The 72,089-nt window shown below is 36.6% G+C and overlaps 1 long non-coding RNA gene, 5 other non-coding genes and 3 gene segments (V, D, J or C); 3 read left to right on the top strand and 6 right to left on the bottom strand.

Moving 5' to 3' along the window:
• Positions 1 to 2,160: 2,160 nt before the first annotated feature.
• On the bottom strand, positions 2,161 to 2,697 carry LOC131350107 (T cell receptor alpha variable 12-3-like). The segment is given in 2 exon segments: positions 2,161 to 2,522; positions 2,658 to 2,697. Coding segments are annotated over 2 exon segments (402 nt in total).
• A 10,351-nt stretch (positions 2,698 to 13,048) lies between these two features.
• trnap-cgg (transfer RNA proline (anticodon CGG)) lies at positions 13,049 to 13,120 on the bottom strand. Its single transcript has one exon. It is a non-coding gene; the product is annotated as a tRNA-Pro (tRNA).
• Positions 13,121 to 29,637: 16,517 nt separating this feature from the next.
• Positions 29,638 to 30,239, bottom strand: LOC131350103 (T cell receptor alpha variable 20-like). The segment is given in 2 exon segments: positions 29,638 to 30,015; positions 30,175 to 30,239. Coding segments are annotated over 2 exon segments (393 nt in total).
• Positions 30,240 to 31,298: 1,059 nt separating this feature from the next.
• Positions 31,299 to 34,273, bottom strand: LOC131350106 (uncharacterized). Its single transcript, XR_009204132.1, has 5 exons — positions 34,191 to 34,273; positions 33,371 to 33,488; positions 33,051 to 33,128; positions 32,894 to 32,937; positions 31,299 to 32,232 (listed from the first exon to the last, which is right to left on the bottom strand). It is a non-coding gene; the product is annotated as an uncharacterized LOC131350106 (long non-coding RNA).
• A 6,131-nt stretch (positions 34,274 to 40,404) lies between these two features.
• On the bottom strand, positions 40,405 to 43,113 carry LOC131350104 (T cell receptor alpha variable 17-like). The segment is given in 3 exon segments: positions 40,405 to 40,796; positions 42,797 to 42,923; positions 43,074 to 43,113. Coding segments are annotated over 3 exon segments (414 nt in total).
• Positions 43,114 to 53,131: 10,018 nt separating this feature from the next.
• trnac-gca (transfer RNA cysteine (anticodon GCA)) lies at positions 53,132 to 53,203 on the bottom strand. The gene has a single exon. It is a non-coding gene; the product is annotated as a tRNA-Cys (tRNA).
• Positions 53,204 to 64,860: 11,657 nt separating this feature from the next.
• On the top strand, positions 64,861 to 64,942 carry trnal-uag (transfer RNA leucine (anticodon UAG)). Its single transcript has one exon. It is a non-coding gene; the product is annotated as a tRNA-Leu (tRNA).
• Positions 64,943 to 65,569: 627 nt separating this feature from the next.
• Positions 65,570 to 65,651, top strand: trnas-gcu (transfer RNA serine (anticodon GCU)). Its single transcript has one exon. It is a non-coding gene; the product is annotated as a tRNA-Ser (tRNA).
• Positions 65,652 to 66,110: 459 nt separating this feature from the next.
• On the top strand, positions 66,111 to 66,192 carry trnal-aag (transfer RNA leucine (anticodon AAG)). Its single transcript has one exon. It is a non-coding gene; the product is annotated as a tRNA-Leu (tRNA).
• Positions 66,193 to 72,089: the final 5,897 nt, after the last annotated feature.

Here is a 72,089-nt window from a genome sequence, read left to right as displayed (position 1 = left end):
GTGTGTGTATGTGTGTGTGTGTTTGTGTGTGTGTGTGTGTGTGTTTGTGTGTTTGTGTGTCAGTCCAGTCTCTGGGTATTGAGGAGTCTGATGGCTTGAGGTAAGAAATTGTTACACAGTCTGGTTTGAGGACCTGGATGCTTCAGTACCTTTTTCCTGAACATATTTTATAAATTAAATATGTTAAATATCGCCTGGCAGATGTAGATTTGTAAATTTAATTTTCAGGTTACTGGTTGTGAAGTTGTGTTAATCGCTCAGTATTCTTTGTTTGCTGTTCCCTCCAGCTGCATATGTTTTCACAAATGTTGTTTGTGGCTGAGGTTTACCAACAAGTTGTTAAATTGAGTCTCTTTCATCTTCTGTGGTTTTAGAAACTTTATATGTACCATTTTACTGTTTTTGTACAGCCTTTCACTGACTCTGTCTCAGAGTCTGCAGAGCACAATGATAGAGTGCAGAATCTGAGAGATTTAGACCTCTGATAGTAAGTTCAGTAGAGTTTCTGCTTTTTTTTGTCTCTAATCGATGATCATCAGGAGTGCTCTCATCAGCACTATATGACCTGGCGCCTTTATACAGTAAAAACTGTGGTGCGCTGTTAGGATATTGTTTGTACCAGTAAAGACAAATGGTCTCACTGTTTGACTCATATGAACATTTCAGAGTAACAGTCTCTGTTTCTTTCCTGACAATGTTGGCATCTTCATCTGTTGGTCCAATTTTATTTGCAAAACTGCCTGGTGTAAAAAGAATATAAAAAAATATGTTAGTGGAATAGTTTTTTAAACCAAATATTGAAATGACTAGATGAATAATAGAAAACATGGTCATTAATTAATGCACTGAATTAATTGATTAAATATTATTGTAATAATGAGGTCTGTTAATAAATTGATAAAAATAAATGACCTGTAACTAGAGTGACAATCAGTGGTATGTATCTCACTATGTACAGTAAGTTGTATAGTTGATCCATTTCTGAACACAGCTCTGTGAGGATTCTGTATAATAGTGCTGTATGTGCTGAACTTTACACGTCTCTAGAAGGACACACCCAGGAAGTGATGCTGTTGGAGCATAATTTTACACAGATCATCACTTCACAGTATCAGTGACAGTGAACTGAGTCACTAATACAACACAGAACTATTCCACTGTTGCTGATCAAACCACTGCATCTGACTTCACCTCTTAAACATATCTTTTGGAGTTAGAGATCAGGGCTGTGTCTCAGGAATCTAACAAAAAATGACACAATATCTGACAATACTATAACCTTTTGATTGAACTTTTTAAACTAAATACATTTCCAAGTTTTTTCTATTTTATTTGGAGTAGAAATTGGAATAGAAAAGCTATACTTGTATTCAGGCTGTATAGGTAACAAGAGGTTTTGTGTTTTTGTTAGCTGATAATTCTGAACTACTGTATGAGTGCAGCATTTGACTCTGCAAGCTACTGTTATAAACAGACATAGCTAATGTTAGCTTACTAGCTAGCTATCCTCAGTTATATCAGAGAACAAACAACTCCTGTTCAGTCTTCTGCAAGAGTCTCGTCATGATGAGGAGAAAAAAAGGAGAAAAATAAAATAAATACATGAAAGTTTGCTGATCTTATGGCAGACTGTTGTACATACATTTATTTTTTTAATTATTTTTAATTATGACAACAATTACAACACAATACATAAACATAGCAACAAAAACATTAATTTGGGGAAACAAACACGTTTTAATTAATAAGGTTCATTTTTATTTCCCCTGTTTGAGTAAAAAAAACTATAACACAGTATAAATAATAGCAAATAGTTACTTAAATAGTTAAAATGAATTGTTTCCTAGAGTTAGGTTTACTTAATTTTCTTTTATTTAAGTTGGTAAAACTGAAACTTTTTTTCAAAATACATTTTTGTATATTTTTGAAAAATGTGTAATGAATTACTGTAAAATATTTACTATGATAATGCATTTAAAAAACTAACAAAAGTCAATTTAAGCAATTATTTAATGTACATTTGATGTATAATAATATCCTGTTCATGAGTTTATTCTGCTGTGTGAGTTTATTTCACTTGAAAATTGTGAGAGTCAAAAACTAGCAGAGTTCCTGATTTGATGGAATGTAGATTATTGAGTTTAAGCAGTTTATCTACCTTCAATATAACAAAACTGTGCCAGTGTTTTTGTACAGTGCAGCTGGATTTCCTGTCACTGTGGGCTGCAGAGCACAGTAGTATAGAGCAGAGTCTGATACAGCAGCAGAGGAGATGATCAGATCCACTTGTTTAGTTTTATCATCAACTTCAGCAGACAGATGTGGTGGCATAGGGTCAGTTTTATCTCCACTCGGTAAGATGTAAAAAAGGAACTCAGGTTTAGATTTTGGATGTTGTTTGTACCATTGTAGGCTGTTTACTGTAGCACTGTTTTTGTAGCTGCAGGACAGAGTAACATCATCACCTTCATCTACAACTTTATGAGGGGAACGTGGCTCTATTGGATCTTCCATGGAGTCACCTGTCATAGAGAAGAGAACATAATCATTTTTATTTTTCAGTTATATAACTCATATTATACATTTTCTTAACATCATAAAGGCTAATTAATCATTAATGTAACACTTCCTTTCTGAGAAGGTCAATGATAACTTACCTAATGAAAGCCACAGACACATGAATATAACAGTGATCATGATGAATGGTGTTAGTAAAATGACAGTATTCTGAGGTCTTTCTGTACTTTATTATATTAACATTTCAGAGGTTCATGAAGCTCCACCCCTCAGCATCATATGACAGTGTCACCAGTTTTACTGACAGATTCTTGACTTACTGCATCCTGACATTACATTCAGTCTCACATGTGGAACAAGACATTTATCATTCATCTAATAATTAAGGTTTTACATATTATACCAGGGATCTCTAACTCTTTATTGGACTCTTAGTCAAATGTCAAGTGGTTTAGACAATCAATAAATCAATTAATCAATTAATTACTTGTTTGTGTATTTATGTGACTAACAACATTACACTTAAATGTGTTCATTTATCAGCTTTTATCTGAAAGCTTTATCTTTAATGTGAAAATGATTTCATTAGGCAAAAAATAAAAATCCACATCATAGGTACAAAATCTACAATGTTGAGTTTGTTGAACATTTCCTGATAGAGACATGGTTACAGAGTGACAGCAGCACATGTTTATTAGTGGCTGGGTTTATTGTTTTATTCTGCCTCCTTGTGGAACAACAGAAACTGGCACTGTTTTCTGAATATTTTCATTCAATTACTTTCAACAGATGATTTTAATGTAGAACAAAGTTAATTTCTAAATTTATTCAGTAGAACAGATTAGCCAGGATACCACTGGATAAATGGATAAATGGTAATTGCTAAATTTTGTATAGCTAATATTCATTTATTACATTCTGACTATTTAAAATCAACTTCAATTACTTTATAAAACCTTATAAAAGTATGCATGTAACATGTACAGTTCTTTTTGTTATTGATCTAGACATCACTCTGCTTCAGTAAAGAAATTAAATTCCCTAATGTCTTGTCTTTTGTTGTGTATGGAACACGGGAGCCTGTGTTAGCTACACACTCCATTTTATTCTTTTTTAAAAGTTTTTTTATTTTGTGTATTATATCACTTTATGGATTCGTTATCTTTTCTTTCTCTTTTTTGTGTTATTTTGTTTAGCTTTTTAGGAGGTTTTGTTTTCCTTTTGCTCTCTGGATCTTCATAAAGCTTCTTGAAGCTCCACCCTGCAGTATCACATGACAGGGCTGATTGTTGATTCTTACATTTGAATCCAGGATTTATTGAATTTATTTTTTGAATGAAAAATTTTTTTTGTCAAATTTCTTGCTAATGTTAACATCATAAAGGTTCATGAAGCTTCACCCCACAGCATCACATGACAGTGTCAGCAGTGTGGCTTTACATTCAGGAGTGAGGTGGACTGGAAGACTCTAACAACACAAGGTTAAAGGTAGTTACATATGAAAAATACAGCATTAGTACAACTGCACTAGAGATTTTAAAAACAGTTGTGGAGAGTTGTTTTATGTGAGCTGGTATATCTGAAATTATATCTACTACTGAGATGAACCATGGCAGGGGTTAAGATAATATTTGTGCAGTATGTATGATAGAAGTAGAGGTAGAGTCTATATCACAGAGGGTTTATTGTGAAAAGTATGTGAAAAGAATGTGCAGGTTTATATGGTGCTCTAGTATTCGGCCCATCATAAGATAACTGAGTTCACCATGTTTGTGTTCATCAAGGAGAAAAACCTTAAGACACAAAGAAATGTTCACAGACAAAAAGAAGCTTGAGTCATCAGAAAGAGTATTTAAACTTTGCACTTCATATATTTATAAAGGATTTTTTCTCTGTAACACTGTAATACATTATGTGTTAGTTTTTGCCTCTTCAAGGCAGTGGTGGTGAACTTGCTGATGTTCACTGCAACAAACTCAAAAGATTCAGTGCTGCCTTCCATGATATAGTGTTGGTATATTGTATATTGTAAAGTTCTGCTGTGATGATTGAACGAAGCTTTTACTTTTTATTTCCAGGTTATCAAGGAATATGGAATAGTATCATCAGTGTATAAAGATGTATACCTGACTATCTGAGTAAAGTGTCTGGAAGAGGCTCGGAGGCAACATCCACAAAGTTGTATATATTTTCTGGTAAGGATCCTCAATGGTGGATAGATAGACCCTAATCATCTTTCTAGTGGTTTTCATTATCTTCCATAGAGTCTTCTGCTCTGACACGGAGTGCAGTTTAATATTAAACAGCTGAATAGTTTCACATGATGCTATCAATATTTCCCTGAATGTAATGATGAGGATGGGAGAGAGGGGTCTGCTCTCCTATCTCTACATGAAATTGAGACACTTCTGGGATTTTCTGGCTCAGATAAGATCCTATGTGATGCACCATAAAAACTGTCATCACTGTGATGCCAACAGTCATGTATTTTTGAACCTGTGGATTGTTGCTTTTACATGGCTTTAAGCCTCTTCTTCTTCTTTCTGCATGTAGACTCATCAGAGCATCTAAAGAAATCCCCAAGAAGATTGAATACCACAATAAGGAAAAGCTACTTTTAAAAGTTATATTAATAATCCCTCTCTAAACCAAATATTATACCATTAATGAATGCAAAATATTTAACTAATCTTTACTTTTCAGGCACTGATGAACTGTCAGACAAAGACATCAGATAGTATTGCTGCCTCACAGTTCCATGGTCCCCAGTTCGAGATTGAGCTCAGGTTTCCCTCATTTCCAGTGTTGCCAAGAAAAGCTATAGATCTCTGAACAGGATCAAGTGGTTAATGAAGCTTACAAAACAATTAGCTATCTCCTAATAATCCAACATTTGTCAAACTATAATATATTTATGAACCCTTTATAAATTGCAAGAGAGACAGAATTCGCCAAAAATAGTATGTAAATAGCAGCTCAACATCATCAGCAGAACTGCTTTCAATATAACAAAACTGTGTGAAAGTTTTTGTACAGTGCAGCTGGATTTCCTGTCACTGTGGGCGCCAGAGCACAGTAGTATAGAGCAGAGTCTGATACAGCAGCAGAGGAGATGATCAGATCCACATGTTTAGTTTTATCATCAACTTTAGCAGACATTCTTGGGTCAGTGTTGGAAATTAGATCTCCTTTTTGGTCAACATTAAGAAGGAACTCAGGTTTAGATTTTGGATATTGCCTGTACCAGTGCAGGTAGTTTCCTGTAGTAAAGCTTGGTTTGTATTTGCAGGACAGAGTAACATAATTACCTTCATCTACAGCTTTGTGAGTGAAATGTGGCTCTATTGAATCTGCCATGGAGTCACCTGTCATAGAGAAGAGAACATAAAGCATTTAACCTTTAAATAATCAACAGGAAATACTTAAGTCAGACCCACACTCTGCATTTTCACACTGCATCACCACACAGATTAATATTTAATATAATATAGTTAATATTTCTGCAATAACAAAAAGTCAATGTTAACTCACCTAGTGAAAGCCACAGATACATGAATATAACAGTGAACATGATGACTGGTCTTAGCTCAGTGAAAATAGTGGAGATCTTTCTGTAATCTAATATGTTAACACCATAAAGCTTCAAAATTGCTCCACCCCACAGCATCACATGACAGTGTCACCAATGTTGTTGTCAGATTGTTGATTCTTACTGAAACATCCTGTCTTTACATTCAGCCTCATATGGGGAACCTGTCCAGAGCACATTTAAGTAAACACATACTGAAAGCAGGAGTTCAGGTTACTGTCAGTTTGTGTGCAGTTTTACATCACCTCCAAAAACATGACAGTAGGACATTTTTCTAAGAGAAATAATGCTTTTGTGTGAATAAGTCTGTGAAAGGGTAACTATATGGTTTGTATATGGAGCTCTGCAAAGGGTGTTTTCCTACCTCATGTGAACAAAGTTCATACCATATCAACCATGACCCTGACAGAATCCCCCAAAAGGACATGTAACTTTCTCTAAAGCATTGGGAGAACTTCTTTCAGTATAACAAAACTGTGTGAAAGTTTTTGTACAGTGCAGCTGGATTTCCTGTGATTGTGGGCTCCAGAGCACAGTAGTATAGAGCAGAGTCTGATACAGCAGCAGAGGAGATGATCAGATCCACTTTCTTATTCGTTTTATCTTGCTCTTTTTTAGGTTTTATGGACAATCGTGGATGAGGTGGTTGAGCCTTTGTGACATATTCACTTCTTTCATCAATCAGCAGCAGAAACTCGGGTCTTGATCCAGGTTTTTGTCGATACCAGTGGAGTCTGTTAACTGATCCAGTATATGTGCAGGACAGTGAGATGTTGCTGCCTTCCATTGAAAATACATTGGTTTGATCTGGTTTAATGTTATTGTCAGCAGCCTCTGCTATAAAAACATTACAACAATATTGTGATATTTTAATCATAAATGACACATTTCACATGGAAAATTGTGTCTTCTTATTTAGAAAAAATAATATTTTGTGTGCAGTGTATATGACTTACCAACATCAGCAAGAGTGAAAAACACCACGAAGAGGAACAACATTGTTTTCCTGAGTGTTTAGTTCAAACCTCTAGCTTTAGAAATGAATGTCAGTGTTACTATTTGATGTACATCTCCACCTCTAGCTCCACCTACTTGTATTTATGTATATTCATGATAACTGTTCTATACTGTATACTGTTCATATAAATCTGTACAAATGTTTTTGTATTAAGGTCCTAAGCCATGGATTCACTCATACCATTCATTCAATTTTCCTGTGATATTTTGACATTGTTAGTTACATCACTTGTTTTTGGATCTCTCTCTCTCTCTCTCTCATTAATAAAATGAGATGGACATTCAGTAAAGTCCTTTCTTTAGTAGTTGGTGTTTGTGACTGCACTGTGTGACACTGGTTTTGTTGGTGTGTAAACTAAACCCATCACTGGGTCACACGGTTCTCACAGTGTCTTTGGCATAGTGTTACTTTCCATTTGTAATTTTACAGATTGTTCTATTGCCTCATTGTTCTGTGAAATTCTATCTAAGACAGTTTTACTGGATTAAATCTACTTAGCAGTGGTATTTATTGGTTCTGTGTGTAGAAATTTGTTTTATTTATTTACCTTCCTCTGTGTGTCATTTGTACAGCAGAAGGTGGCTTATTGTTAGAACCATTAAAAGAATAAGGTTTATTTGAGAATACAGAAGAAATATTCACACAAAAGTATGTCTTCATAACCCCCATATATATCTCTTTAAATACTGCTGAATTTTTCATTTTCATGTTTGAAAGCAGCTATAAAACTCAACTCCACTGAATTGGCCATTAAGAATGTCCTGTCCTACATCTTGTCCTAACAGGGAAGTAAAGACACAAAATTACCTTAAATTTACTTAAATACTTGATTATTAATCACAAGATAATATTGAAACCAAAATACATTTATATATATATATATATATATATATATATATATATATATATATATATATATATATATATATATATATATATATTGAGCTTATTTGTTTGTTGTGATAAACCTGTTATACTGTATTTCACTGAGGTAATGAACAAACCAGCCTCTTTTCTTTCTTTGTCTATTTTATGTTGTCATTTGACTCTGATCTGACTTTGATTTTAATGTAATTGATATAGACATCTGCTTAATAAAGCCACTGTGAAAAAATTTGTTTAGCTGATGGATCCAGGCACAGCAGCTGCACTTTGCAGTTCACAGAAAAGTATTGATTCACCCCTAATTATTAACAGTAGTACAGATTTATTATCAAATATAATTAGGATCATCTGTCACTTGGGGCCTGAAACAAAAATCTGACTGAGTTTCCTAAACAGACAGGTTTTTCTTTTACAGGTTCCACAGATGCAGGGTCTCAGAGGGTAACAGACATATTCCCAAAACCCACAGCAATTAAGTATTGAAGTATTTCAATCAATGTCAAAAGCACACTGGGAAATCAAACTAGTGGACATTCTTATTATTCAAGACTCAAGACCAAAGTAAACCTGCACAGAAACATATGTTGAACACGTCAGATCTCAAGCACAATAAACACAGAAATAACTGTTCATCAAAGAATTCATATTTTAGAATTAATATTAATAAAGCTGCCACCACTGGCTATGAGAACTGCACTTAGTGCTGTGGAGACTGAGTGAACATGTGGCAGCACAGTGAGAGTCTGGAGTGGAGCAACCATTTCCATTTCAACCACAACTTGTGATTTCAAGTGCTATTTTATAATCTGCCAAATAATGAAGAGTGAAGTCTTCAGTTCACTAGTGTTACATTAAAAATCAGCACCTTAAAATACTTAAATACATATTGTTATTAAACCTTGTATTATATTTTATTACATCAGGAGAATAACAAAATAACACCATGAGCATTAGCAAAAATATTTTTTTTTAATAAAATATTAACATTTATTTTTAACGGATCTATTCTTCTCTGGTTATTCAACCAATAAGCATTAGCAACATATCCAAGACGATCATTGTTGATATTCAAGCAAACGAACGTAAAAAGTCTGAGAATTAAGAAAGAAAAGTGTATTTGAATGAAACAGGTAAACATCTCCCCCTGCTGAGAAAAACATGCAGCTTGACTTTTTGTACAGTCTGTTTGAGTTTTCTGTCACTGTGGGCTCCATGGTGCAGTAGTACAGTACAGAGTCTGATACTGCAGCAGGAAAGATCTCCAGATCTACTTTCTTGTCCTTTTTATGAACTTTGGTGGATAGTCGTGGGTCATGTTCAGATTTAGTGACACCATCTGTGGATTTATGAATCAGCAGGAGATATTCGGGTCCTGATTGAGGTTTTTGTCGATACCAGTGGAGATTTCTAGCTGAATCATCATATGTGCAGGTCAGTGTGATGTTGCTGCCTTCACTTGAAGATATGATGGTTTGTTCTGGTGTAATGCTGCTGTCAACAGCACCTGCTGTAAAACATTACAACAACATAAACATTTCTACTTTCATTGTGTAAGTTAATTAATCATGTTTAGGTATCAGCTCATTTCCAGCATTCACCTAAAGTTTGTGTATAATATAAATGACTTACCGATGTTTTTAACAACTATGAAAATAAAGAAGAGTAACATGACTGTTGTGTCTCTCTTGCAGTAGGTATAAATGGCAGGATCTCTGTGAAACTTTCTAAACTGTATCTTACCACATCTAGCTCCACCCACTTTTACTCATAGTCATGTCAGTTCTGGTATCATATGTAATAAATCCATTGTTTAAGTTAATTGACTGAAACAAGCAATGAATGTTCATAATATATTTTATGTCATGTTTAAATCTGTTAAGGCTGATTTTTGCTAAATTTAATGATAATTTTAAGCAGTTCACTAGAATAAGACACCCTTTATTAATTGCATATTGTGTCTGTAGTTTAATAACTGCATTCAACCATATATTTAAATTAATTTAAGTTATTCTGTAGTGCTACATGCTACACAATGTAATTAATGCTATAAGCCTCCCCTTGATAAAGCACTCCATAAATAAAATGTTTCACTATGCTGGAGTAAACAAATACTTGACTAAATGAGTCCCATTTGTCTCAGAAGGTATGAATACCATCTAAATTAACATCTACCATCTAAATTAACATATTTACAATATCACAAAAACAGCCTTCTTCCATCTTAGAAATATTGCCAAGCTTAGGAACATTTTATCTGTAACTGATGCAGAAAAGCTAGTTCATGCATTCATGACCTCCAGACTGGACTACTGTAATGCATTACTAGGTGGTTGTCCTGCATCTTCAATAAACAAGCTACAGTTAGTCCAGAATGCAGCCGCCAGAGTTCTTAACAGATCAAGAAAATATGACCATATAACCCCAATATTATCATCCCTGCACTGGCTACCTGTTAAGTTTAGAATTGACTATAAACTAGCTCTACTCACATACAAGGCTCTAAATGGTTTAGCTCCCACCTATCTATCCAGTCTTCTAACACATTACAATCCACCACGCTCTTTAAGATCACAAAATTCTGGACTTCTAGTAGTTCCCAGAATATCAAAATCCACAAAAGGAGGTAGAGCGTTTTCGTATTTAGCTCCAAAACTCTGGAATAGTCTTCCTGACTGTGTGCGGGGCTCAGACACAGTCTCCCAGTTTAAATGTAGACTAAAGACTTATCTCTTTAGCCAGGCATACATCTAACACTTCCCATAACCTTGCACTCCAGTACATCTGATTAAATGCACATTCAGCTAGTACTGCTAATATTATGAACAGCAGCTACGCTAATGCTGTTCCATTGTTTCCTTTCTTCTACCCATCCCGAGGCATCCAGAGACTGTGCCGGCTCCAGTGGCATCCGGAGATGGACCAGCTCCAGCCGGGTTCTGCTTGTGAGGATTGGGATATTCAAGCAGCGCCATGGACAACAACCTCCTTATTGATTCACATAACTCTATACACATGCTGTATCTACATCACACAATTGTCACCCAAATGAGGATGGGTTCCCTTTTGAGTCTGGTTCCTCTCAAGGTTCATTCCTCTTCCCATCTAAGGGAGTTTTCCTTGCCACAGTCGCCTCAGTCACCTCAGGCTTGCTCACTTGGGATAACATCTAGGACTGTTTGTCTGTTGGTCTGTTCATATGTTTGTTGTTTTCTTATGTGGTTTCTCATGTAAAGCTGCTTTGAGACAATGCTCTTTGTTAAAAGCGCTATACAAATAAAATTGAATTGAATTGAATTTATTGCAACAGACTGGGATGCAAGTTCATATCAGCAAACCTTGTCAACAAGAGCCTAAGCCTTTCAAACCTTTCCTGGGTTTGGATCTTGAATCACGTCTGGTAATGGAAGCATGCGTGGTACAACCATTGTGACCGCCTGCCAGAGTGCCTCTCTTTCCCGACCTGGCAGGCCTCCCTTGACCACAGCCCCACAACCCTCCAAGTGCATGGGTAGCGTCGCCAAAAAAAAACATGGTTATTAATTAATGTAATTAATTAACTGATTAAATATGATTGTGATAGTTGAAACTATTGATAAACTGATGAAAATGAATGACCTGTAACTAGAGTGAGAATCAGTGGTATATATCTCACTATGTACAGTAAGTTGTATAGTTGATCCATTTCTGAACACAGCTCTGTGAGGATTCTGTATAATAGTGCTGTATGTGCTGAACTTTACACGTCTCTAGAAGGACACACCCAGGAAGTGATGCAGTTTTAGTGTTATTTTGTACAGATCACTTCACACAGTGTCAGTGACAGAAATCTAGAGTCATTATGGCTGGTGTTGTATTTCAAGATTCATCATCTATACAATACTATAAGCCTTTATCTGTTTGTGTGGTTTTTAAATTATTTGTACATTTATAAATAATTATGATAATTTGCTGTGGAAAATCATAGGAAACTGATCCAGATTTAAACAAAATCTCTCATAAGTAAATTTGCTGTGTCTATAACCAAAAGGTAATTAAATTCAGTTCAATTCAATTCAGTTCACTTCAATTTTATTTGTACAGGTCTTTTAACAATGGACATTGTCTCAAAGCAGCTTTACAGAAATTCAGAATTTCAGAATAGAAATTACAAAGTTGAAAATTAACTTTACCCCTAATGAGCAACTCTGAGGCAACAGCGGCAAGAAAAAACTCCGTGAGACGATATGAGGAAGACTCAAATGTGAACCCATCCTCATCTGGGTGATACCAGAGAGTGTGATTATGAATAAATTACCTTCTAATTGTATATTATCAAACATTAAAAGCAGCAGAGGAGATGATCAGATCCACTTGTTTAGTTTTATCATCAACTTTAGCAGACAGACGTGGTGGCATAGGGATTTACCTCCACATGGAGTGATGAAAAAAAGGAACTCAGGTTTAGATTTTGGATGTTGTTTGTACCATTGTAGGTTGTTTACTGAACCACTGTCTTTGTTGCTGCAGGACAGAGTAACATCATCACCTTCATCTACAACTTTATGAGTGAAAAGTGGTTCTAATAAATCTGCCATGGAGTCACCTGTTATAGAGAAGAGAACATAATAATTTTTTAGTTTTGAGTTATATAACTCATATTCTATTTTTTCTTAACATCACACAGGCTAATTAATCATTAATTTATTATCTCCTTTCTGAAAAGATCAATGTTAACTTACCTAATGAAAGCCACAGACACATGAATATAACAGTGAACATAATGAATGGTGTTAGTAAAATGACGATATTCTGAGGTCTTTCTGTACTCCATTATATTAATATTTCAGAGGTTCATGTCTCCACAAAGTGTGACATTCTCCATCCCGCTCCCTGTATTCCAGAGATAGGCTCCAGGTTGGAGCTTTAATTTTCAGAGGTAATTAACAGTGGGATTTGAACCTTCTTGGACCTCTGGAGAAACAAGCTTCCAAGCAAGAACCAAGCCTGCAGTGCAAGTTTCCATGAGTTTTATCCCAACCACTCTATTCCATTTAAAACCAGGGCTCATCCGGGATTTGAACCCGGGACCTCTCGCACCCGAAGCGAGAATCATACCCCTAGACCAACGAGCCAGGTCGTCCCTAATCAGCTTGCTGTGCGCCAATGGAGGTTCACTGTACTCTGTAACTGTATGACCTTCCAGTTCATATGGACTGGGGTCCGAGTAAAAGGAACTCGGTTACACAAAGTCAAGTTAACAATAAAGCGAGGGCTCCTGTGGGATTTGAACCTTTTTGGAATCGAGACGCTAAGTGTGAACCAAGTAAGCAGCTCTTGCCATTGGGCCAAATATATCATTAATCTCGGTGGACATGAAGATCAAAATCAATTCTTGTAGAACAAGCTTGCTTTAGTGTCAGGTGGAGGTTTCAGTATAGGTCAAGTTTACAGGATTGTATCTTCTTTGCTGGAAACTGTACTGTTGCTCCAGTATAGCTTGGTGAATATTATGAGGCTTCAAGTAGTTTCTGTGACATTTGCAGTAAGTTTAAAAATTATTCCAGTTGGTAATAAAATTGAATTAGCTGGTTGCTAATGAAACTCAGGTGGCTGGTGGGGTATGGTTTGGTAACTGTTACAAGGTCTCATCTGTTCGATAGGGTGACACTAGGAAGCTGTAATGGAGTCCCATGTGGTTGCTATGGATTTTAAAAAATATTTTAGTATGATTTATGTCATTTACATGGTTGTTACTGTAGTCTTAGATTTCTGTTCTTGGTGAACAGGAATGAAACCCGATGTGGTCTTTAGCTGTTGTAGCTCATCTACCTCAAGAATTGATTATGGAGCACTATTTCAGTGGAGCTTATTTATTTCCTGATTGTGTGATGGAAACTGTGTTTTTATTTTCCACAATTCTTATTCTTAGTTATACATACTTTCAGGTATCCTGTAATTTCCCTTTTTATATTCCTGTAATATAAAAAAATATATTAAAGATCCTGCAAAGACACACATGATGAACACATTAAATCTCATGCTGAGAAACAAACAAACAATCATAAAATAAAATAAAAATAAATCAGATCAGCTGCTTGTCAAAAGAGTTTACAATATCCACATTTTTATTCCTAGAACATAATCAAATTCCAGCATGTGATCTTTACACTGTCATTAAGTAAATAAACCATCAAACCTGCCACTATTGTTTATGAGAACTGCACTTAATACTGCAGAGGGAGTGAACATGTGGCTTCTTCAAACACACACCTAACTTTTCTATCTGTATTTGGATTCACTTAGAATGTTTTGTCTATTCAATTCAAATAAAGTATTCATATATGGTTATATACATACATTTCTATTGGATCAATAATCAGAATGCTGATGTTATGCATAGCTTCCAGTCTTTTCTTCTTATTGTGATTCTTTAACACTTTCATGTTTGAGGTCTCTGTAGGTTTTTGGACAGTGAAGTTGACTTTCCTGTCACTGTGGGCTGCAAGGCGCAGTAGTACAGTGCAGAGTCTGATACTGAAGCAGGCGAGATCTCCAAATCCACACGCTTCAGACTCTTATGAACTTTAGCAGACAAATGAGGATGAGGAGTATCACCTGTCTGATTCCCTCCCGATTCCGTCAACAGAACGAGGAATTCTGGTGCTGCATTGGAATATTGTCGATACCACTGTAGATTGTTCATAGAAACAGTGTATTTATAATCACAGGAGAGTGTAACTGCTTGCTCCTCTTTACCATAGACAGCAGAAGATGTTGGAGTAATGCTGTCCTGTGTGCTCTCACCTGAAGAGGACATTTATTTCAGAATATTATCATTTTATATTATACAGTATACATACAGTACATGCTTACAGTCTAAAACACTCACACATGGAAACATTTCTTTACTAGTTAAAAAACATTTAAACATAATATATGGGGATAAATAAAATATAAGCTTACCTATGAACATGGTAACAGAAACATACAGAAAACCATCATGTTTTAATTTCCTCTGATCTTCTGAAAGTTTCCTTTTTATGTTACAGTAAATGTCAAGTTTCCTTCTACTCTGTCTTCAGTGAAGCATCTAAGCATTTCTTGTGTACAAAGCCTCAACTGTAGCTTCCCTCTGTTTTAACCAGTCAGAGTGCAGGATGTGCCACATTATGTAAAATACACACACATGTTCTAAAAGAATTTAATGAGCAAAAGATTCAAATATTTAGTTCCTGTATTTCCTATTTCTATGAACTTAAACCTTTTCTAATCTACAAAATATATTGTTGCAATTACAAACAATTCTTATTGTGAAATTAAATTCTTCAGCAGATTTATAGTACACCCTTAAAGTCTAAACAAAACACCAGAGGTACTGTAGTGATTGATAGGATTTGAAAAAATTCCCCATAAAATTATAACAATATAAAACCCCTAACAAGGTGGTGTTTGAGAGCATGTGCACAAATACATAAGCATCTTGTATTAAGCTCAAGATTCTGCAGTAATTCAAGTGTTTCAGTCGGACTGCACTCCACACACCATGTATCTGTGCTGAAGCTTTGTTCAGGTTTAATGTTCATGGCTACTTTAACACTCCACATGGTTCTGTTGTGTCCAGGTCCAATCAGGTTCAGTTCTAGAGTATTTTCATGTCATGTACTGCCATCTGCAGGAGCTGAATTTAAATAGACATATACATTGTTTACATCAAGAACCATCAATATATTTAAAACAAAAGTATTGCTCACCACGCTGGGAATAGTTCACAGTTTCAATTCACAGATTCATTTGGAATCATTACAGCATTTCAGCATATCAGAACACAAGAATAACCCGTCTTTTTCTTTTTTATCTGTATTTCTGACATTAACCTAGACAAAAACAAGTCCTCAGATTCAGCATCCTTAAAGAGACAAATTTGCTGGTGTGCTTGTGATTATTGTCCTTTAATATGACCCAGTTTCAGCACAACATAAGCTCATGGACAGTCTTACATTTGTCTCAAGAATATTCTAATATAAAGTGGAGATCATCAATGTCCAAATGATTAAAAGTTTTCTAGAGCCTGTGGCTGCAAAACAACCGAATCCTCACCCCTCCACCAACATGACACTTGGTATGAGGTGTTTGTTGTGATAAACTCTGTTTGACCTTCAACCAAACATGAAACTATGAATAATGATTAACCATCAGTCCAAAAAAATATTGTTCCCAAATTTGTTAAGATGCCGCCATGTTTTTTTGGAGAGAAAGGGCTTCTTCCTCTCACCTCTTCCATGAAAGCCATATGTGGAGGCAGGACTGAGGTGGAGCACAGGTTTGTGAATGGAAGGTGGTGCAGGGAAGAGTAAGTGCTGTTTCCACAGGTCAGGGTCATAACACTTAAGACCTGGGAAATGCAACTGTGAATGGATTTTTGCTGATCCATTTAAAATTTGGCAGACATTGTACATCCATTTAACTGAAAATATAAATGTTAATACACAATTTCCATTTTCATTTCATTTTCACTCAATCTTGATGAATTTCATTATGATCAATAAAAGGAAAGCAAATTTGACTAACACTTTCCTTATTCATCCATTTTAACTTCTTGTAACTATACAATGGAATTATGGTCTGGAGTGCTCACATTTTGTTCTGGATCTTAGTTCACATTTGGTAAAGTAACATACATTTATACACACAGGTATAATAAACACATGAAAGAATAAATAAATGTATGAATGGAAAAAAATTACAGGATATATAATTATAGGATATTGTTTGTACCAATAAAGCAGAATGTTATCTCTGCTTCACTTATATGAACATTTCAGAGTAACAGTGTACTGAATAAACAAAAAGTAACCATGTGCCTTTATCATGAATTAAAGTTTAAACCTAATGTCATGTATTGGAGTTGTGTTGAAAATCAACATTTCATATATATACACATATCTTGATGTATAGAAATGATCTGACCGAGGCTGTAATAGATGCAAATGAAATAATTTATTAGAGTTAGGATAGGAGGATGATGAGAGGAGGGTTAATATTGGTTGAAATGACAAACACAGAAAATTCATTAACACTAAACCTGGAAATGTAACGAGAAAGCAATTATTTCTAGTGAGAATGATAAAATGCTACACAGGCTACAACTGACTGTGCAATTCTGGTCCTAAAGTCCTGGGATCGTTGTGCAGACCTGTCAAGGGGAAAAAGAAGAGAGATATTTTAAAATGTGACAATTGAAATGTTACAAAATCAATTAATACTCATCTGTGGAGCGCTTGAGCAATGTAGGGACAAAATATGAACTGTAACAAAGTATGGAATGGGAACTTGTGCAATAAATTGTGTGTTTGTGTGTGTGTGTTGTGTTGGTGGGTACTGGGAAGGTGTAGAAGTAAGGGAAGGACATTGCCAAGAGCCTCTCCAAAGTCTTCACCATCTTCTTCTCGACATGCTGCCTGAGGAGATGCCTAACCGTGCTGGCTAAAGCTGGCGGGTCGGTGTAGAGCTCCAGGGGCTGAGAGAACAGTACCACAAAAAGGCCTGTAAGCTGATCCTATCAACAAATTACACAAACACAAATCCAGTGTAATGTCACTGTCTTAGAGATACAATGCTGACCATTTGTGTAACGTGGCATCAGAAGATATTTGAACACTTACAATAAGCACTGTGAAGTAGATCTTTGCTCCAGGCTCCCGAACGTCTACATCCCACTTGATGAGCGCAAGCAGGCGCTCCGAGAGTCCTCCCTGAAGCTTTAGGAAAGGGAGACGACAAGCTCCGTTAATGTCAGGGTTTAAAATATGGGAAAACAAAATGAAATAAAATAGATCCTGTTCTCAAACTACATTCAAGCATCGCTTTTAAATCTCCCGATAAGACGCTTACTGGCTGAGGCGTTAAGCCCTTCGTGAAGTATCCGCAGAGAAGCAGCTCGTAAAACACGTCCACGAGGTTGTAGTGGTAGGCCTGCAGAGAGCAGAAAAGTTACAAAAAGAAATTAACTTTACATAATGGAGTCCTAATGGAGTTCTCTATTATCAAAGTCTTTCAGATTTAAACAGCTGTCATGTTACACAGGCATTCATAAGCTTACATAGGACCCGGAGAGCTCTGCTTTGATGGAGTCCCGATGAGAAGGAGTCCTCAGGAACCGAATCGGAGCCACGGAGGCCAGCTGTACGCCAACTGCATCCTGTTAAAACGTAAAAAACAAAAACATCTCTGTAATTCACTTATGGTGTTCTAGATGTCTACTTAATTTACATCTTAACACGAAGCAGGATGTAAGCCTAAACATGTCCTGTTCTCCAAAAAAGATGATGTACTGTACATTTCCTCCTGCCGCCCCATCATAAGTGCTTCTTCTCATCGCAGTTTCATAATAACACATCTAACATTCTGTCACGTTCCTTACAGTAAAAACAGCTTGAGTAAAATAAAGGAAAGGTTTGTTGACCGGTTAAAAGGTTTGCATTACTCATTACGATATTTATCTTAATGATGCTACCAAGTTAATTATCCAGGCTTGCTAACAGTGTAGATAAACCAGTGTTTTTTTCACCCACACCCAGAAATAGAGGATTTTGATTGTTTTGTTTTTTTTTAAAAAAAAGGGAGAAGTAAAAAAACAAAAATTTCCTTTTTAACGCCGAAACGTTAATGAACCTGTGAGTTTGTAAACTAGTTAAGCTGAGAATAAACAGACAATTTTTAGCATTAGCTTGTGTAAATTCACCGTACATGGTGACTGATTAAAGTCTCAAAAACCTCCTGTCCCAGTCCATCATCCGAAATCTATCTAAATATTATACGGAATAATTATTAAAACCTTCACCCGAGTTCAGCAAGCTTTACACTCTATATGATATTGTGTAAATGAAATGATTAGCGAGGTTCGCTAGCTAGATAACATACATCTGTAACCAAGTCCTGTAATTCGCAGCAAACCTTTTACATTTCCCTGGACAAGCACACTCCACAACTCCTGACACTTTTCAGAGCTAAGGCATCGAAGGATGGTACCATTGGCAACCAGATGGCTAAAATATTAAAAGACTATCATGAACAAGTAAGTGGAATTCCCACTGAACATACTCAAGGGCTGTACAGGTTAAAAACATTATCAATAATTAAAATCAGTTAAATATAATAATGATGAATGTTTTCAGTTGCCAGAAAAGACAAAAACATGAAGGCATTCTAAAACAGTAGTCTATACAAACAAAATAAATAAATTACACAAAGTAGTGTAGAATAACATGCAAGTAAGTGAATGATGACAATTTTTGTGTGTGGATGAACTAATCCTTAAAATGTGCTTGTGCTGTTATTAAACTGCCTAAAGGAATTTGCCTGTTATGTGGATTAGTAATAAAGTGCCAGGTAATAACTAGTGCTGTTACATGTTGTAGCTAGGTTTGCAGTGTTAGAATGTTGTCTCATCATTAATCATGTTAATAAATTCAAAATGTTGCTTAGTTGGGAATTAAAAGTATGGTCATTTTTTGTTTTGTCTTTAAGGATCAGGATGACATCAGTGTCATTGGAACTCTTGTCCTGGCTGGACTGCCGCTTTACTTGAAGGAAGACTCGTCAGATGTTTTCAAGACACACACGGTAAGGCTCATCAGGACTACTTTCTGAAACATTTTGATCTTTTTGTCGACATCGAAAAAAATACAGCTAGAGTAGCTGTACAGTTGATCATTTCAGTAATCTTAAAGGAAAGGTTTACTCAAATGATGATTATATAATTCATTTACTCACCCTCGTGTAATTCCATTAGATTTTTGTTAAAGGTACGTTTAAATCTTTTTCTCTCCTTTTGTCTGTCCAATTAAAGGCAATCTGTATTTTCAAGCTTCAAAAATTACTTTGATTTAGACTTTACTAAAATATTAACATGGTTCAACACACACATTAAACACATTATCTAAATATAATATCTAAATTTGATGTGCATTGTTTTCTGTATGTTTATATCATTGTCATATGTAAAGCTCATACTCCAAAGTCATGAACATGATCTGCACTATTTGCAGAGGCTTGTTATGTTGTAATTATAAGGTTTAGTTCATTCTAATGGGAACCACTGGTATTAATTTTGTTTTGCCTCTTTGTTTTTTTGTTTGTATGTCTTGATTGTCCATGAAGATGACATGGTGATGTCTTCAAAATCCTGGGTCAGTGCTCTGATGCTGCTTTTTGGGCTGCTTTATGCCCTTCATATCAGCTACCCCAAGAAGCTGACTTTTTTTTTTTTGGTTCCTGCAACCAAGGAAAGTTAGATTTTGCTTAGTCTTTAAATCTGTTTGTGTTCAGGTAACAGATGTAATTAAGTCCAAATAACTTTTTAGCTACACAAATGGTTTGAGGAAACCGATTGCCTTAAATGGTTTGAGTTGACTGAACTCAAATTAATCAAGACTAACTTCATCAGTTTGTGTTCCGTCAACTCAAACCATTTAAGGCCATCGATTTCCTCAAACCATTTAAGTAACTATATATATATATACTTTACTACTTTTTTATTTATTGATTTATACCACAGAATTACCACAAACATTGTTTGTGTCTGTGGTTTTCTGATAACAGGTTGGTAAAGGAAGGATCTTTGATGTGGTTTTAGAATCTTCATTTATACTGGTTTATACGTTTTATTAATATTGACTTAAGAAATAAAGAAATGACTGGATGAATAATAAAAAACATGGTTATTAATTAATGCAACTAATTAACTCATTAAATATGATTGTAAGAATTAAAACTTTTGGTAAACTGATTAAAATGAATTACCTGTAACTAGAGTGAGAATCAGTGCATCTGACTTCACCTCTTAAACATATCTTTTGGAGTTAGAGGTCAGGGCTGTGTCTCAAAAGACACAATAACTTACAATACTTTAACCTTTCATACTAACTTTTTAAACTTTTTAACCATGAAGTTATGACATTGAAAACTCACAGCTGAAAATGTTAAATATGAATTCCACACGTTTACTTTCTTTGTTGCTTGTTTTAATCTGCTTCTGAGAGAAATTCCGTTTCCAAGCACGTCATTTAATGTGTTTGACTTCATGCAACAGTATTAAACTCATGCAATATACTGTAGGGATTAAGTTGTAATGTTTTATTTATAAGGCCATATACATCAACGTGTTTGGAGTAATGTTCAAAGCAGATAAGTTATACCTACCTTATTATTAAAACAGATGGATGTGCCTGCAATGAGTCAAGTTTCATTTTTATGCACTTTTATGCATATGCATAAGTCGTTGTATTCATACCTTACTTTCACTATACACAAATACGCCTAATATATTATTCATCACTCTAAACATGTTAATGTAAATAATGACATTATTCTCAAAATATCACGAATTTAATCCTGTATTGCTACGAATCTCGTGATTTTTACGTTTTTCTCATAGTGTTAACTTTATTCGCGAAATATTACTACTTTGTCACAATTATATTTAGTTTGACTTTTTTTCTGGAATAACTACCAGTTAAATTTTGCATTATAATGACTTTAATCTGAAGAGGTTTTCCATTTTAATTTTTATCTTTGCCCAGGCATCTTTAAAGTTGAACAAAAAAAAGTTATGTGCAAATGGCAGGACAACACCAGCGCAATTAAGTATTTACAAAGCACATAAAATACTTCGCAGCTTTACACTCACACAGTCACGGGTAAATTTATACATATTCATTTAAAATGTAAATATTATTATATATGTATTAAAGTATTAAAATATATTCTTTAGAAACTGTGTTTATGTCTTTCAGAATGTATTGTGGATGTTTTCTCACAATCACTACATTACATGTGCAGTTAACAAATTTACTGGACACTTTTTAATGTAACGTGATAAATTACAAGCGTATTTAACAAGAGTATGAAGACTACATAGCAAACTTTGAGTGATTATACTGTATAATGTGCTCAGGCCAGAGGTGTACCATGTGCCACCTGGTGGACATTCTGTGAAGTACAACACATGCATTTAAATACCAAAGCGCCGACATCTGTATACATCAATTTAATTCAATTTTCAATTCAATTTTATTTCTAAAGCACATTTCAATTCAACCTTAGTTTGCCAAAGTGCTGTACAAAAATAAAGGGAATAAAAATAAAAAAGGATGAAAGCAGGAAAACACATACACATTACAAACAATTAAAAGCAGAAGAAAAGAGATGCGTTTTTAACATAGATTTGAATTCAGCTAACGTGGAAGCAGTTCTAATGGGTGATGGCAGGCTGTTCCACAGCTTAGGACCAGCTACTGCGAAGGCTCTGTCTCCCCTGCGTTACAGGCGAGACCATGGTATTCACAAAAGATGACCATCTTGGGATCTAAGTGACCGAGCAGGATTGTAAGTGGTGAGTAAATCGGAGAGATATCTTGGAGCTAAGTTGTTAAGAGCTTTATAGACAAATAACAGAATTTTGTAATCAATTCGATATCAGACTGGCAGCCAGTGCAGGGAGCGTAACATTGGTGTGATATGGTCTCGTTTGCAGCTACCCGTGTTTGCAGACACCAGAGCATGCAATGCATACCAGTTACTCTGATTTGGAATAAATTAGCCTGCATTAAGCTTTCAGTAAATGAACAATTATGCAGTGTCATGTGAGTTTAAATTGGGAGTGAGCAGAAACAAAGTAGCTTGAAGACAACTGTCATGTAACAAAGACTCTTTTTCACTGACTTTTTTCTTCTATAAGAATCCATCATTGTTGTGATATGCTAATTAGGACATGTGGAAGTGTCACGTGACTTTCTGCGTCTCATTAGCACACGAAAAACTTTTTTAAGAATTCAGTTTTATTTTATTGTACAATAACAGTTTGGGGGATTTGATGTTATTGATGTTATTATTCTTTCTTTCTGCTTTGTGTAGGTCTATTCTGAGAACTTATATTACTTTAAACCATTCAAAACATTTAAAAGATAATTCTGTCTTTACTCCACACTTTTTACCAGAGTCTCTGCTTGCACTCCATTACATGACAAGAGCATATCTGATAATCTGTGGTCTCTGTGTTTGGAACAGTGTTCAGAGTTCAGATTGAATTGAATTGATGTTTCTCACACTGAACACTGTGCAAAGATCAGAAAACTAATGATGCACTAATAAATAAGGCAGTTCTAGTCACTTGTGTAGAAATACCAGGAATTGTTCAGTAGTGGTTATACCATCTGTAGAGATAATGCTATGTGGAGAGCAGGTTTCCTGTGTAATGCTTTAACACAAACAGATTAAAGTACACACATAAAATGAAGCAACAAAACTTTAAATCACACACATTGCAGTGTTAAATTTCAGATATACTCCATCACAGCAGAAGCGACAAAGCATGTGAGGTCTAATTCTTATTTCCTGTGAAGCCGAAAACTCATTCCTTAGTTCTGGAGGTTTTTCTCATTACCTCGTTGCTGGTCTGTGTGATTGGTGTTAGATGATATATACAGTTCAAGGTGATAAATGTGGAGCCATGCCTTGTCTTTAGTGCACTCCTAATTTAATTATAAATTGCACTTAGGAGTAAAGGATTGTCACCAGCAGAACTGCCTTGAGTATAACAAAACTGTGTCAGAGTTTTTGTACAGTGCAGCTGGATTTCCTGTCACTGTGGGCTGCAGAGCACAGTAATATAGTGCAGAGTCTGATACAGCAGCAGAGGAGATGATCATAGCCACTTGTTTAGTTTTATCATTAACTTCAGCAGACAGACGTGGTGGCATAGGGTCAGTTTTAAATCCACTTGGACTAATGAAAAAAAGGAACTCAGGTTTAGATTTTGGATATTGTCTGTACCAGTGCAGGGAGAATCCTGGAGCACTTGTTTCATATTCACAGGACAGAGAAACATCATCACCTTCATGTACAACTTTCTGAGTGGAAAGTGGCTTTATTGAATCTGCCATGGAGTCACCTGTCATAGAGAAGAGAACATAAAGTTTTACACAATCAAGCCAGAATTACACACAGAAATCCTGCTTTCTATAACACCAGACAATTAATAAACAATACATAATATCTAAACTAACAAAAGGTGTTAACTCACCTAGTGAAAGCCACAGACACATGAATATAACAGTGAACATGATGACTGGTTTTAGCTGAATGAAAAAGCTCTTTCTGTACTCTAATATATTACCATGATAAATGTTCAGGAAGCTCCACCCCCCAGCATCACATGACAGTGTCTCCAGTGTTGATGACAGTGAAACATCCTGGCTTTACATTAAGCCTTGTTTGGGAAACTGTGCTGAAACTCTTTACATTGTAAACAAACAAAAACTGACAGCAGGAAAAAATTACTATTAATTAAAATGAGTAAATATTTTATTTTATTATTTTTTGTATTTTATAAGTGGTGTCTGGACAATAAGGTATTTGAAAGCATGTTTATTAAATAGGATTACATTTTCATGAGGGGGTATTTTATTATGTGAGGAACAAACCAGCCTCTTTTCATTCTGTTATCTATTATTCTTTATTGTGGATTAAACAACAGATAGAGTCGATATTATTTTGCAAAGAAGTATTTATAATCACAGAAGTCTACATTCTTGGGGATGTGAGCAGGGTCCTTGTATTTGGCCCACAATAAGATAACTCACTACGCCATCTTCTGGAGAAAAAAGAAAAACTTTAACAAACAAGTCTTTTTTCTTTAAATTCACAAATTAGAACAACAAATAGTCATTTCTGAACTTCTGTACAGAGCCTCAGCTGCTTTCATTAAATTCAGAATTGGTTCTGTGGACATTTCTGAAAAACTCTAATCTAATGTAACTGAGTAAACTAGGGAAATACAGTATCTTTTAAAACAACAATATTTTTCCCAAATCAACAAACTGTTGTTTATAGAGTAAAGCAATTATTATTATTATTATTATTATTATTATTATTATTGTTATTACTGTTGTTATTGTTATTATTATTAATAATAATAATAATAATAATAATAATAATAATAATAATAATAATAATAATAATAATAATAATAATAATAATAATAATTCTTGCTTCAATTACAAACAAACAAAACAAGGTACATACTCAAGTTACACAATATGACGATATATAGCCAGCAATAGGTTGAACAAACCATTAACAAAGCTGAATAAATATCATAATATCATCAAAAATGAATAAACAGATAAAAATAAATGACCTGTAACTAGAGTGAGAATCAGTGGTATGTATCTCACTATGTACAGTAAGTTGTATAGTTGATCCATTTCTGAACACAGCTCTGTGAGGATTCTGTATAATAGTGCTGTATGTGCTGAACTTTACACGTCTCTAGAAGGCCACACCCAGGAAGTGATGCTGTAGTGTAACTTTGTACAGATCATCACTTCACACAGTTTCAGTGACAGAAAACTAGAGTCATTAATGTAGCTGTGTTGTATTTTAAGATTTATCATCTATACAATACTATAAGCCTTTACTTGTTTTTGTGGTGTTTACATTATTTGAAAACTATAAACAATTATGATATTTTGCTGTTAATCTGTAAATGTGATAAATAGGCTCATTGGCCACTACATCAAGATATTTGTATGAAAAGTAAATGCAAACTTTTTATAATAATGATCATAGAACAACAGAACCAGATTCGTACAAAATCTCTCTTTACACATACATTTGCCCAATAGGTAAGTATAGGAAAGCTGATTAGTGTAATTATATCTAAATAATAATTTCATGTCATTGCTTATTCACAATTACTATCATTAATTAATCTTTAAATTTATATAAATTTATATAAATTTATATTTCTTCAAAGCTAAGTAATAAAATATTGGTACTCAAAATTGACATAGTTGCTAAAAATCCAAAACAATCTCTTTATATACCTGTGTGTTCACAGTTTAGGATGAGAAGTAAATATCTATTCTACTTTGAAGGTGCTGATAGTAAGAAATAAAAGACCAAAATTATTTAATTATTGTTCATAACATACAATAAGTTAAGCGTGTGAGAGAAATGTCTGAGGTGGTGTGTCTGTGCTACATTTACAGGAATCTCTTTTGAATTTTGGAGGTTTTATTTAGATTTTTAGTTTAAAGTAGACTAATAAAAAGGAATTGAGGAGCCAGTAAGAAGAGTTTTACTGAGTGTGAGTTTAAATCTGGAGACACAGCACAGAGACATTAACTTATTATTTTTGTTCCTTCAGCTAGAGTTTATAATGTGTAGACAGTAAACACAAATTTGATATCAACTGATACTACAAATGCACTAGCCTCTGTTTTATATATATTACACAGTAGCTACTGAACCCCTTCTAAAAGTAATTAATTCTTCTCTAAGCACTGGCTATGTGCCTAAATCTTTTAAGCTAGCAGTTATCAAACCCTTGATTAAAAAACCGGACCTCGACCCCTGCCAGCTGTCTAACTATAGACCGATATCAAACCTGCCCTTTATCTCCAAGATCCTAGAAAAGGCTGTAGCACAGCAGTTATGTTCATACCTGCATAGAAATAACATTTATGAAATGTATCAGTCAGGATTTAGACCTCATCATAGCACAGAGACAGCACTGGTTAAAGTAATAAATGACCTGTTACTGGCTTCTGATCAGGGTTGTGTCTCCCTACTGGTGTTATTCGATCTTAGTGCAGCTTTTGACTCCACTGACCACACTGTTCTACTTGATAGACTAGAACATGTTGTTGGTGTTAAAGGAACAGCCCTCTCCTGGCTCAGGTCTTATTTGACTGACCGTTATCAGTTTGTAGATCTAGATGGTGACTTCTCCATGCATACCAAGGTTATGTTCTGTGTTCCACAAGGTTCTGTCTTAGGCCCACTGCTTTTCTCCCTATATATGTTACCCCTTGGTGCAATTATTCGTAAACATGGTATTAGCTTCCACTGTTATGCAGATGACACACAGCTATATGTTTCAGCTAAATCAGATGAGAGACACCAGCTTATTAAGACAGAAGAATGTGTAAAGGACATTAGACATTGGATGGCCACTAACTTCCTCTTGCTTAATTCGGACAAGACAGAGGTGCTTGTACTAGGACCACAGGCAGTTAGAAGTGAGCTTTCTGATTACAGAGTAATGGTGGATGGTCTTTTGGTTTCATCTTGTCCAGCAGTAAAAGATCTTGGTGTGATTATTGACTCTGGTCTTTCGTTTGAAGCTCATGTAGATAATATCACTCGGGTAGCCTTCTTCCATCTTAGGAATATTGCTAAGATAAGAAATATGTTGTCGCGTCATGATGCAGAAAAATTAGTTCATGCTTTTGTTACCTCTAGGTTGGATTATTGTAATGTCTTACTGTCTGGATGTTCCAGTAGGAGCATACACAAGCTCCAGTTAGTCCAGAATGCAGCAGCTAGAGTCCTAACCAGAACCAGAAGATATGAACACATCACTCCTATTTTAGCCACACTGCATTGGCTCCCAGTCAGATTTCACATTGATTATAAAATACTGTTACTAACCTATAAAGCACTAAATGGTCTCGCGCCACAGTACCTGAGCGATCTTTTAGTCTTTTATGATCCGCCACGCCTACTCCGATCAAAGGGTGCTGGTTACTTGGTAGTACCTCAAGTAGCAAAGGCTACAGCAGGGGGCAGAGCTTTCTCCTTCAAAGCCCCACAGTTATGGAACAGCCTTCCAATTAGTGTTCGGGATTCAGACACAGTCTCAGTGTTTAAGTCTAGGCTGAAGACACATTTGTTTAGTCAAGCTTTTAATGTATAGTTTTCTTAGGTAAAGGAGCAGATCTGGAAGGTTCATGGGCATAGAGTGTTTGGTGTACTGGGATTTATTGGATGCTGTCATCTTACCACCCTCGCAAGTCGCTCAGGTTTGCTGACTGTGAAGTGGTTGGATGCTTTATGTCCCGGGAAGCCTTCATGTCTGTGACCTTCTGGCTCTCCTTTTTAGTTATGCTGTCATAGTTAGTCTTGCCGGAGTCCCTGCCTGCACTTTACATTTAATTCTACACTGTCTTTAAGCATCACATGATCAGAAACTTAATATCTTTCTCTTTCTCTCTCTACCTTCTCTGTCGAGCTATACACCCCACTCCTGAGCTCCCAGTGTTTGCCAGTTTCCAGTGTGACCACTGCCCTACCCCTGGTCGGAGTCTCGCCGCTTGATGGTGCCCACTGATGCTGTGGATGGATCTGTGTGGACCAGGAGACAGCCATGCACACAGCCACTTGGGGACTTTCGCACCATCACAGATTTGCCATTTCATCTGTCAGCCCGTGACAGCAAAGAACTAGTGTTTCTAATGACCTTAGAAACTACAATGACCTAATAGTTCCTCATGGTCATTGATTGCTGTTGTAGAAAGGACATTAATCAGCTACAGTTACATTATTTACTCTTTAGTGTCACCCGATTGAGGATGGGTTCCCTTCTGAGCTTGGTTCCTCTCAAGGTTTCTTCCTTTCCATCCCAGGGAGTTTTTCCTTGCCACCGTCGCCGTCGCCACAGGCTTGCTCATTAGGGATAAAATAGTCTAATTATAGAATTTAATAATTTATTCTTATTTCTAGTTAATTAGTTATTTTTATTTTTTATTTTTTATTATTATTTTTCATTTTCCCCTCCTTTTTCTCTGTTTTCTTCTCTTGTAAAGCTGCTTTGAGACAATGTTCATTGTAAAAGGCGCTATACAAAATAAACTGAATTGAATTGAATTGAATTAACTAATGAAAATGAATGACCTGTAACTAGAGTGAGAATCAGTGGTATGTATCTCACTATGTACAGTAAGTTGTATAGTTGATCCATTTCTGAACACAGCTCTGTGAGGATTCTGTATAATAGTGCTGTATGTGCTGAACTTTACACGTCTCTAGAAGGACACACCCAGGAAGTGATGCAGTTGGAGCATAACTTTATACAGATCATCACTTCACAGTATCAGTGACAGTGAACTGAGTCACTAATACAACACAGAACTATTCCACTGTTGCTGATCAAACCACTGCATTTATACATTATTATGATTTTTTGCTGTGGAACTGCATATGTGATGAATAAGCTCACTGGCCACTACATCAAGCTTTTATATGAAAAATGAATGCAAAATTTCCATAGTGATCATCATAGGAAACTAGATCTAGATTTAAACAAAATCTCTCATGAGTAAATTTGCTGTGTCTATTTCCAAAAGGAATTAAATTCAATTCACTTCATTTTTATTTCTACATCACTTTTAACAATGGACATTGTCTCAAAGCAGCTTTACAGAAATACAGAAATTCAGAATAGAAATTACAAAGTTGAAAATTAACTTTATTTATAATGAGTAAGTGTGAAGCAATGGTGGCAAGAAAAAACTCCCTGAGATGATTTGAGGAAGACCCAAAAGGAAACCCATCCTCCTCTGGGTGACACCAGAAAGTGTGATTATAAATACATTAACTTTTACAAGTGTATATATAGTCAAACATTAAACATGCAAATCAAATCAATTGCATATATCAATTAATTGATGTGGATATGTAAGATACACAGAGAGAGTCCAACATCTAGGATCTAGCATTCTCTCACTGTGGCCTTAGTACAGAACCAACCCAGCCACTGGGATCAGCTAAACCAACCCTAATGGGATCAGCTTAAAGAGGAAAAAACAGTAGTATATTTGCCTTCAGTGTAGTTAAACTGTGTGAAAGTTTTTGTACAGTGCAGCTGGATTTCCTGTCACTGTGGGCTGCAGAGCACAGTAGTATAGTGCAGAGTCTGATACAGCAGCAGAGGAGATGATCAGATACACTTTTTTATCATCGATTTTAGCAGACATTCTAGGGTCAGTGTTGGAAATTAGCTCTCCACTTTGAAGAATATTAAGAATGAACTCAGGGTTAGATGTTGGATATTGCCTGTACCAGTGCAGGTTGTTGCTTCCTGAAACAGCACTGAATTTGTAGCTGCAGGACAGAGTAATATTGTCACCTTCATCCACAACATTATGAGTTGAAAGTGGCTCTATTGAATCTGCCATGGAGTCACCTGTCATAGACAAATGAACATAATGTCAGTGACATATGTGTGGATCAAGCCAGTGTTATGTAAGTCTCACATTCTGCTTTTTCTCATCACCACACAGACTATTTAACCATTAATTCAACTTTTAATATTTATGCAATAGAAATGTCAATGTTAACTCACCTAGTGAAAGCCACAGAGACACGAATATAACAGCGAACATGATGAACGGTTTTTGCTGAATGTAAATATTCTGAGGTCTTTATGTACTCTGATATGTCAACATCATAAATGTTCATGAAGCTCCACCCCACAGCATCACATGACACCAATGTTACTGACAGATTGTTGATTCTTACTGAAACATTGTTGCTTGTGGGGAATCTTTCCACATTGTATTCAACTGCAGACTACAAGCTGGATAATTACGTATTTAATTAATGTCACAAAAGGCAGATGCAAGTGTATACACTTTATTTTTATTTATAAAGTATATAACCAAAAAAGGACTATGGTTACACACAACAAATACAACTAGAAGTCATTTTTTATTCACAAAGCATAAAAACAAATAGCAGTTTGAGAACATTACTTTATTCTCCTGAACTCCTGAATTTGTAAAGCTTCAGCTGCTTAACTTGAGCTTGCTTCAGCTTCTAACTGTCCTCACAGTCAGGCATTTCAGAAGTGAATGTAAACATGTAAATAGCTCCATCTTGTGAGAAAAGCATGGCTCTGTTCCAGTCATGTGTAGTGCTTTTTGTACAGTGTGGTTGGGCAGCAACAGTAAAGAAAAGCAAGAAGAGGAGTAACATTGTTATCCTGAGTGTTTAGTTCAGGTCTCTAGCTTTAGAAATAATTGCCATTGTTTTGTATGTGAAATGTGTCTCTGATGTCTTCACATATAGCTCCACCCACTCAGATTTATTCATATTCATGACAATGCTGCTTCAGCTCAGGTCAACTATTAATGTACTATGGATTACATTTTTTTTCTTTTCATTTTATTTTTTGTCTGCAGTATATAAAATAAATGTTTTTTTAAATATATTCAATCTACAGTAAAATGCATTATACTTAAAATACCAATAATTCTCATGTTTTATTTAATCTTTTTTGTGATAATCAATTAATTGATTTTTAATCATCATTTAATCATCTGTTTGTTTGTTTTTTTTTACTTTTTTATGAATATATTGTCTCTAGTAGGATAAATATAAACATAAAATACTTATGAAACATTACACTTCAAACAGAAATACAAAAGTACAAAGCTCAGAGGGTCTGTTTCCATATGAGCCATTAACCCCCACTGTGGAGTGTAACCTGTCAAAGAAATTAAAATACTGAAAATGGACACAACAAAACAGGTGGAAATTCCATCTCATGCTTGTTTATTGACCAGTTAATTGACTTACAAAGATTAGCAACATCTAATATCTGAATGGGATCTAGAATGACTACAACATTTGATTTATTTATCAATAGTAAGACAGAAAACAGTAGGATTTTGATATACTTGGGTTTTCATAGCTTGTTCTGTGCTACTATATAGAATCCTACACTTTAACAGAGGACCTGCCAAGCTGATTAGATATTGTTTCATTTATTTTAGTTCAGTTACTAAGCATAACAATCTTAGGGAAAAAGCTGTTACAGAGTCTGGCAGTGGTAGTTCATATGTTCTCATTCATTCTGCCAGTGACTGAGGTTAAGAGTCTGGTAGAAGGGGTGGCTGTGAATACAAATAAAATAAATAGATCTGTCAAATATTTTTGTGAGCAAACTACTCACTTTACTATTTGGACCTTTTAAAAACTTATGTGTCAGGTTGGCCGAGCAGTCTTAGGTGCTGTGTTCAGGTAGCAGTCTCCTTTGGAGGCATGGGTTCAAATTACAATTCTGATGTTGGTTCTTTTCCTTTATGTTGTGATCCTGGGCACAAATCAAACCTGTTGCATGTTGAAACAATCCTTTGGGGTAGTGGTGGTTAAAGGTTGTTGGGTTGTTGATTGGCAGATTGGGGTTAGAGCAACAGCACTCCTAAGCTGTTGGGCCCCTGAGCAGGGCCCTTAACTCTCATTGCTCCAGGAGTGCTGTATAATGGCTGATGCTGTGCTCTGACCCAATTTCCAAAGATGGGATATGTGAAGTATAGATTTCACTGTGTTGCCTGCTGTCTTGTAGCTCATCCACATCAAGATTAGACATGCTGTGCTTTTATAGATGCTTCTCTGCTCACTGGGATTGTAAACAGGGGTTATTTATAGATTGTTGTGCATGAAAATCCAGGGGATTAACAGTTTCTGAAATACTCAAACCATCTCATCTTAAACCAAAGAACATGCCACAAAGTCAGATTTTATTTATGTCTGTGGTTAACTGATAAAAAGTTGATGTGGTTTTTAGAAACCTCTTGTATATATGTGATTTGGATGTTTTTGTAAAGCCTTTCACTGACTCTGTATCGCTGTGTTACTACTTCAAGAGCACAGTGATAGAGTGCAGAATCTGAGAACTTAAAACCTCTGATAGTAAGTTCAGTAGAGTCTCTGCTTGTATTTGTCTTTGTGCTCCTAGAACTATATGACATTGTACCTTTATGTAACAGTAAAAACTGTTGTGTGCTGTTATGATTTTGTTTGTACCAGTTAAAAATAAATGTATTCATTTTCATTTATTGGTCCAATTAGAGGTTTTGTGTTTTGTTAGCTGATAATTATGAACTACTGTATGAGTGCAGCATTTGACTCTGCAAGCTACTGTTATAAACAGACATAGCTAATGTTAGCTTGCTAGCTAGCTATTCTCACACTTATATCAGAGAACAAACAACTCCTAAAATAACTTAATACAAAAATTTTACTGTTACATATGAGATGATAAATGGCAGTTGCAATACCTTGAACTAGCTTTTATAGCCTTTGTCTGGCCTGGAAGCGTGCCCTGTTTAAGAAAAACAGTCGACAGATTGTAGTCAACTAAAGCCTTGTGAAACTCTGATGCTTTATATACTGGATGTAGACAAATAAATCAGAAATTAAGCAAAACTCCATTACCTTAGACGTTTTAGAACATTCTTCACCCACACCTCCTTAGTGTTTGCACACACCTTCTTGTTGCGCTTTGTAATGAATCTGGAAAAGAACATAGAAATTGTCCATATATTGTATTGTAATAGTGTGATAATAGTATATATATATATATATATATGTTGTACCATATTGTATAAATACTACTCTAATGTTATATGTAATAGGTTAGGTCAGATCTGTTTTGTTTATTAGTAGTCTGCACTTAAGTGTAAAGAATGTAAAGAATGTGTAACCACAATGAATAGTGGGTAAAATTGGCGGCAGTTTGTGGTGATATGACTCACATGATCACATCAACGCAGCGCACGTTACCAAAACTCGGCTGTGCAAAACCTTTGATCAGTTTGAAATCCAGTGGTCTGCGAATGTACTTGATGCAGCAGCCATGGCTCAGTGGGACATCTAACATCACATACAGACAAAAAAAACCACACACACACACTCATGTTCATCATCGTCTAATAACTATGTAACTTACTGTAAAGAACCAAAACCAAATATTAATTTTTAAAAATATTGGAAGAAAAATCACAGATCACAAAAGTGACAAAATAAATTTAGATTTAAAAACAATAACTTTCACACTGTACAAAACAAAAGATACCAGAATCAGACTAAAACATTACCCAATGTGTAAATTTTAAACAACCAAACCAAAAAAAAATACAGATTTTTTGTTATATTTTTTGTAGATATAGCACACACACACACACACAAACACACAAACTTTGCTTTTATGATAATTCAAAGAAACATTGTTTAGATCACTAATAATTGACGTTTGTGTTTTTAGGTACCATTTTGCTATGAAGTTAAGAAAAACCTACATAATTAAAAAAAAATATATCAATCAATGAATCTCTCAGTCAAGCTGGTTAAACAGAACTTAATGCAGATCTCCAAAAAATATTTACTGTAAATATCTGTATATGAAGTATTTCACTCATATTGGTAGTTAAAGTTTTACAAGTATTACAATAAAAATCCTGTGACCTTTATTTTCAGGTCCAGTTGTTCCTGACACAGCAAACAATGTTTGTATAAACACATGTGAGACACAATATCCAAGTAACAGTGAACAAAAAAAAAAAAAAAAATACTCACAAGCATCTGTCTTCAGACAAAGCATGCACAGTAGCCAAAATCCAGCAAAGACAATGGTCAGGGTACCTTTCAGAAACATAATGGCAAGTGGGCTAGTGACACATGTGCTGCTGTCTTATATATCCCCCTCAAAACACACACACAGACACACACACACATACACACACACACACACACAAATCGAATGTGTGTATTTTTCAGAGTAAAGTGTAGTAACTGAAATGGGGACGACATTTTCAAGTTAAAGGGCACAGGAAAGCCAAGAGGTATTTCCAAAATATGCTTGCAGTGAAAAAAAACCACAGACATGTTTTTTTGTGTCTGTGTAGGAGTACAAGACATCCATCATCAAAAAAGTACATTATATACAAAAAATACTATGTATTCATTATTATTATTTTAGTTACATACAGTTAGATCACATACAAACCCTCTAAACCCTGCCCTGCAGCTGCAGCCTAATAAATACTCATTCACTCAGAATTTATTTTTATTAACCACTTTATCCTGGTCACACTTCCACAACTGTCCATATACACCTACATTCATTCATCTTCAGTAACTGCTTTATCCTGGTCACACTTCCACAACTGTCTATATACACCTACATTCATTCATCTTCAGTAACTGCTTTATCCTGGTCACACTTCCACAACTGTCCATATACACCTACATTCATTCATCTTCAGTAACTGCTTTATCCTGGTCACACTTCCACAACTGTCCATATACACCTACATTCATTCATCTTCAGTAACTGCTTTATCCTGGTCACACTTCCACAACTGTCCATATACACCTACATTCATTCATCTTCAGTAACTGCTTTATCCTGGTCACACTTCCACAACTGTCCATATACACCTACATTCATTCATCTTCAGTAACTGCTTTATCCTGGTCACACTTCCACAACTGTCCATATACACCTACATTCATTCATCTTCAGTAACTGCTTTATCCTGGTCACACTTCCACAACTGTCTATATACACCTACATTCATTCATCTTCAGTAACTGCTTTATCCTGGTCACACTTCCACAACTGTCCATATACACCTACATTCATTCATCTTCAGTAACTGCTTTATCCTGGTCACACTTCCACAACTGTCTATATACACCTACATTCATTCATCTTCAGTAACTGCTTTATCCTGGTCACATGTCCACAACTGTCTATATACACCTACATTCATTCATCTTCAGTAACTGCTTTATCCTGGTCACATGTCCACAACTGTCTATATACACCTACATTCATTCATCTTCAGTAACTGCTTTATCCTGGTCACATGTCCACAACTGTCTATATACACCTACATTCATTCATCTTCAGTAACTGCTTTATCCTGGTCACATGTCCACAACTGTCTATATACACCTACATTCATTCATCTTCAGTAACTGCTTTATCCTGGTCACATGTCCACAACTGTCTATATACACCTACATTCATTCATCTTCAGTAACTGCTTTATCCTGGTCACATGTCCACAACTGTCTATATACACCTACATTCATTCATCTTCAGTAACTGCTTTATCCTGGTCACATGTCCACAACTGTCTATATACACCTACATTCATTCATCTTCAGTAACTGCTTTATCCTGGTCACACTTCCACAACTGTCTATATACACCTACATTCATTCATCTTCAGTAACTGCTTTATCCTGGTCACATGTCCACAACTGTCTATATACACCTACATTCATTCATCTTCAGTAACTGCTTTATCCTGGTCACATGTCCACAACTGTCTATATACACCTACATTCATTCATCTTCAGTAACTGCTTTATCCTGGTCACATGTCCACAACTGTCTATATACACCTACATTCATTCATCTTCAGTAACTGCTTTATCCTGGTCAGGGTTGCAGTGAATCTGGAGCTTCTCCCAGCAACACTAGTCATGAAGCAGGAATACACCCTGGATGGGACACCAGTCCAACACAGGACACTAAGCAAAGACACACATTCACACACTCATTCAGACTTCGGTAATTTAGTGTCACCAGTTTGTTGTTTATTAATTTAATTACACATTGTACACACCAGTAGAACCTAAAACATGTAGATTTGTGAATTAAAGTGTAGTTGTGTTAAGCCCTTCATTTTCTTTTTTGCTACTTGCTCCAGCTACAAATGTTCTCACAAAAGTTGTTTGTATCTGTGGTTAACTGATAAGTTGGTAAAGTGAGTCTCTTCAAATTCAAATTTTATTAGTCACATACATAAAGGTACACAGTGTGATATGCAGTGAAATGCTTACACCACTGTTATGACCCTAGGAAAAGGAAAAGGAATAAGGACAGAACAAAGACAAGATAAAAAATATAAAAAATAAAATACAAAAATATGAAATATAAAAAATAAGAATACGAATTATACTAAAATACGAAATATAAAAATATAAAAACAAGTTCACAGTAGCAAAAAATATAATAGAATAAAAAACAGAATAAAATATAATAAATATAAATAAAGTAGGGTATGTATATATAATATGTATATAAAATAAGAATATGTATATGTGTAAAAGTGTAAAATGTACATACAGGAAGTGTAAAATACAACAGCTGTGATGCAAAGTTATGTAAAATTATAAATTTATATACAGTTATATAAAGTGTAAAGTGAATAGAGTGTAGTGCAATAGTGTCCAAGGTGCAGACAGCAGCAGTACAAAATTATTGCAAAAATTATATAGAGTGGAGTGTGTAGTGTGCAATAGTGACCAAGGTGCAGACAGCAGCAGTACTGGGTGGTCATGAAGTGGAATGAGGTGATGAGAGCAGTGGTATTGTCCATCTTTAAAGTGCAGATGTGCAAAAGTTCTCTTTGTATGTAACGGGAGCAGACTGTGCAACATGTATGTTATGTGTTGTATTGTGTGCACAGTCTTGAAATGTGCAAAACAGCGAAGAAGCTGTTACAGAGGTTGCCATTGGTGATCCAGATGTTCTGATACCTTCTGTCAGATAGCAGGAGAAGGGTAGGGGTTATATCCATAAAAGTGGTGGCTTTATAAAAGCATGTTCTATTTTGTAAGGATCTTCATTAAAGTTCAGAGAGATCCTGTTGTTTCCTGTGTTTTTTACAATCTGCTGTAGGTTCTTGTGCTCTGAGACTGAGTTTCACATAATAATAATAATAATAATAATAATAATAATAATAATAATAATAATAATAATAATAATAATAATAATTTTCCTGAATGTACTGATGAGGATGAGTGGGAAATGTGTATTCTTCTGTCTCTGCAGGAATTTGAGACTCTTATGGGATTTTCTGGCCTAGATTCTCTGTGTTGTTCATCCAAGACTGTCTCCATGATCAGACCAGTAGGAGAGCACAGACTGATCACTGAGGATCAATAGTGATAGATTTGTCACTAAATGAACATACTGTCTCCTAATAATACAACATGTGTCAAAAATATAACCTATGATTCCTAACAGAGAAAAAATTCCCCCAAATATGGTATATAAATCCAAAATCGTCAGTAGAACTGTTTTCAATATAACAAAACTGTGTGAAAGTTTTTGTACAGTGCAGCTGGATTTCCTGTCACTGTGGGCTGCAGAGCACAGTAGTATAGAGCAGAGTCTGATACAGCAGCAGAGGAGATGATCAGATCCACTTGTTTATCATCAACTTTAACAGACATTCTTGGGGGATTGTTTGGACTGATTGGTGTTCCTCTTTGGTGAATATACAGAAGGAACTCAGGTTTAGATTTTGGATATTGTCTGTACCAGTGGAGGTAGTTGTTTCCTAAAGAATTACTGAATTTGTATCTGCAGGACAGAGTAACATTGTCACCTTCATCTACAGCTTTATGAGGGAAATCTGGCTCTACTGAATCTGCCATGGAGTCACCTGTCATAGAGAAGAGATCATATTAATTTTAACCTTTTAAATAATCAACAGGAAATACTTGTCAGACCCACACTCTGCATTTTCACACTGCATCACCACACAGACTAATATTTAATATAATATAGTTAATATTTCTGCAATAATAAAAAGTCAATGTTAACTCACCTAGTGAAAGCCACAGATACATGAATATAACAGTGAACATGATGACTGGTCTTAGCTCAGTGAAAATAGTGGAGATCTTTCTGTAATCTAATATGTTAACACCATAAAGCTTCAAAATTGCTCCACCCCACAGCATCACATGACAGTGTCACCAATGTTGTTGTCAGATTGTTGATTCTTACTGAAACATCCTGGCTTTACATTCAGCCTCATATGGGAAACCTGTCCAGAGGACATTTAAGTAAACTCATACTGAAAGCAGGAAATTAATGTATTTATGTAAAAATGATCAATTTAATCTAGTAAAAATCTAATCTAATAATTACATTCTTAAATATTTAAATTATATATGCTAGTGATGTCTCTAAATTAGGTAACTGTTGTGTAAACACCAGCAGGCAGATTAATGTTAGAACCATTAAGTGGAAGAGAATATGGTTTATTTAAGAATAAGAAAGAGTATTTTTCCTTGATAATTCAGAAAAAAGCTTTCCTGTACTCACAAGTTTCCAGTTTTCAGTGTTTCTGACACAGCTGGTGCTTTTGTTTGTCACAGAAATGACATTAGATGAGTATTTATTCTCATGACAGTTTAGTGTTAAGTGGACAGTTGTGTTGTTTAATCAGAATGGTATCTCTGAAATTAGCTTAGGCACTAAGAGTAACCAGGGCAGGGGTTAGGATATTATATCAGCAGTATGTATGATAGAAGAACAAGTATACTCTATGTCACAAAGGTTTTACTGTGAAAAGTAGCTTCCATCATCTCAGAGCAGTTGTGTGGTGTTTTAGTACTTGACCCACAATAAGATAAGTGACTGCGCCATCTTGTGTTCACTGAAGAGAAAAAAACTTAACACACTAATAAATAGATTTTTAATTTGGCAAATTTTATATATTTGCAAAAATATTGTATTGTTTATTCTGTGATTCATCCCAAAAGTGTTCAGTGGGGTTGAGGTCAAGGCTTTGGCAAGACCACTCAAGTTCTATGCCAAACATTGCAAAAAACATCTTCACTGAGTTGAACCATGTTTTTTAAAAATACAAAGACATCCTATACATTTGTGCAGCAGTTTGGAGAATGCCCAAATATTGGTGTGATGGTCAGGTGTCCACAAACATAGCCATATTGTACATATTCAGGACTTTGCGAGAATTAGTATTGTTCTTTTTCCAGTCATTTGAACCCTTCATGGCATAGGCATGTCAGTATGACAAGACCAGATTTCTTTGTGACATAATGTTGTAATAATTGGTTGTGCAAGTCAATAAAGTATATGTGTAAAAACAGAATTAATTTACTGAACCCTTCTAAATATCTCAGTACCTCAGGTTATGGACTTTCCTTTTATACATATGCATACTTGCACCCATTTTTAAAGGGCTACAGTAATATAAGCAGAACATACATAAAGCTGCAAAAAAATTTCCCAAGTATATATTTGTTTGAAATATAATTTGTGCAAAGCCAATATTAAGGTAGGCCAGACTATCATTAGAGATACACTTTTGTTCAGAATTGTCTTGGTGTCCAAAATGCTCATTTACAAATTATTGTCCAACTATAATTTGTACTTAATTCACAGACAGATTACAAACAGACCAATTATATATAATATAAACATTTTTTTTAAAATAATTACACAGTTTTGATTTTCCGGATCAGGAAAATGAATGAATGAACAGAACAGAAAATGCCTTGAACAGAAGATGTTGGAATCTTCATCTGTTGGTCCAATTTTATCTGCAAAACTGCCTGTGTGAAAACAAATATCATCACTTCACAGTATCATTGACCATGAACTGAGTAACCAGTACAACACAGAACAAAACACTGCACAAGAGAAGTAAACAAATGATGCACTAATAAATGAGGCAGTTCTAGTCACTTGAAAATAAATACCAGGAATCTGTCTGTAGTGGTTATACCATCTGTAGAGATAATGCTATGAGGTTTCCTGTGTAATGCTTTAACACTAACACATTAAAGTACACACCATATAAAATGAAGTAACAAAACGTTAAATCACACACATTGCAGTGTTAAATTTCAGATATACTCCATCACAGCAGAAGTGACACAGCATGTGAAGTCTATTTCTTATTTCCTGCAAAGTCTAAAACTCATTCCTTAATTCTGGAGATTTCCTCATTACGTCATTGCAGGTCTCATGGAATGGTCTTAAATACTATATATTGTTCAGTGTTATATATGTGGAGCCATGCATTATCTTTAGTGCAATTCTAATTTAATTACAAATTGCCTCTAGGAGTGTGTGAATATGTGATTTTTCTAAATCATCAGCAGAACTGCCTTAAGTGTAACAAAACTGTGTGAACGTTTTTGTACAGTGCAGCTGGATTTCCTGTCACTGTGGGCACCAGAGCACAGTAATATAGAGCAGAGTCTGATACAGCAGCAGAGGAGATGATCAGATCCACTTGTTTATCATCAACTTTAGCAGACATTCTTGGGGGAGTGCTGGATTTTTGATTTCCATTTTGGTGAATATGAAGGAGGAACTCAGGTTTAGATTTTGGATATTGTCTGTACCAGTGCAGGTAGTTTTGTGGGTTGCTTGATTCATATTTGCAGGACAGAAAAACATCATCACCTTCATCTACAACTTTATGAGTGAAAAGTGGCTCTATTGAATCTGCCATGGAGTCACCTGTCATAGAGAAGAGAACAAAGTTTTTAACCTTTACACAGTCAAGACAGAATTGATTAAATCAGACTCACAATTAACTAATAAGACTAAGTAATCTAATTAAACACAATTTCTGAATATATAAGAACCAATGTTAACTCACCGAGTGAAAGCCACAGACACATGAATATAACAGTGAACATGATGGATGAGCTTATAAATGAAAATACTCTTTCTGTAGTCTAATATGTTAACATCATAAAGGATCATGAAGCTCCACCCCACAGCATCACATGACAGTGTCACTAATGTTACTGACAGATTGTTGATTCATCCTGAAGCTTTCTGGCTTTACATTCAGCACCACATGGGTAACTTTTCCTAAGCACATGGTAAACAAATAGAAACTGATAGCACAAAAAATACATAAATAAAATAAATGAACTAATGAATGTGGAAGTAAGTGTGCATTGTGGGAAGTGGAGTTTGGGGCAATGCAGGATGGGAAATGGAAATCAGGGTGTGGGAAGACCTAATAACCTGTTTATATAAATAGGATTACAAACATTCTGAGGAGTATTTCACTGTGGTGAGGAACAAACCAGCCTCTTTTATTTCTCTTATCTATTCATTATCTATTTTTTACATCAGTGTCATTTGAATTGTTAGATTTTAATATTACTAATTTGTCATTTAAGGATGAAACTCCTAGAAATAAAGGTTGTAGTATATAATTATCTCATGACAAACATCACATTGCAAGTGAACCTGTACAGAGGTGCTTTTATTTATTGCAGCTATAATGTGCTTGTCTCTGCTGGAGTAAACATTAATGTATTATAGATCATGCCTTTTTACAGAATTTGCATGTATAGGCATATTGCAATTTCAGTTTCCTTTCTTGATTAAAGCAAACTGCATTCAAGGCATGGTGATGTGTTGAAAATGACACTAATTAGCTTGATTGTACAGAGATTAATAAAACGTTCTAATTCTAGAATGTATTAAAATCAGAAATCATGTACAATCTGTTTTTCGTCAATGCGTTATATATAAAAGTACTATCTATGTAAGACTACAGAATAGCTGTAGTCTATATTGTGTACAGTAGTATTCATAATCAAATAAGTCAGCATCTTAGGGGGATGTAAGCAGAATCCTAGTACTTGGCCAACAAGAAGATAACAAACTGCGCCATCTTTTGGTAAAAGGAAAGAGACTTTAACGCACCAAGGTCTTTTCTATTTGAATTTATTTATTTATTTATGTATTTGTTTGTTTGTTTGTTTGTTTGTTTGTTACTCAATCATAAAACTGTACCCCAATTTGCAGAGAAACAAGCCTGCTGGGAATAAGAAACCATGGTTTTTGTTTGTTTGTTTGTTTTTCACAGATTATGATGATAATAATTTACAGAACATAACTTTATTCAACTCCTGACCCTGTATAGAGCCTCAGCTGCTTCACAATTGGACCCTCTGTGTACCTTTCTGTTTAACCTTCTATCTAATGTAATTGAGAAAGTTCTGGTTTCCCTGGCCAAAATAGAATAGTTATAGAAGAATGAATGAATGAATGAATGAATGAATGAATGACTGAAACAATGAGAGAAACTTCCCTAAAGGGCATGTAAATTCCTCAAATTCATTAGAAGAATTCCTTTCAATATAGAAAAACTGTGTGAAAGTTTTTGTACAGTGCAGCTGGATTTCCTGTCACTGTGGGCGTCAGAGCACAGTAGTATAGAGCAGAGTCTGATACAGCAGCAGAGGAGATGATCAGATCCTCTTGTTTATCTTCATGAACTTTAGCAGACATTCCATGGGGGATGGGGGAACTTAGATCTCCACTTGGAGTAACATAAAGAAGGTATTCAGGTTTAGAGTTCATATATTGCCTGTACCACTGCACATTATATATGTCACCACTGAAGTCTTTGTAGCTGCAGGACAGAGTAACATCATCACCTTCATCTACAACTTTATGAGTAAAAAGTGGCTCTATTGGATCTGCCATGGAGTCACCTGTCATAGAGAAGACAACATATTGTTTTTTAATTAATTTAATAATAAGGTATTACATAAATCATACTCACAATTTGCTACTTTTTAAAAACATGTGTTCATTCATATCTAAGAATATTGTATTTTGCAATAATAAAAATGTTTACTCACCCAGTGAAAGCCACAGATACATGAATATAACAGTGAACATGATGAATGATCTTAGCTGATTGAAAATATTCTTTCTTTACTCTGATATGTTAACATCATAAAGGTTCATGAAGCTCCACCCCACAGCATCACATGACAGTGTCAGTGATGTTAGTGTTGATTCTTATTGAAACATCCTGGCTTTACATTCATTTGGAACCTGTCCTGAACATGCAGTAAACAAACAATAACAGAATGAAAGATTTTTAATAAGGAGAAATATTTATTCCATTTCATAACATTAATCAATAATTGAATTAGAAAATACTTTGTTGTGTGGATTATAAATAGTGCATCTACTTTGGGATATTTTGGGTTATTTGTTTATTTTGAAGCCTGTTTGTTAAATAGGATTACAAACATATTGGGGAGTATTTCACTGAGGTGAGGAACAAACCAGCCTCTTTTCTTTCTTGTGTCTATTATTTTTTAATCAATCTCATTTGATTTCTTATTAATATCAATATTCTGCTTAAAAAAATCACCGTCCCAAAAATCAATCATCCCATAACCTTGTACTCCAGTACATGTTAATTCTGAACTAATGCATGTACTAATCTCAAACTAATAAAGAGCTAACCTTAACTATGCTGTGAGTTTTATAAATTCATGTGGGAATAATACCACCTCACATACATTTCACACACACACACACACATATATATCATGGATATTTCCTTGCTAGACCACCAGAGGGCAGCACTGAACATTAGAGTTGAACTCTATTTTGGTTCTATGTTCATTTCCCCTGTTCAGTTGGTTCACCTGTTTAGTGTTATGTGAGTAGTGACACAGGAATTAGTTTCCCGAGTTAAGCTCCTTTGCTCTACCTTGTAATTGCCTAGCTTCTGTTTGACGCACGTTTGTTTGCCTAGCCTAACCTAGCCTAGCCTAGCCTAAACTAGCTTACCATAGCCTAGCCTAGTTTATTTCCGAATCAGGTTTTGGTTTGCTTTATTTTACTGCAGTTTCTGCTTCTATGTAGTAGTTTATTCAGCAGAATAAAAGACAAATACAAAGTTATAAAAATGAAATGTGTTAAAATGTCTGTGTATTGATAAATCCTTTATTATAAGAAGAGGAATTGTGGGATCTTTTGATTCTGTTCGCCAAAAAGATTCGCTTAAATTCATTTACTGATGTTCTCAGTGACTCTTCATAAGTTACATCATTACACCAGTTGGTGTTTCAGTCTGTCAATACATTCATTTAAAAAAAAAAAGGTTTCAGGAGACAAGTCTTAGTATTATAATTGATTCGAATTGGCATGTCGACTTTTAAGAGGTCTGATAAAGTTATTTTCAAGAAAGCCATTTCAGGCAGTGAGAGAGGATCGAGCGATACAAATGTAATTTGGAAAAAAATACACATTTTTATGTTAGTGTATTAAATAGTTTTAATACAATAATTTAGCCATCTAGCCAATGTAGCCATCAGTTATTTCAGAATAACAGTCTCTGTTTCTTTCCTGACAATGTTGGCATCTTCATCCTTTGGTCCAATTTTATCTGCAAAACTGCCTGGTGTAAGAAGAACATAAAGAAATATATCAGTGAAGTATTTTTTGCAAATCATATAATAAAAAATAAAAAAATGACTAGGTTAATACAAATGGTAATTAATCAATATAATTTATAAACAGATTAAATATCATTGTAATAATTATTATAACAGATGAAAAATGAATGACCTGTAACTAGAGTGAGAATCAGTGGTATGTATCTCACTATGTACAGTAAGTTGTATAGTTGATCCATTTCTGAACACAGCTCTGTGAGGATTCTGTATAATAGTGCTGTATGTGCTGAACTTTACACGTCTCTAGAAGGACACACCCAGGAAGTGATGCAGTTGGAGCATAATTTTACACAGATCATCACTTCACAGTATCAGTGACAGTGAACTGAGTCACTAATACAACACAGAACTATTCCACTGTTGCTGATCAACTTTTTGTGTGATTTGGTTTGGATATTTTTGGATGTTTTATTTACCTTTTGCTCTCTTTTTGATCTTTTGTCTATTTCTGCACCTTAGTTTATTAGTTATTCCTCTTACAGTAAATAAAGTAATTAAAGTTATTTAATTACACATTAAATTAGTGGTGTCTGCATCTACATCTGGAACCAATGTTCCATTTAACTCCAAACTAGTTTCTAAAGTAAGCAAACATTTAAAACTAATCCATTTGACATAGTCATGTTGTTTGCATGTATTTTTCAGATTCCATCTAGAATAAACCAAATAAATCAAATATAGCATTAATATTCTAACTTTAATGGTACAAGAATGTCCAGAACAGAGCGTTTACTGGGTTTCTGATCCACAGTGTCCACTGGGTCCATGCAATAATAACCAGTTACACAACAAACTAGCTGTATGAGGAGTTGTTAGTGAAGTGCAGTTTGGGCTTTATTCTACAAACAATACAACATTAGTTAACCTCTAATATTGTGTCCATTAAAATATTACATTTGATGGTTAAATGATGGTTAATGTGAAAGGATGATGATGAAGTGAATGTAAAAGTGTAAATATCTCCATCTTGTGAGAAAAGCATGAAAACACCCCTATTACACCAATAAACTTATCACATGCAATTACAATTTTGTAGAATGAAAGGTTCAGTGACAACAGCCTATGCAGGATTATAAAGGAAATAAAAGATTTAAACATTGCTTGGTGAAATATGTTCATGACTTGTTAAAGTTGGGCTGTCAAAATACATAATACTTAAAATAACTAATTGTTCTTTATAATAACAATGACACAACACCACACTACAAGAAAACACTTTAAGCAGAAGGATTTTAACAGTGTGATAGCACAGTGACACAGCAGGTAGTGTTGATGCATCACAGCTTCAGGATCCCCAGTTTGATGATGTGTTCAGGTTACTGTCAGTTTGTGTGCAGTTTTGCATCACCTCCAAAAACATGACAGTAGTAAATTTACTAATAAATTCACTATGTGTAAATAAGTATGTGAAAGGGTTTGTGTATGGAGCTCTGCAAAGGACTGACATCCCATTCAGGGTGTTTCCTACCTCATGTGTGGGACAGACTCCATATCAACCATGACCCTGATCAGTAGAGAGAAAGAGAGAATCCCCCAAAAGGACATGTAACTTTCTCTAAAGCACTGGCAAAACTTCTTTCAATATAACAAAACTGTGTGAAAGTTTTTGTACAGTGCAGCTGGATTTCCTGTCACTGTGGGCCTCAGAGCACAGTAGTATAGAGCAGAGTCTGATACAGCAGCAGAGGAGATGATCAGATCCACTTTCTTACTCGTTATCTGGTTTTATGGACAATCGTGGATGAGGTGGTTGAGCCTCAGTGACATAACTACCGCTTTTATCAGTCAGCAGAAGAAACTCAGGTCTTGATCCAGGTTTTTGTTGATACCAGTGGAGTCTGTTAACTGATCCAGTATATGTGCAGGACAGTGAGATGTTGCTGCCTTCCATTGAAAATACATTGGTTTGATCTGGTTTAATGTTATTGTCAGCAGCCTCTGCTATAAAAACATTACAACAATATTGTGATATTTTAATCATAAATGACACATTTCACATGGAAAATTGTGTCTTCTTAATTAGAAAAAATAATATTTTGTGTGCAGTGTATATGACTTACCAACATCAGCAAGAGTGAAAAACACCACGAAGAGGAACAACATTGTTTTCCTGAGTGTTTAGTTCAAACCTCTAGCTTTAGAAATGAATGTCAGTGTTACTATTTGATGTACATCTCCACCTCTAGCTCCACCTACTTGTATTTATGCATATTCATGACAGATCTGCTGTTCTGAATACTGTTTATATAAAGCTTGTAGAAATATTTTTGTATTAATAAAACAATGTGGCCCTGAGAAGCAATGGATTCACTCATACCATTTACTCAATTTTTCTGTGATATTTTTACATTAAAAGTTACAACACTTGTTTTTGGTTCTCTGTCTCTCTCTGTCTCTCTCTCTCTCTCTCTCTCTCTCTCTGTCTCTCTCTCTCTCCTTTATTTAGTAGGTGGTTTTTGGGATTGCACTGTGACACTGATTTTGGAATATGGAAGAAATATTTATACAAATACCTATGTCTTCATAGGCCCCATATATTTCTCTTTCAAACACTGCTGAATTTGTCATTTCCATGTTTTTTTCCTCACAAGAAAACAGATATTGATAGTAGCTGTAAAACTTAACAACTCCACTGAATTGGCCATTAAGAAAGTCTTGTTGTACATCCTGTCCTAACAGGGAAGTAAACACACAAAATTACTTTAGATTTACTTAAATACTTGATTATTAATCAGAAGATAAAATTTGAAACCTCTTCTTCTTCTTTCGGCTTTTCCCTTCAGGGGTCTCCACAGTGAATCATCTCTCTCCACCTATCCCTATCTTCTACATCCTCAACACTTGCACCTACTAGCTTCATATCCTCCTTTATTACATCCATATACCTCCTCTTTGGCCTTCCTCTTTGCCTCCTGCCTGGCAGCTCTATGTCCAACATTCTCCTACCAATATACTCACTCTCCCTCCTCTGGACATGTCCAAACCATCTTAATCTGGCCAACCTAACTTTGTCCCCCAAATATCCAACATGAGCTGTCCCTCTGATGTACTCGTTCCTAATCCTGTCCAACCGTGTCACTGCCAAAGAGAACCTCAACATCTTCAGCTCTGCTACTTCCAGCTCTGACTCCTGTCTCTTCCTCAGTGACACTGCCTCTAAAACATACAGCATGGCCGGTCTCACCAATGTCCTGTACAACTTCCCCTTGATTCTTGCTCTTACTCCTTTCTAAACTGTATCTTACCGCATCTAGCTCCACCCACTTTTACTTAGTCAGAGTCATGTCAACTGTTCTGTTCTACCTCCTATATATATAACCCTGTGCTATTTCTCACACTTCATGTCCCAGCTTGGTCATAAGAACTAATATTAAGATGAACATACCTAGAAGAAGCATGAACAGTAAAAGATTAAAGATCAGCATGATAGAGATGGTAATCTGCTGAAAGATAAAGCTGAAGGAGTTTACTGTCATAGCCTGTGGAGCTCCACACTTCCTGCAGCTGACACTGTTGATCAGAATATGTCTCACCAGGGGGCAGAGTGATTCCTGGGTTTTTTAGATGTAATGTTTTAGTTGTAATTACTGCATCACACTGAATGATTGACAATGTTATTTTATGATAACTTAGAAAATATTCTTCACTAGATTATACTACACCTCTTGATTTAGACACGTCTGAATGTTGTGAATTGTTGACGACAAATCTTAGTTTGTTTTTATACATGTAAATTGTTGCATCTGCACAAAGTGACCATGTACTGTTTTTAATGATGAGACTGACAGGACTTTTTCTATAACACACCTTTACTGCTTATGCACCGGATACAAGAGGGGAAAACATTGTTTACACCTACTGCGCATATGTAATAAAACAGAGAATCAATATGGAGTGCCGTAAGGCCAAACTGTGCAAAATTTTGATAGCAATACACAACATACTCCTCCCCTTTTACTTTAAACATCAACCTCAACAAATACATTTTTTTTAAACATATATATATATATAAAACTTCTAACACTAGGGGAAAGAGGGTAGACTGCCTTGTTTCCCGATTGAACCCTGGGGATTATTCTGCCCCAACATTGTGGGTCAACCACTAACTAGAGATCTAATCTTTGTGGTGGTTTCCGCACTCTGGTCGGATAACGATGAAGATCAGACACGGGAGGTGTTGTTACAACAGTGTCTGTTGTCACTGGTGTAGGAGATATATTCTCGGAGGGAACAGTTATCTGACTTTTATTGGAAAGTGGTGCGGGCAAGATTTCTAGTACTACATCCCTACCAGAGTCAATGTGAGATGTGTGTTGTTGTTGAACTTCCCATTCACTGGGATTATCACTGGAGATTGCTGAAAACAATAACTGGTCAACGTGTCTCCTCCATGTCTGATTGTCCTTAGTTTCAACAATGTATGAAACAGGGCCAGTCTGTGCAAGAATGGTTGCAGGTACCCACTTTTCTCCCTTCCCGTAATTACGAGCAAGTATGCTGTCACCTCTGCTGAAACTCCTAAATTTTGCCTTACGTCGTCTCTCCAGCTGCCTACGCTGCTGTAACAGGACCACCTGTTTGGTTCCTTTTGGTCTCAACAGATCCAGTCTGTTGCGCAGTTGTCATTTCAACAGTGCTGTAGCTGGGGAGACTTTCGTGACTGCATGGGGAGTGTTCCTGTAAGAGAACAGAAAAGTGTTCAAGTGCTGATTTAGGGAACCCTTACCCTGAGATGTCTTTAGGGCCTTCTTCAGAATCTGAACAAAACATTCTGCCAGGCCATTGGTGGATGGATGATACGGTGCAGATCTTATGTGTTGAGTCCCATTCACACACAGGAAGGACTGAAACTCTTCTGACACCAGTTGAGGGCCATTATCACTTACAAGCTGCTGAGGTAGTCCGAAATGACTGAATGTGGATCTAAGCTCTTCAGTGGTTTTCTCAGAGGATGTGCTGTTCATAACTGCTACCTCCGGCCATTTGCTGTGAGCATCGACAATCACTAGAAACATGTGACTCTCTATTGGACCTGCAAAGTCTATATGTATTCTTTGCCATGGCTCCTCTGGGAAGTCCCATGGGTACAATGGGGCCATCTGTGGCATGTTTCTTACATTTTGGAAATCTGGACTTCCCTTTGCTTCCTCTTCAATCTCTGCATCTATCCCAGGCCACCAGAAGTAGCTGCGTGCCATCTCCTTCATCCTCACTACTCCCGCATGTCCTGCATGAAGTTCCTTCAGCAAAATGTTCCTCAAAGTCAGGGGTATAACGACACGATAACCCCATAGTAAGCAGCCAGACTGTACAGTTAGTTCATTTTGCCAAACCAGATAAGGTTTTAATTTTTCTGTCATCTCTCCTCTCTTGCCTTGAGAGATCCAGGTCAAAACTTCTGACAAAACTGGGTCAGTTCTGGTGAATCGTTTCACTTGAGCCGCCGTGACAGGTGCACTTTGAACTTCTTTGAAGTAAAAGATGTCAGCTTGACCACCTTCTGATGGTGTGTCCGGCAGGGGCAGCCTGGACAGCCCATCTGTGTTGCAGTGCTGCTCAGATCTCCTGTATTTGATGTCGTATTGATGTACCGACAGGAACAGAACCCAGCGCTGCATGCGATTTGCCGCCAGTGAGGGAATGACAGTTTGAGGGCCAAAGATAGAGGTAAGTGGTCGGTGGTCAGCAAGTAGAGTGAATCTGCGCCAGGACAAGTATTGATGAAATTTCTTGACACCAAATATGATCGCTAAAGCTTCTCATTCAATTTGGGCATAATTGCTCTCTGCTGAGTTCAGGGTCCTTGACGCAAAAGCAACTGGTCTTTCTTCACCGGATGGCATTGGCATAGAAGGGTTATAATGTGTGAGGGCCTTGGACTATGTTAATACACATTTCACATCCCTGAATGCCTTCTCACATCTGTCGGACCATTTCCATTGTTGGGACTAGTTCAACAGTTCGTGTAGGGGACGAAGCCTGCTGGCCAGGTTTGGCATGAACTTTGCGTAGTATGTCAGTAGTCCCAGGAATGAGCTCAGCTGGCACACATTCTTTGGGGACGGTGCATCCATAATAGCTTTTACCTTAGATGGAGCTTTATGGAGACCAGCGCTGTCAATTACGTGTCCAAGATATTCGGTGGGTTTGAAAAATTCACATTTGTCTTTCTTTACCCGGAGACCATGCTCTTTTAGCCGCTGTAGCGTTGTATTTAGGTTATGGAGATGATCCTCATCATCTTTCCCTTGATTAACAGGTCATCCAGATAACACTATACTCCATTTAGGCCACTCAGGATCTGGTCCATGGCACGTTGAAACAATGCTGGAGCCGAAGTTATTCCAAAAGGTAGCCGCTGATATCTATATAGGCCCTTGTGTGTCACGATGGTCAACAGCTCTTGGGAAGCAGGATCAACCTGCATTTGAAGGTAAGCATGACACAAGTCTATTTTGCTGAATTTCTGGCCGCCCGCTAATCCAGCAAAAAGATCTTCAATTAACGGCAAGGGGTACTGTTCCACAGTTAAAACAGGGTTTATCGCAACCTTGAAATTGCCAAAAATTCTGACCGTTCCATCCTTTTTAATGCAGGAACAATAGGTGTGGCCCACTCACTGATGCCCACTTTCTTCAGTACTCCAGTGTTCTCCAGGCGGTCCAGTTCTGTTTCCACCTTAGGCTTAGTTGCATAGGGAACAGGGTGGGCTTTAAGGCACTTAGGTTTACTGTCGGGTTTAATGGCCAGCTTTACAATGATGTCTTTCATGTTCCCCAGCTCATCTCCGAACACCTCTGCATGCTTCCTCAGGATGTTTTGTAAGCTGGTAGACTCTTTCGCTACTAAGTGCACTTCTTGCCAATTTAACTTTATTTTCTCTAGCCATGCTCGGCCCATCAAATGTGACTACTACCTTTCACAATATATAGTGGTAATTTTACCTTCTGGCTGTTCAGCTTCACAGTTACATCCACCACCCCTAAAAGAGGCACAAGCTCTCCTGTGTATGATTTCAGAGTCAGCTTTGCTTCCTTGGGATGGAGGTATGGCCACTTCTCTCTGTAAGTTGACTCAGTCACGAGTGATACAGCTGCTCCTGTGTCCACCTGCATAGGGACGGCCTCCCCATTTAACAGTGGCGTCACCCAGTAGCCATCAGAATTTGAAGACACAGACATTATGTGTGAGAAGTCATTTTCTTCAGATTCATCCTCTTGTTTCCCCGTATTTTCTACTTGATTGATGTGTTTCTTTTTAAATTTCCTGACATATCCTTCTTTTTGTTCCACCTGTTTAGTTGGCTTTACTTTCTCATTTATGGTCAGCTTTTTGCTTTGACATGCACGCTCAACGTGTCCCTTTCTTCCACAGTTTCTGCAGTCTTTGTCTTTGAACCAGCATTCTTGTGCCGGATGACCACTCTTTCTGCAGCGGTAACATGTTCTCTTGCCATCCTGTTTTATTTTCTGCTCGCTCTAATGTAAGATAGACAGGTGTTCAAAAGGCTGCGCCAAGCGAACCTGAAGCTGAAACCTGCAAAATGCTGTCTCTTCTGCTGCCAGGTAGTCTACCTTGGCCACATCATCTCAGAGCATGGTATAGCCGCCGACCCAGAGAAGGTGCAGGAAATTCGAGAATGGCCACAGCCTGTGAGTGTTCACGAAGTTCAACAGTTTGTGGGTCTTGCATGCTACTACAGGCGGTTTGTCAAAGATTTTGCTGCAGTTGCAAAGCCCCTTCACAACCTGTTGAGGAAACATGCCCAATTTCACTGGACCCCTGAGAGCCAACAGGCATTTGATGAGTTAAAGAAGCTGCTCACTACCACCCCCATCCTTGGCTACCCTATGGACATTGGTGATCTTGTTCTGGACACAGATGCTAGCAATTTCGGAATCAGACCTGTGCTTTCTCAAGTACAACAAGGGAACTGCGTTCTGCTCAGACAGCCGATCCGGAAATTGCTCCCATCAAGAGGTGGATGGAGGAAGCCAATGAATGACCTTCCTGGGAGAATGTGTCCCCCTATGGCCCAGCAACAAAAGCCTACTGAAGCCAGTGGCAAAGACTGTACCTGAATGAGGGCCCTGAGTTTTATCCCCAGATAATCCTGCCGCGAGTTTTCCAGGAAGATGTAATGCGCCAGATGCACGAGGAGCCAGTGGGTGGACATTTCGGTGTGGAGTGAACATTGTCTTGGTTGTGGACCAGGTATTGTTGGTACCAAATGCGAGATGTTTCACTTTGGTATCGCACACGGGTCTGCCATTATGGGGCACCACTTACACTCCATAGTGACCAAGGCACCAATTTTGAATCAGAGGTCTTCCAGAGCATGTGTGAGTTGCTAGACATTGACAAAACCCACACAACACCTTTCTGACCTCAGTCAGATGGACAGGTCGAGCAATTTAAAGGTACTGCAAAGCAAATCCATCAGGGGGCACCTGGATTTGAACCAGGGACCTCTTGATCTGCAGTCAAATGCTCTACCACTGAGCTATACCCCCACAGGTAAGTACTAGCAACTGACAACAGGTTGCCCTTTCAAAGCATTTTAAACCTGTCATTTTAATATTGGACCAAGGGTGCATAGATTAAAAGTCAATCTGCAGTTTCCTACTGCGATGGGATTATCTACACATGATATCGTTTGTAGGCTTGGTCATTTCCAGACAACTTTTAATGTTGTAAACTGTTAACCAGTTAAGGATACCTGAATCAGCGGATTCAGGCAGCGGTATGCGGATTCGTCCAGGGGGCCATCTGATCCGCAATAAAATTCTCTAACGCACTCTGCTTGGTCCCAATGAAAAGAGTGTCAACTGGTCTAGGTGGTCTACTGGTGTGGGAATTATTTGTTACAATGAAAACAATGTTACAATGAAAACTGGTCCCTGCTGGTAGACGTGGCATAATGATCAGGGTAACATATTACTGTGAAGACAGTCCTTGTTGGTGCAGGGTGTGTGGAATTTGTTCATAGCAGACTCTGGGCACCTTAACACAAATCAGTCGCCCCTTGAAAGCCAAAGCCTATTTGAGCATCTTTGCTATCCAAGAGCATCCCTTCAAGGCCACAATTTACCCATCTTTGTAAATTCACCACATTGTTTAATCCATTCCACAGATAAGTGAGGCTGTCGGAGGACAAAGGTAGGTCTTACCCTGGATTACATTGTTGTCGTTGCTAATACTTTTATTTAGTGAGTCCCTGTGAGTAGAGCTGGTATAATGATCAAGGGAATTTTTTAAATGTGGAGACAGTCCTTGTAGATGGTGGAGGTGTTTGGAATATGTTCTTGGCCATCAATGGGCACCTTAACACAAATTCATTGAGTCTATAGGCGATATGCTTAATCTTTTTGGTTATGCCCATGGACGACTCAACAGTCTAGAGCACAGAGTGCTTAATGCCACTCTACAGAAAATCCTAGCCACGACCTCCGTGCGATGTCATTGGGAGTGGGACCTTATGGTTCCTTATGCTGTAATGGCTTACAGAGTGACCAAACACAGCTCGACTGGGCTTACCCCAAACATGATGCTTTTCAGCCAGGAGATAATGGAGCCCATCGACCTCATCACAGGGAAGCCCCTAAGCAACACAGTGACTGAATCAGTCCCACAATATGTGATTCAGATGAGAGAAAGTTTGGAGTTTGCAAATCAGGTGGCGAGGAATGCACAAGGCCAATCTGTGGAGCGTGCTAAACAGTATGATAAGCGAGTGACCAGAACATGCTACAAGGTCGGTGATGCAGTGTGGTATCTTGTCAAAAGAACCAAGCAAGTGAAAAACAAGATCAGGAAGTTTCTCCCCAACTACGATGGCCCTTACTTTATCTTGGGACATCTTGACAACCTAGTGTACTGAATCCAGAGAAATCCTAGGACCAAAGTAAAGGTCGTTCATCATGACAAGCCCAAACCCTACCATTCTCTGCAACCCTTGGAGAACAGCTGGGTATTTAAAGACTCGGACGGTTGGCAACCTCAGGAAGTTCCTGCCCTAAGCCTGGAAGCTGATGGAACTGGACTTCACCTGAATCTGTCTTGTCTCTTAGCAGAGGAAACTGAAAATTCCAGTGGCACGAACAGCACGCCTCGCATGGATAATCCCGCTGAACAGAGCAGGACACACAGAGAATGTTCAGTCGAGTGGGGGTAGCATGCTGCAACAGGATTCGACAGGGACTGTTAACAACCAAATGGGGGGTAGGTCAATGGTTGGACATTGTGTTGAATGTATTTCTGCCTTTCATTTACACCGTAGATCTATGATAATATCATGGTTAATGTGTGTGTTGATGTGCCGTGTATCCGTCATACTATGTTGCTGGAGTGGTATTAAGGGTTTAATCACCATCCAGAGTGGGGGTAGTGTTGCGGGAGTGGGGTAAAGTAAGAGCTGTTGCTTTAAGACCACTGTCTACGGGGAGGTTGTAGTCCTGAGTGAAATGCATTATGGGTAGAGTAGTGCGGAACAATGTGCTCAGAAGTGTGTGCGTGCTCGCGGTTCATCTAGTTTGGAAAGCAGAGAAATAAAAGCTTATTTGCTATTTATGTTAGAGTTCATGTCAGTTATTCCATCCGGGAGTAAATTTTGAGGGAAGTAAAATGGCATGCATCGGCTAACTTTGTCCGTCTCATCCTTTTTTTCGAACACTGAACTATCGAACTGCTACCCTGCCACTGTGAGTTATTGGAGAGGAGGAAGTAACACAGGGTTCTTGAAAGTGTCCTACTACTGGGGTAAATATTACATTGTATTGTATATTATGTTATATTATATTATATATTTATTGTACATTTATTGTAAAATCAGTGTGACATTAAAGGATAAAGATCGTCCTACCGTGAGGGGCTGAGTGTTGTCAGAAGGAGGTCTTTCTCCCCGCAGGACGCGGTAACCATAGTAACCAGTGATTTCCGGATTGGACCTAAGATTTCCAGCCCAGCTACAGCTTAAAACCCGTCCATTTAAAAATGAAATAAAATACCAGCCCAAAATGCATAGTGTGATAACTAATACATTAACAAACAGAAAACCCAAAACAAATGGGTTACACACACACACACACACTGACAGACCCGCAGCACAGGCGATCTCACCCAGTGTCCAGCTCTTCAAGTCCTGCAGAAATCCGCGGAAGTTTTGATAATTTTATGATCATTCCTAAATATTATACAACATTACATTAGTATTATGGACTGTAAGATACTGAGCCAGGAAGTGTGATGAAGGAACGAGCGAATCCGACCCGAAGACGGTACTGACTGCAGAGCCGTAGCCTATGAGGCTGTCACGTGACGAACAAGTTTCCCAGCACAGACCCAGATAGGATCTTGCGCATGCGCGGTCAATACAAAATGAACGAATCACTCCCGAGTCATATTACGGATTCATTCAAAATGAACGAATCTTTCATGAACGACACATCACTATCAAACACAGTGATTCATAAAAGCATTGTTAAACATATATAAACAAAAAGTGACCATGTGCCTTTATCATGAATTAAAGTTTAAACCTATTTTCCTCTACTAAGAAAAAAAAGGCAGAAATCCCTTAGATTAACCTGAAGAAACCCGAAAACATTTGGTGAATTCCTCCAGAACACATTTAAAACGTCGCCATATAGCGCAAATCAAATCAAAAACTGAAACTAGTATACTATTCCAAGTAAACAAATCCACTAATATGTGTAAAATGGTGTTTGATCCTTTACAATTAGAATTTCAGACTATGATCCTGACAGGTTGGGTCTTGAAGGCTATCTGTATTTTGTTATTTTGACATTTTCATTTCGCACTGTAGTGAATGACTCAAAGTTTCTGATACTCTTTAAAAGGGATTTGTAAATAAGTGAGAAATTAATTTTATGTATTTGAGTTGAGTTGAAAATCAACATTTTAAAAAAATTTTTTGATCCCCTGCTGATTTTGTACATTTGCCCAATGACAAAGAAATGATCAGTCTGTAATTTCAATGTATTTGAACAGTGAAGAGTTACAGACACAATAAACTGGCAGCAGTACACAACTACAGAGTTGTAAAGTTATTTTAAAGAGTAAAAACATATGCCTGAAAGTATGACAACATCCTGAGTTCATTGTTGAGTTTGTAAAGGTTAAGAGTTGATTTACACTCTCATGTTTTTACGTGTTATTTGGTCGTGATGCCAATGCTAATTTCCATTAACTTGTCTATGGCAATTCCCATTATATGTTAGCATCAAGCTAATAGACATCGTGCTAATTATCTTCCACATTTTTAGCGGTGTTGGCAGTTATATTCTCTGTTCTCAATCTTTCATACTTGGATTTATAATAACTCAAATATGCTTTTGAGGTGAACATACAACTGCACAAAGAATTTTTGTCTCTCATTTGAAGAATTGTGTGTGTGTGTGTGTGCGTGTGTGTTTGTGTGTGTGTGTGTGTGTGTGTTTGTGTGTCAGTCCAGTCTCTGGGTATTGAGGAGTCTGTTGGCTTGAGGTAAGAAATTGTTACACAGTCTGGTTGTGAGGACCTTGATGCTTCAGTACCTTTTTCCTGAACATATTTTATAAATTAAATATGTTAAATATCGCCTGGCAGATGTAGATTTGTAAATTTAATGTGGTTAATGTGAAGTTGTGTTAATCGCTCAGTATTCTTTGTTTGCTGTTTCCTCCAGCTGCATGTTTTCACAAATGTTGTTTGTAGCTGAGGTTTACCAACAAGTTGTTAAATTGAGTCTCTTTCATCTTCTGTGGTTTTAGAAATTTTATATGTACCATTTTACTGTTTTTGTACAGCCTTTCACTGACTCTGTGTCACTGTGCTGCAGAGCACAAAGATAGAGTGCAGAGTCTGAGAGCTTTAGACCTCTGATAGTGAGTTCAGTAGAGTCTCTGCTGGTTTTTGTCTCTAATCGATGATCATCAGGAGTGCTCTCATCAGCACTATCTGACCTTGCGCCTTTATACAGTAAATACTGTGGTGCGCTGTTAGGATATTGTTTGTACCAGTAGAGATAAATGTCTTCACTGCTTGTCTCATATGAACATTTCAGAGTAACAGTCTCTGTTTCTTTCCTGACAATGTTGGCATCTTCATCTGTTGGTCCAATTTTATTTGCAAAACTGCCTGGTGTGAAAAGAATATAAAAAAATATGTAAGTGGAATAGTTTTTTTAAACCAAATATTGACTTAAAAAATCAATAAATGACTAGATGAATAATAGAAAACATGGTCATTAATTAATGCACTGAATTAATTAAATATTATTGTAATAATGAGGTCTGTTAATAAATTGATAAAAATGAATTACCTGTAACTAGAGTGAGAATCAGTGGTATGTATCTCACTATGTACAGTAAGTTGTATAGTTGATCCATTTCTGAACACAGCTCTGTGAGGATTCTGTATAATAGTGCTGTATGTGCTGAACTTTACACGTCTCTAGAAGGACACACCCAGGAAGTGATGCTGTTGGAGCATAATTTTACACAGATCATCACTTCACAGTATCAGTGACAGTGAACTGAGTCACTAATACAACACAGAACTATTCCACTGTTGCTGATCAACCCACTGCATCTGACTTCACCTATTAAACACATCTTTTGGAGTTAGAGGTCAGGGCTGTGTCTCAGGAATCTAACAAAAAATGACACAATATCTGACATTTCCAAGTTTTTTCTATTTTATTTGGAGTAGAAATTGGAATAGAAAAGCTATACTTGTATTCAGGCTGTATAGGTAACAAGAGGTTTTGTGTTTTTGTTAGCTGATAATTCTGAACTACTGTATGAGTGCAGCATTTGACTCTGCAAGCTACTGTTATAAACAGACATAGCTAATGTTAGCTTACTAGCTAGCTATCCTCAGTTATATCAGAGAACAAACAACTCCTGTTCAGTCTTCTGCAAGAGTCTCCTCATGATGATGACCAAAAGAGAGCAAAATAAAATAAATACATGGAAGTTTGCTGATCTTATGGCAGACTGTTGTATGTAATGAATTACTGTAAAATATTTACTATGATAATGCATTTAAAAACTAACAACAGTCAATTTAAGCAATTATTTAATGTACATTTGATTTTTTTTAGTATATTAGGACTCCAAAAAGACTATCTATAGTGGAGAGATGTACAATAATATCCTGTTCATGAGTTTATTCTGCGGTGTGAGTTTATTTCACTTGAAAATTGTGAGAGTCAAAAACTAGCAGGGTTCCTGATTTAAAGGAATGTAAATTATTGAGTTTAAGCAGTTTATCTACCTTCAATATAACAAAACTGTGTCAGTGTTTTTGTACAGTAAGATGTAAAAAAGGAACTCAGGTTTAGATTTTGGATGTTGTTTGTACCATTGTAGGCTGTTTACTGCACCACTGAAGTCTTTGTAGCTGCAGGACAGAGTAACATCATCACCTTCATCTACAACTTTATGAGGGAAACGTGGCTTTATTGGATTTGCCATGGAGTCACCTGTCATAGAGAAGAGAACATAATAATTTTTATTTTTCAGTTATATAACTCATATTATACTTTTTCTTAACATCATAAAGGCTAATTAATGTAACACTTCCTTTCTGAGAAGTTCAATGATAACTTACCTAATGAAAGCCACAGACACATGAATATAACAGTGATCATGATGAATGGTGTTAGCAAAATGACAATATTCTGAGGTCTTTCTGTACTTTATTATATTAACATTTCAGAAGTTCATGAAGCTCCACCCCTCAGCATCATATGACAGTGTCACCAGTTTTACTGACAGATTCTTTACTGCATCCTGACATTACATTCAGTCTCACATGTGGAACAAGACATTTATCATTCATCTAATAATTAAGGTTTTACATATTATACCAGGGGTCTCTAACTCCTTATTGGACTCAGTCAAATATCAAGTGGTTTAGACAATCAATAATTCAATTAATCAATTAATTAATTGTTTGTGTATTTATGTGACTAACAACATTACACTTAAATGTGTTCATTTATTGTCTTTTATCTGAAAGCATTCAATGTTAAAATAATTTCATTAGGTAAAAAATAAAAATCCACATCATAGGTACAAAATCTACAATGTTGAGTTTGTTGAACATTTCCTGATAGAGACATGGTTACAGAGTGACAGCAGCACATGTTTATTAGTGGCTGGGTTTATTGTTTTATTCTGCCTCCTTGTGGAACAACAGAAACTGGCGCTGTTTTCTGAATATTTTCATTCAATTACTTTCAATAGATGATTTTAATGTAGAACAAAGTTAATTTCTAAATTTATTCAGTAGGCCAGATTAGACAGGATACCACTGGATAAATGGATAAATGGTAATTGCTAAATTTTGTATAGCTAATATTCATTTATTACATTCTGGCTATTTAAAATCAACTTCAATTACTTTATAAAACCTTATAAAAGTATGCATGTAACATGTACAGTTCTTTTTGTTATTGATCTAGACATCACTCTGCTTCAGTAAAGAAATTAAATTCCCTAATGTCTTGTCTTTTGTTGTGTATGGAACACGGGAGCCTGTGTTAGCTACACACACCATTTTATTCTTTTTTAAAAGTTTTTTTATTTTGTGTATTATATCACTTTATGGATTCATTATCTTTTCTTTCTCTTTTTTGTGTTATTTTGTTTAGCTTTTAAGAGGTTTTGTTTTCCTTTTGCTCTCTGGATCTTCATAAAGGTTCATGAAGCTCCACCCCACAGCATCACATGACAGTGTCAGCAGTGTGGCTTTACATTCAGGAGTGAGGTGGACTGGAAGACTCTAACAACACAAGGTTAAAGGTAGTTACATATGAAAAATACAGCATTAGTACAACTGCACTAGAGATTTAAAAACATAGTTTAGTCTAAAGTGGACAGTTGTTTTATGTGAGCTGGTATATCTGAAATTATCTACTACTGAGATGAACCATGGCAGGGGTTAAGATAATATTTGTGCAGTATGTATGATAGAAGTAGAGGTAGAGTCTATATCACAGAGGGTTTATTGTGAAAAGTATGTGAAAAGAATGTGCAGGTTTATATGCTGCTCTAGTATTCGGCCCATCATAAGATAACTGAGTTCACCATCTTTGTGTTCATCAAGGAGAAAAACCTTAAGACACAAAGAAATGTTCACAGACAAAAAGAGGCTTGAGTCATCAGAAAGAGTATTTAAACTTTGCACTTCATATATTTATAAAGGATTTTTTCTCTGTAACACTGTAATACATTATGTGTTAGTTTTTGCCTCTTCAAGGCAGTGGTGGTGAACTTGCTGTTGTTCACTGCAACAAACTCAAAAGATTCAGTGCTGCCTTCCATGATATAGTGTTGGTATATTGTATATTGTAAAATTCTGCTGTGATGATTGAACCAAGCTTTTACTTTTTATTTCCAGGTTATCAAGGAATATGGAATAGTATCATCAGTGTATAAAGATGTATACCTGACTATCTGAGTAAAGTGTCTGGAAGAGGCTCGGAGGCAACATCCACAAAGTTGTATATATTTTCTGGTAAGGATCCTCAATGGTGGATAGATAGACCCTAATCATCTTTCTAGTGGTTTTCATTATCTTCCATAGAGTCTTCTGCTCTGACACGGAGTGCAGTTTAATATTAAACAGCTGAATAGTTTCACATGATGCTATCAATATTTCCCTGAATGTAATGATGAGGATGGGAGAGAGGGGTCTGCTCTCCTATCTCTACATGAAATTGAGACACTTCTGGGATTTTCTGGCTCAGATAAGATCCTATGTGATGCACCATAAAAACTGTCATCACTGTGATGCCAACAGTCATGTATTTTTTAACCTGTGGATTGTTGTTTTTACATGGCTTTAAGCCTCTTCTTCTTCTTTCTGCATGTAGACTCATCAGAGCATCTAAAGAAATCCCCAAGAAGATTGAATACCAAAATAAGGAAAAGCTACTTTTAAAAGTTATATTAATAATCCCTCTCTAAACCAAATATTATACCATTAATGAATGCAAAATATTTAACTAATTTTTACTTTTCAGGCACTGATGAACTGTCAGACAAAGACATCAGATAGTATTGCTGCCTCACAGTTCCATGGTCCCCAGTTCGAGATTGAGCTCAGGTTTCCCTCATTTCCAGTGTTGCCAAGAAAAGCTATAGATCTCTGAACAGGATAAAGTGGTTAATGAAGCTTAAAAAACAATTAGCTATCTCCTAATAATCCAACATTTGTCAAACTATAATATATTTATGAACCCTTTATAAATTGCAAGAGAGACAGAATTCGCCAAAAATAGCATGTAAATAGCAGCTCAACATCATCAGCAGAACTGCTTTCAATATAACAAAACTGTGTGAAAGTTTTTGTACAGTGCAGCTGGATTTCCTGTCACTGTGGGCGCCAGAGCACAGTAGTATAGAGCAGAGTCTGATACAGCAGCAGAGGAGATGATCAGATCCACTTGTTTAGTTTTATCATCAGCTTTAGCAGACATTCTTGGGTCAGTGTTGGAAATTAAATTTCCTTTTTGGTCAACAATAAGAAGGAACTCTGGTTTAGATTTTGGATATTGTCTGTACCAGTGCAGGTAGTTTCCTGTAGTAATGCTTGATTTGTATTTGCAGGACAGAGTAACATCATCACCTTCATCTACAGCTTTATGAGGGAAATCTGACTCTATTGAATCTGCCATGGAGTCACCTGTCATAGAGAAGAGAACATAATGTTCTTAAACTTTAAATAATCAACAGGAAATACTTAAGTCAGACCCACACTCTGCATTTTCACACTGCATCACCACACAGACTAATATTTAATATAATATAGTTAATATTTCTGTAATAACAAAAAGTCAATGTTAACTCACCTAGTGAAAGCCACAGATACATGAATATAACAGTGAACATGATGACTGGTCTTAGCTCAGTGAAAATAGTGGAGATCTTTCTGTAATCTAATATGTTAACACCATAAAGCTTCAAAATTGCTCCACCCCACAGCATCACATGACAGTGTCACCAATGTTGTTGTCAGATTGTTGATTCTTACTGAAACATCCTGGCTTTACATTCAGCCTCATATGGGAAACCTGTCCAGAGGACATTTAAGTAAACACATACTGAAAGCAGGAAATTAATGTATTTATGTTATTTTACATATGTTAGTGATATCTGTAATTTAGAGAAAGTTTGTGTAAACACCAGCAGGCAGATTAATTAAGTTTCTAGTTTTTAATGTTTCTGACACAGCAGGTGCCAAAGAAATGACATTAGATGATTATTTATTCTTATGACAGTTTAGTGTTAAGTGGACAGTTGTGTTGTTTAATCAGAATGATATCTCTGAAATTAACTTAGGCACTAAGAGTAACCAGGGCAGGGGTTAGGATATTATATCAGCAGTATGTATGATAGAAGAACAAGTATACTCTATGTCACAGAGAATGTGAGCAGGTTGTGTGGTGCTCTGGTTCTAGACCAACATTAAGATAAGTGACTGCGCCATCTTGTGTTCACTGAAGAGAAAAACCTTGACACCAAAAAAAATTGTTTTTTTAACTTACCAAATTTATATATGTGCAGAAATATAACTGAAAAAAATAATTGTTTCTCTTTCTCTCTCTCTCTCTCTCTCTCTCTCTCTCTTTCACACACACACACACACACACACACAGCCATTTGCTCACCCATTCACACCTAGGGGCAATTTAACATTATCAATCAATCTACTTAGACTAGCTTTATTTAGATATTACTTCAAACTTGTTGCAAAATATACAGTAATAATATTAAAAATTAGATGATTGTTCAGTAAGTGGCAATATACAGTATCTCACAAAAGTGAGTACACCCCTCACATTTTTGTAAATATATGGCAACCTGTAGCTCTGGTGAACTCCATGCCCAAGAGGGTTAAGGCAATGCTGGAAAATAATGGTGGCCACACAAAATATTGACACTTTGGGCCCAATTTGGACATTTCCACTTAGGGGTGTATTCACTTTTGTTGCCAACGGTTTAGACATTAATGGATGTGTGTTGAGTTATTTTGAGGGGACAGCAAATTTACACTGTTATACAGGCTGTACACTCACTACTTTACATTGTAGCAGAGTGTCGTTTCTTCAGTGTTGTCACATGAAAAGATATAATAAAATATTTACAAAACCGTGAGGGGTGTACTCACTTTTGTGAGATACTGTATGTCCATGTGTCCATACAGCCCTAAAACATCAGGCATGTGTGGCTTGGGGTGCAGTCAGAATTCTAATTCATCCCAAAAGTGTTGAGTGGGTTTGAGTTCAGGGCTGTGTGCAGGTAACTCATTTTATTCCACACCAAACTTGTAATAAACATCTTCATTGAGCTGGAACATGTTTTTGTAAGAATATAAAAACATCCTACAATTGTGCAGCAGTTTGGAGAATGCCCACATACTGGTGTGATGGTTAGGTGTCCACAAATATAGCCATATTGTACATATTCAGGACTTTGTTAGAATTAGTATTGTTGTAATAATGTTGTAATAACTGGTTGTGCATGTCAATAAAGAAACATATGTAAAAATATGTTAATATAAATACTGAACCCTTCTCAATATCTCAGTACCTCAGGTTATGGACTCTCCTTTCATACATATGCATACTTGTACCCTTTTTTAAAGGGCTACTGCAATATAAGCAGAACATTCATAAAGCTGCAACAAAATGTTCCCAATTATATATTTGCTTGAAATCTAATTTGTGCAAAGCCAATATTAAGTTATAACTTGTACTCAATTCACAGACAGATTAAAGTGCACAGTGGAATTGCACATTTTATTAGGTAGAATGTGTGTGTGTGTGTTCAGTGATTGTTTGCAGTCCGAATGGCCCAGGGGAAGAAGCTGTTTGTAAGTCTGGTGGTGTGAGACTTTGTTGACCTGAAGCGCCCCCCAGATGGCAACAGGTCAAACAAGTGATGAGCAGGATGTGAGGAGTCTCCTGTGATGGCCTTGATTTTGCTGAGGCAGCGGGACCTGGACATGTCATCCAGGGAGGGCAGAGGGCAGCCGATGATTTTTTGAGCTGTTTTTCACCCTCTGCACAGTTTGTCCTCATCTGTGCAGCTTGCGTACCACACACCCAGACAGTATGTCAGTGTGCTCTCCACAGAGGTCTATAAAGTTTAAGCCCTCAGGTAGCGTAGCCATGTGGTCTAAGGCACTGGATTTAGGCTCCAGTCTCTTCGGAGGCGTGGGTTCAAATCCCACCGCTGCCAGCTGAGCCTTTTCAAGGCAGTGGTTGTGGGCTCTGGCACCCCAAAGGCTTTACAGGGGTTGTGGCTCCGGTGCCTTCTGCAAATGTGCTTAAGAGTTGCCATTAGCTGGCTGCCTGGCTGCAAAAAAAAACCGAGCACGCTCACACCGTACCGGAGCCCCCAGACCCGGGTGCTGAAATATCTCCCCGTTTTTGGCAACTGGTGTCAACACCTGGCTTTGAACGCTGCTCCGTTTCACACCTTGCTTTTTCAAACAGCAAGTCCAAACAACCCCAGAACGGTACGCAAAACACGGTTTCCGTGTGTGTGAGCCGCATCAGTTGTGCCCTTACCATGGTTACGAGCTACCAACAAAACAACAATTCAACCAAGAATAAAAAATCGACATAAGAAGTGGTGGCCAAGAGGTTTGGGCAATGGAGTGCAAGTGCCAGGTGCACTGAGGTGTAAGGTCATGTGGGTGACCTAGGACGCCAAGAGGTTAAGGAGACAGACTGCTAATCCACGTGGGATGGGCTCCAGTTGCTTTGGGAACAGGCTTGTTTAAACGCGTTGGGTTATGGCGCTCCACTACGGAATTGTCGCCATCTCTGTGGACATTCAGCCTTGGGTGCCTTATCTATACTTGACGAGGTGGCCGAGAGGTTAAGGCGATGGACTGCTAATCCTTTGTGCTCTGCACGCGTGGGTTCGAATCCCATCCTCGTCGCTTGTGTGACCTTCAACCTCCTCTTTGCATACAGAATGCTTTGTACCTGGTCTGCCAGACCATGCTAGAGGTGAGCGAGAAAAGCTAGTCCTGGGTCTAGGTGTTTTGCAGCCGTGGGCTGTATTTCCATGTTGGTTGGACACAGATGCTGTAAGACTGACAGGTCGCCAGTGGAGATCCATGCAGATCAATGCAGTGCACAGTCCCGAAGACAGCGGCCCGGATCGTGCACCTTGATTTCAACAGACTGGGATGCAAGTTCATTTCAGCAAACCTTGTCAACAAGAGCCTAAGGCTGTCAATCCACTTTGCAAAACCTTTCCTGGGTTTGGATCTTGAATCACGTCTGGTAATGGAAGCGTGCGTGGTACAACCATTGCTACCGCCTGCCAGAGTGCCTCGCTTTCCCGACCTGGCAGGCCTCCCTTGACCACAGCCCCACAACCCTCCAAGGGCATGGGTAGTGTGGCCGAGCGGTCCAAGGCGCTGGATTAAGGCTCCAGTCTCTTCGGGGGCGTGGGTTCGAATCCCACCGCTGCCAGGTGAACTTTTTGGTCGACAACAGCAGAAGGTTGTTCCTTCACCCACACTTTCAGGAGTGTGCGGTTGAGCGCGAGGCCTTAATGCTGAGTTCACACTGCAAGATTTTCAAAGTTGTTGGGTCACCATTGTTTTCACACTGCACGACTATCTATCGGCTTGATTTCTGTTTATTTCTGATAAAAACCTATAACCTCTAATTAACTATAACATCGTGCTCCAACACTCCGTCCAGCGTGTATCCAGCCTTGATGCCCAATGACGCCTGAGATAAACACAGGCTCCCCGTGACCCGAGTATAGATCGGATAAGCGGTACAGACAATGAAATGAAATTGTGCTCCAACCAAAGCCGTGCTTGCTGATATTGAATAGAATAGAATAGAATAGAATAGAATAGAATAGAATAGAATAGAATAAATTTTATTGTCTTTGCACATAAGGAGTACAACAAAACTGTGGGTGCTCTTCTCAACAACAGTGCACTGAAATATAATACAATGAAGAGCATAGCAAGTAGTATAGAAAAATAAGAAATAAATAGGAAAATAATAAAATATTTAAAGAAATACAAAAAACATTAAACTGTCCAAGGATTTCCTATGAAAATGATACAAATCTAACCCAAAAATAATCTGTTTGCTGTTTAACCCTTAGGAGTCGGCAAGCCCGCCGGTGGGAACACTTGCATTTTTTCTGGTAACCGTGAAAAGAACTTAAAGTGCTCCGTCATTTTTGATCATACACATAAGTGTAGTACATCATTTGAATCTGTAAGGGTCTACTTTTATTTATGTACACTCAAAATATCCACAAAACATTGTGCTTTTGTAAAATAAAGAAAATAAACAGGGTGCACTTTCAGCCGTCTCAGTCTCCGCGAAAATATTTTTGAAACGTGTCATTAAAATGAACTGAAACTCCGTGAATACTGCACACACAGACATGAGAAATATATCTATAGAAAGCTTAAAGGGTCTACTTTTAAATGATGCAAGTCATATCGAAAATCACGGATTATGTAATCCGTGTGAAACCAAGGAGAGGCACAGAATTTCTGTCGCACTTCATTATCTGATCTATATGGTAGTTGAGTCAAATAAAGTCACAAAGTGGATTTGTTTAAATACCAGGCTAATTACTTTTCTTATTGTTTATTCAGTTATGATTACCTTTAAAACTACATTTATTTATATAGTTGACACTTCTCAGTTCCTGCTGATTTATTTAGAATTATGAACAGAAAGTGGGCAACAATTTGTAGAGTCTGTCTATGGGATCATAGATCACAGGGTATGATAAATCACAGAGGTAAAATGTTTGAAGATGCACTGCCACATTTCAGTTAAAAGGAAGCCATTTGATTGCTTGTTTATCTTTTATTGATTAACTCTTCCTATAACTCTTTCGACAAACTTTGCAACCTGAATTTGAACATTTTATTTTCTTGGTCTTTAACAAAACAGTTTTAATCCTTTCTCAACAGCCCTGCATTATGTGAAGGGAGTGCATCCCCAAACCAGGGTATATAACCAGGGTATCTTTAGAAAGCTGATACTTGTAAGCTTACTGTTCAAGACTGAGAATTACTCAAGTGCTTATTAACAGCTATAATCAAGATCCAAAGACATCCAAAGAAGTACCAAGTTTGTTTTCCTTTTGCTCTCTGGATCTTCATAAAGCTTCTTGAAGCTCCACCCTGCAGTATCACATGACAGGGCTGATTGTTGATTCTTACATTTGAATCCAGGATTTATTGAATTTATTGTTTGAATGAAAACAATTTTTTTGTAAAATGTCTTGCTAATGTTAACATCATAAAGGTTCATGAAGCTTCACCCCACAACAACACAAGGTTAAAGGTAGTTACATATGAAAAATACAGCATTAGTACAAGTGCACTAGAGATTTTAAACACAGTTTAGTCTAAAGTGGACAGTTGTTTTATGTGAGCTGGTATATCTGAAATTATCTACTACTGAGATGAACCATGGCAGGGGTTAAGATAATATTTGTGCAGTATGTATGATAGAAGTAGAGGTAGAGTCTATATCACAGAGGGTTTATTGTGAAAAGTATGTGAAAAGAATGTGCAGGTTTATATGCTGCTCTAGTATTCGGCCCATCATAAGATAACTGAGTTCACCATCTTTGTGTTCATCAAGGAGAAAAACCTTAAGACACAAAGAAATGTTCACAGACAAAAAGAGGCTTGAGTCATCAGAAAGAGTATTTAAACTTTGCACTTCATATATTTATAAAGGATTTTTTCTCTGTAACACTGTAATACATTATGTGTTAGTTTTTGCCTCTTCAAGGCAGTGGTGGTGAACTTGCTGTTGTTCACTGCAACAAACTCAAAAGATTCAGTGCTGCCTTCCATGATATAGTGTTGGTATATTGTATATTGTAAAATTCTGCTGTGATGATTGAACCAAGCTTTTACTTTTTATTTCCAGGTTATCAAGGAATATAGAATAGAAATTGTGTGTATAGGCGTTCTGCAATTTCAGTTTTCTTTCTTAATTAAGGCAAACCAATGACAAGGGATTCTTTTGATGGTTTTTACTGATTCTCCAAAGATTGTTTCTAGACTGCAGTAAGATCACAAATCATGCAATGCTTATATATAAAAGAACGGAAGATTATGTATAGCATATATTATTATACTTATATATATTATATATTATTGTACTTATAATCCATGAAGTCAGCTCTGAAGGATGTGACAAGAGGCTTAAAACATGGCCAACAATAAGATTACGCCATCTTGTGGAGGAAGGAGAATAATAACAATTTGCAGAACTTTATTCAACTTCTGAACGTGTACAGAGCCTCAGCTGCTTTATTATATAAGTTTTCATTGTTTGAATAACATTGTAGAAAATAATAATAATAATAATAATAATAATAATAATAATTTAATAAAAAATAGTGTTAGTCATTTAAAAATGAATTAACTTACTATTGTTTTATGATCCAGCAAAGTGATGCTGTGTGAGCTATAGCATGATGGCTCTATAAATAAAAGTGTATTTTATTTTAAAAGCATTGTAAATTCTTATTGATTTTAAACTCAGGTTGCTGTGTAGAGTTTTGAATGCTTTGCCAATATCCACTTTGCTCCTAGACAAGATTAAATAAAATAGTTACAGATGAATGAATGAATGAATGAATGAATGAATGAATGAAATGTGTCAATAATATAAACTTATTATAAATAATGAGAACAAAAGGGAAAGTTTTCCCCAAAAAGCCATGTAAATTTTCCCCATGTAAATTTCTTATTGGCATAACTGCTTTCAACATAACAAAAAAGTTTTTGTACAGTGCAGCTGGATTTCCTGTCACTGTGGGCGTCAGAGCACAGTAGTATAGAGCAGAGTCTGATACAGCAGCAGAGGAGATGATCAGATCCACTTGTTCATCTTCATGAACTTTAGCAGACATTCCATGGGGGATGGGGGAACTTAGATCTCCACTTGGAGTAACATAAAGAAGGAACTCAGGTTTAGAGTTCATATATTGCCTGTACCACTGCACATTATATATGTTACCACTGAAGTCTTTGTAGCTGCAGGACAGAGTAACATCATCACCTTCATCTACAACTTTATGAGTGAAAAGTGGCTCTATTGGATCTGCCATGGAGTCACCTGTTATAGAGAAGACAACATATTGTTTTTTTTTCTAAATAATTTAATAATAAGGTATTACATAAATTATACTCACAATTTACTACTGTTTAAAAACACATGTGGTCATCCTTGATTCAGAACATAGTATTTTTGCAATAATAAAAATGTTTACTCACCCAGTGAAAGCCACAGACACATGAATATAACAGTGAACATGATGAATGATCTTAGCTGAAGGAAACTATTCTTTCTGTACACTGATATGTTAACATCATCAGGATTCATGAAGCTCCACCCCACAGCATCACTCACATGACAGTGTCACTAATGTTACTGAAAGATTCTTGATTCTTACTGAAGCATTCTGGCTTTACATTCAGTCTCACATGGGGAACATGTCCTAAATCTATTTTAAACAAACACAAAAAGCTAAACTAAAAGCAGGAACTGATAATGAACTGCAATAATCACTATAATAAAGTTTAATCATGTAATTATTGAAATAATTATTATACAAACATTAAATCACAATTTTAAAAAAGCTTCTGTTGTTGCTGCTGTCATTTGGAGCCATTTGTGCCACATTCTGCAAAATTATGTAACATGATAAATCATGACTTCAGAATTGAGTGTGATTGTGTGTAGTTGTCATGTTTAATCCATTTTATTTTTATTGTAATAATTTACAGTATCAGTACATACATAATCATGAACTAAGCTTAATGGCTTAGTGGTTAGCTTGTTCCCCTCACACCGCCAGTGTCCTGGATTCACGTCTCGCTCCCACTCACTGTGTGTGGAGTTTGCATGTCCATCTCTCCGTGCTTGGTGGGTTTCCTCTGGTTTCCTCCCATAGTCTAAAGACATACTTCTAGGCTGATTGGAGTCTCTAAATTGGAAGTAGTGTGTGTGCCCTGTGATGGGTTGGCACTCTGTCCAGGGTGTATCCTGCCTTTATGCCTGAGATAGGCACAGGCTCCCTGTGACCTGATGATAGATCGGATTAGAGGTAAAGACAATGAGGAAAAAAAAAACCTAAATTAACACTTGCTTAAATCTGAACTAATGCATGATTTAAGGCATGTACTAATCACAAACTAATAAAGAGCTAACTTTATCTATGCTGTGACTTTTATAAATTCATGTGGGAATAATTCACATACATTTCACATTATTTATATAATTTGCCATATGAAGCTGCACATGATGGATGACACTGGATTACTTTTATCATTTAATCTGATCCTCTTTATTGAACATAGAAGAACACACTAATAATAAACACCAGTGATTTCATCTCAACCCATTTTGTATCTTTCTCCATTCATTTCTCTTCCAATCCCACTGTAGTATTAGTATGTGCGCTGGGTGACTCGGGTCCAGGGCTCTGCTCCTTTGAACACAACATAACATTCATTATTTTTCCGTGTTTTAGTCTTAAATGTGGCTGTGTTACTTTTAACTACTGGGTCTATGTTAATCAGGTCTGCTGGCTTTCAATCCTTCAACAGTTACACTGCTCATGTTTCAGGTCACTACCCTTCAATATCACTGTGGCACATGACTCTGTACTTTCCAACTAAGTTATCAAATAACACCACACAATGTGAAAGAAAGTTCACAACCCTGTTACTTAATGTCGTCTAGTCAGAGATCATTTCTGTCATTTGTCAGAGCGTCAAACTTTTCCTAAAGGTGAAGAATCTTCTGCTTTTATATCATAATTGTCTGTTTTGCTTTGTTTTGCTTGTCAATCTGTACTGTGGGTGCTCCTTTTAAAAGAGATATCTAAGATATGTAAATTGGCTGCAGGCAAAATGATGATGGTTAAAAATTGAATTGGGTCAATTTCAAGGTAGATAATTAAAAAAATCTAAACGTGTAAAAAAATCTAAAAAAGAAAACAATTTTAAATAATGAATTATCTTTTCATGTGTCTGAATGTAGAAAAGGCTACAAGCAAACCTGCTTCTTTATTGCTTTACTACAATGGTTTAAAAAATAATAATAGCACACCACCTTAAAATACAGCCTATGAGTAGTATGATGGATATCTGGAATATTTCCTTGCTAGACCACCAGAGGGCAGCACTGAACATTAGAGTTGAACTCTATTTTGGTTCTATGTTCATTTCCCCTGTTCAGTTGGTTCACCTGTTTAGTGTTATGTGAGTAGTGACACAGGAATTAGCTTCCCGAGTTAAGCTCCTTTGCTCTACCTTGTAATTGCCTAGCTTCTGTTTGAAGCATGTTTGTTTGCC

The sequence above is a fragment of the Hemibagrus wyckioides genome, unplaced genomic scaffold (genome assembly GCF_019097595.1).
Source record: "Hemibagrus wyckioides isolate EC202008001 unplaced genomic scaffold, SWU_Hwy_1.0 Contig21, whole genome shotgun sequence".
NCBI lineage: Eukaryota > Metazoa > Chordata > Actinopteri > Siluriformes > Bagridae > Hemibagrus > Hemibagrus wyckioides.
The sequence above is the reverse complement of the archived record's forward strand: the minus strand, read 5'-3'. Positions and strand labels throughout refer to the sequence as shown.